A 71,695-nucleotide genomic window follows, 5' to 3' on the forward strand; every position below is an offset into this window, starting at 1 on the left:
TCTTTGGCATTTCTGACATCACAGTTCTGCTTATCCTCCAAGGTTGATGGATACTTCTAGGTGACCAAGGAGAAGGTCTCATTAGAAATGCCAAAAATACTTCCATGTTTTAAAAAATATTTTCCATTGTAAACTTTTCTTGGAACTGCAATCCCTTCATTCATTTTATAGGGCTGTTTCTATTGCCTATATTATTTCTTGGAAGGTTGAATTCATCTGTCTTAGCGACACCAAGGAAGATGATAAGCATCATGACTCTTGAGTTTCAAGCTTTGAGACAATCACTGCACAACACAATTGAATGAATGTGCAATTTGGGTATGATCTCATAGATGACAAGACCTGTGAAAAATCTTACAGTCCTTTGGCAGAACCTAACCTTTTGTAGCCCACTGAACTTCTAAGTTCCTCTAGTAAAAAAAAAAAAAAAACAACTCTCATGGTCTTTTATGTTGGGCTTCTATAATCTGTATGTACTAAGTGTCAGGAGACCACCTGAAGTCTGTTCCAACTGAGTTGACACTGATGTCTAATGCAGTGCTTAGCCTGTGGCCCAAAGCTTATGGCATTCAACTAGAACAACCATCTTCAATGGTGTGCCCTGGCACCGTCTAACAATGTCTGGATGCATTTGGACATACTTTGATTAATGGATAGAGATCAGAGATGCTGCTAAGCACTCTCCAATGCCCAGCACAGCCTGCCCACAACAAGGAATTATCCAATTCCAAATGTCAATATTGCTAAAGTTGAGAACCATGGATACAGAAAATTCTATCAGTTTTAGGCATTTTTCTCCAAATCACTGTTTCCACCTTGGTCGAGGCCATGTACTCCCTGGATTACTAAAACAGTCTCCTTAATGGTTTCCTTGCTCCTCTGTTTCCCACACTTAGTTCTTTTATTTTTTTCCCCGTGTTTAAAATTTTAATTTTTAATTTACATACAGAAAAATTCATCGTGTCTGGTTATGTTCCTTTCACTACAATCAAGATACAGAGTGGCAGCTCAGTTTTCAAGGTCTTTACTATGCTGTTTAGGTCCATCCTCACATGAGCCACTCTGGGGTTAACCCCAATCTTGGCAGTGATTTCCATCGTAGTTGGGCTCTCCAAGTCTTTGCTGTGCTTCTGTGGGTGTGTCCTGCACATGTGGAACTTGGGTATGTGCCCAGTGTCGATTCCAGTCTCTCCTCTTCAGGATTTCCTTACACCCTCTGACTCCCAGAGGCCCTTTTCTCTGTTCTTCTGGACTGAAAGATGGGGAGCTCCCAGAATATTTTCCCTCTATACTTACTGTGCTGGTCTGAGTGAATGAGCCTGTCCTTTAGGTAAAGTAACAAGAGAAAAGGGAGGAAAAAATAATTGGAAAGGACTTCCCTGGTGGCCCAGTGGTGGAGAATCTGCTTTCCAATGCAGGGGACTGGGGTTCGATCCCTGGTCTGGGAACTACAACCCCACACGTTGCAGGGCAACTAAGCCGGAGCCAGAACTAGAGAAAGCCCGCATGCCACAGTGAAAACCCCGCACAGCCAAAGTGCAAAAGAAAACCCAGGATACCTCCCTCAGTTTTTGTATGACAGGGACCCTTTCCAAATTCCTTTATGCTGCAAAATGGATTTTCTCTCAGGGTTTTAGGGGCTTTAGCCCTGCCCTGCCATGATAATGCCAACTTGATTATTTTTGTCCTCAGGGGAGGGCTAGGAGAGAAAAAAGGAGTTTCCATCCATACTCTCCTGTTCCCAGGGGCTCCTTTTCCCCATCCCCAGGCTAGAAGAAAGGGTTCCTTTGGGAGGTCTTGCAGTCCCTGCTTCACTGATTTAGACTGCTCTCAAGTCAGGCAGTAGAGGAGGAAAAAAGCTAGAAAACTCACCAGCATCATCCTAGTCATTTGTCAAGTTCTGACTTCCTGCAGTGTAAGGCCTAAAATTAAGGTATAATAATTAGATGCTGCCTTGATACCCGGTGGAATCGGGAATAACCTGACTGCAAGTTTCTATCCCCACTCTGTTCCCACAGCTAAGGTCCCCTGGCCAAATAACTCTCCTTATCGTGGGGACAGGCACAGTGCCTATCCTTGAGTACTGGGTTTCTGTTTCCTGCCAATTATGAAATTATTCCAGTAAGCCAGCCATACCCTCCTGCAGAAACCAGAGGGCACCTCACCTTCTTGATACTGCAAAGCTTGCCTCTAAGTACGTGGTATTTGGTGTTCCCCTCCCCCAGATTGTGAATGTATGTGACTAAAAAAACTGCTGTCCACTTCACCTGTCCAGTTTTGGATGTTGTGTGCTCGGCCATCCCCATAATCCTAGGGCGAGAATCCCTCTCTTACAAACAGGAGGAAGAAGAGACAATCAAAACACTTCCTTTCTTGGGATGTCCCTGGTGGTCCACCTGTGAAGACTCTGTGCTTTCACTGCAAGGGGCTTGAGTTTGATTCCTGGTTGGGGAACAAAGATGTGTGTGGCCAAGAAAAACCACAGAAAACACTTCCTTTCCCAATCCTCTAGCTATTTTGCTATTATTTACTCTTCAGAGTCCTCAGGTAGTGCTTTTCATATTCTGCCAGAGTTTTTAGTTGTAATCAGCGGGAGAGAGAGACTGCAGCTTGCTTACTTCACTGTGGTTGGCTCTGGGAGTCACGTAATCCCTACAGTCTAATAAAACTAAAGGATCCTTTTAGAAGGACACGTGTAACAGGTCATGCCACTGTCCTGTCAGTCTCCCTGATAGCACACCCTTGTGAGTGTTTACAAGGCTGTACAGAATAGAGCATGCAATAACAATAGGCGTTTTTGGCTCAGGGCTTTTGCAGTGCCGTTCCCTCTGCGTGGGATGTTTCTCTGGATACCATGGTTAATCTCTACAGCTTCAAATCTTTGTTCAGATATGACCTTCCTGGTTTTTCCAGGGGTCATGTATGGATGTGAGAGTTGGACTGTGAAGAAAGCTGAGCACCGAAAAATTGATGCTTTTGAGCTATGGTGTTGGAGAAGACTCTTGAGAGTCCCTTGGACTGCAAGGAGATCCAACCAGGCTATCCTAAAGGAGATCAGTCCTGGGTGTTCATTGGAAGGACTGATGCTGAAGCTGAAACTCCAATACTTTGACCACCTCATGTGAAGAGTTGACTCATTGGAAAAGACCCTGATGCTGGGAGGGATTGGGGGCAGGAGGAGAAGGGGACAACAGAGGATGAGTTGGCTGGATGGCATCTCTGACTCGATGGACATGGGTTTGAGTAAACACCAGGGGTTGGTGATGGATAGGGAGGCCTGGCATGCTGCGACTCATGGGGTCACAAAGAATTGAACACGACTGAGCTACTGAACTGAACTGAACTGAGTGAGGATTAGGACAGCTTCCCTATTTAAAAGAAAATATCCCTCATCACCTGCACTCCTCATCTCCCTTTTTCAATTCTTTTCCCCAACCCTGATCACCTTCTAACTTAACAATATTTACTAATTTACTATGCTATTGTCTGTTACCTCCTCCTCCCCATTAGAATGTTAGTTCTAGGCTTCTAAAGTGGCATTAGTGGTGAAGAACCTGCCTGTTAATGCAGGAGATGTAAGAGACGCGGGTTTGATCCATGGGTTGAGAAGATCCCCTGGAGAAGGAAATGACAACCTGCTCCAGTGTTCTTGCCTGGAGAATCCCATGGAGAGAGGAGCCTGGTTGTCTACACTCCACGGGGTCACACAGAGTTGAACGTAACTGAGCACCATCTAGGACAATAGGGATTTTAATCTGTTTTGGATCTTGGCACCAGGACACAACCAATACATTATGGGTCCTCAATAACTATTTGTTGCATGCATGAATAAGAATATGTAAAAATACAAACACTTTATTTAGCGTGGCTGCAGTACAGAGAATGAACTTAGAAAAATTCAGATCAGAAAAGATTATTATTATTTTTTTTATTTTTATTTTTTTTCAGAAAAGATTATTTTAATTCTGATCTTCCCTTGATTTTTAATTAGAATACTCCTTTCCTTTTGACCTTGATCATGTCTTAATGTCAAATGCATCCCAGAGATAAAAGACATTTTGGTGACCTTGGGTTTTTAATAGGGGCTACCCAGGCAGAAAAGTGCTGGAAAACATTTTGAACTTCCCCACACATACCACCACCAGAATTACCCAAGCCACAGCGGCATTCCCCAAACCTCATTTAAACTAGCTGTATTTTATTTTTCTGGTTGAAAAAATATTTTACAAACTGAGTTCAAGTAAAATTTCTGTACATAGTCTATGTTCATTTTACACCTCCCACAAAATATATCATGTTCTTTTCTTGTCAGTATACAATCTGTCCAACTTCTCTTTGAGTTTAATATGTGTTCTAAATCACGTCGTGTCTGACTCTGTGTGACCCTATAGACTGCAGCCTGCCAGGCTCCTCTGTCCATGAGATTCTCCAGGCAAGAATACTGGAGCGGGTTGCCATTTCCTTCTGCAGGGGATCTTTCTGACCCAGGAATCGAACCCGCATCTGTTATGTCTCCTGCATCGGCAGGCGGATTCTTCACCACTAGCACCACCTGGGGAGCCCTAAAAGTTCCCTAGTCATAGTAAAAAGTATAGGGAGAGGGGCAGATCACTAAGAGAATATAGTTGAACTGTGGAATTTCTTATAGATAATCTTTCTGTATATTGTTACCCTGCTTATTTAACTTCTATGCAGAGTACATCATGTGAAATGTCAGGCTGAATGAATCACAAGCTGGAATCATGATTGTTGGGAGAAATATCAACAACCTTAGATATGCAGATGACACCACCCTTGCGAAGAGGAACTAAAGAGCCTCCTGATGAGGGTGAAAGAGGAGAGTGAAAAAGCTGGCTTGAAAGTCAACATTCAAAAAACTAAGATTGTGGCATCTGGTCCCATCACTTCATGGCAAATGAAAGTGGTAGTCCCTCGGTCGTGTCTGACTCTGTGGGACCCCATGGACTGAAGCCCACCAGGCTCTTCTGTCCATGGACTTCTCCAGGCAAGAATCCTGTGGTGGGTTGCCATTCCCTTCTCCAGAGGACTTCCTTCCCAATCCAGGGATTGAACCTGGGTCTCCTGCATTACAGGCAGTCGTTACTGTCTGAGCCACCAGGGAAACCATGGCAAACAGAAGGGGAAAAAGTGGAAGCAGTGATAGATTTTATTTCTTAGGGCTCCAAAATCACTGCGGACAGTGACTACAGCTATGAAATTAAAAGATGCTTGCTCCTTGGAAGAAAAGCTGTGACAAACCTAGACAGCATATCCAAAACCAGAGACATCACTTTGCTGAGAAAGGTCTGTATATTCAAAGCTATGGTTTTTCCAGTAATCATGTAGGAATGTGAGATTTGGACCATAAAGTAAGGCTGAACACCGAAGAATAGACGCTTGTGAATTGTGGTGCTGGAGAAGACGCTCAAGAGCCCTTTGGACTACAAGGAAACCAAACCAGTCAATCTTAAAGGAAATCAACCCTGAATATTCATTGGAAGGACTGATGCTAAAGCTCCAGTATTTTGTCCACCTGATGAGAAGAGCTGACTCAATGGAAAATATCCTGATGCTGGGAAAGATTGAAGGCAAAAGAAGGGGGCGGCAGAAGATGAGATGGTTAGACAGTATCACTGACTCAGTGAAGATGAATTTGAGCAATCTCTGGGAGATAGTGAAGGACAGAGGAGCCTGGTGTGCTGCAGTCCATGGACTGCAAAGAGTTGGACATGATTTAGCGACTGAACAACAATAACAATCACAAATCCTTCTAGTTTTCTAATTTATGAGAAAACATAGGTATTGTATTAGTTTACATATTTTGAACTCTAATTTAATGTTATTTATTAACATGCTAACAAGTCATTAAACTTAACATTAAAAACAAATTTTAAAAATTATATTAATTCAGTCTAACACTAATGAAGAAGGATGGCAGTGGGGGTATGTTCTGGAATTTTCTTTCTCTTTGCTTCTCTCATTCGACAAATGTGAATTGAGCATCTATTATGGACAGGGCACCATGCTAGCAGTTGGGGAATAAGCTGTAAATACCATGAGATTTGCCTCAGGCAGCTTCTTTCATTGAAGATACCTGTATGAATTCTGAGTTCAATCCTTACTTCTTCCAAACTACTTTCCCACCACATTCAAAAATAAATTAGCTCCAATAAGTCAGTCAATCAAGATGGCAGAGAGAAATATCAATAACCTCAGATATGCAGAAGACACCACCCTTATGGCAGAAAGCGAAGAAGAACTAAAGAGCCTCTTGATGAAAGCGAAAGAGGAGGGTGAAAAAGTTGGCTTAAAACTCAACATTCAGAAAACTAAGATCATGGCATCCTGTCCCATCACTTCATGGCAAATAGATGGGGAAACAATGGAACAGTGACAGAATTTATTTTTTTGGGCTCCAAAATCACTGCAGACGGTGACTGAAGCTATGAAATTAAAAGATGCTTGCTCCTTGGAAGAAAAGTTATGATCAATCTAGACAGCATATTAAAAAGCAGAGACATTAATCTACCAACAAAAGTCCGTATACACAAAGCTATGGTTTTTCCAGTAGTCATGTTTGGATATGAGAGTTGGACTATAAAGAAAGCTGAGCACCAAAAAATTGATGCTTTTGAACTGTGGTGTTGGGGAAGACTCTTGAGAGTCCCTTGGACTGCAAGGAGATCCAGCCAGTCCATCCTAAAGGAAATCAGTCCTGAATATTCATTGGAAGGACTGATGCTGAAGCTGAATCTCCAATACTTTGGCCACCTGATGCAAAGGGCCACTCACTGGAAAAGACTCTGATGCCGGGAAAGATTGCAGGCAGGAGGAGAAGGGGACGACAGAGAATGAGATGGTTGGATGGCATCACCGGCTGTCTGGGCATAAGTTTGAGCAAGCTCCGGGAGTTGATGGACAGGAAAGCCTGGCGTGCTGCAGACCATGAGGTCGCAAAGAGTTGGACACGACTGAGCGACTGAACTGAACTGAGTAAGTCAGTACTTCCTACAGAAACTAACTCTTAGTGAGCGATTAGGCAACGACTACGAGAGCACTCATCCAGACATAAATCATCATTCAATCATACTTCAATAAATAAACTCCACTGAGGAAACAAATGTGTTAACCAAGTGCCGGAAAGTGGTTGGGGCGGGGGGAAAACAAGATTCCAAAGAGGGTGGGAGGGAAGGCAGGTGTACCTAGGTGTGTAATTTGTAAGGTAGGCTGGGATAACACTCATATTTATCACTGAGATCGTGGACTTAATCATGTCACCAGGAAACTGCACTCAGAACTTGAGGAATGTTAAAAGGAAGCAAAAACTGGCTTAAATCTTAAGAGTGCATTTTGGCACCGCCGTTCACTCCGGATCCGACAGGACATCCTCCTCTCTAAAGGGTTGGGAGGAGGCGGGCGCTCGCGTTCTGAATTAATTTTGAGCCGCGCCGCCCGCCGTCCCCCGTCACGTGACGGCCTGCCGTTGCTGCGTCGTTCAGTGGGGGCGGTTCTGCCAAGTGCCGGGCAGGAAGGGAGGCGGCTGCAGTGCCATTCTTAAAGGGGCCCGAGGGACGGCGAAAGGCTACTGCCGGCCGGAAGGAAAATGGTGAGTTGCCCCTGGGGAGGGCGGGGGCTGGCCGAAGGGCCGGGTCAGCCCCGCCGGACTTTCCTGTTTGCCAGAGCCGGCATCGGCGGGCATCGCCCGGGGTGGGTCGGCGGCCGCTTCCGGCCGGGCTGCTGGCGGGTACCCACAGTCGGAGCCTTGTCTTTTGCCCGCCGCCGCTGCCGCCTCGCCCAAGAGCAGCAGCATCCTGCCGGGCCCGCGGTTTATCCGCCCACCGGGCTCGGTGACTAGGGTGCGGCCAGGAGGGATGGGTCATGCTCACAGAGTCCTTGTGGATGGAGAGTCACAGCCTCTACGATGAAAAATCGGAGGGGCCAGGGGTCCGGCCCAACAGAGGGCTCCCCCAAACGCTGGCTTCTCTGTCAGGGCCCGGGCCCGGTGGGCGCCGAGCCCTTCCGCCTGGCCGCCTTTGTGGGGAGGGTTCGAATTCTGATTCCATTCTCTCAGCCTCGCCTTAGTCTCTGTCTCCTCTTTCTCCCGGCCTGGCTCTGTGGATTTCTGCTTATCCTTGCTTGGAAATCTTTTGACCCAGTTCTTTGGCGCTTGACCTTTCAGTGACTGTCAAAAGCTTGGTCTTGCGTGGTCTGGGGGCTTTGGTTTGACTCCACGCTCAAAAATAGTGGATAATTAAATCAATTGCCCAACGAGGATCTCCTGGATCTTTCCCATCGGGTTCTAAAATATGCTTTTCTTTCATTAGAAGCAAAACACAAAAATCCCACTGTCGTCCTCTCTGACCTCCCACTTATTGCTCAACCCACTTCCGTCGAATAGATATTGTCATGGTCACTAAAGCTAAGAGACTTTTCTCTTCAGTTCTCATCTTTTCTGATCTTTCAGCTGCATTCTGGGTGTTGACACGCTCTCTTTGAAGCATTCTCTTCCCTTGGATGTCTTGGATACAGAACTGGAGTACTTCTCCTGTTGTGGGTCTATCTGTATCCCATGCAGTCCTCCTTCCCTGTACATCACAAGTAGGAGTCCTGGGCTCCATCCTAATGCTTCATTTTCTATTCTGTACTTTTTGTCCTTCCTTTCTTACCTACACTCATAGCTTCAGTTACCACCTACCTGTATGTAGATGACTTTGGAATTTGTACTGCAGACCTTGCTCCTGAGATCCAGCCCAGATTTGTTTATCGTACTAGTTAGCATCTCCTAGGAAGCTTTTACTCACTTGAGTGTCTCAAAGCCCCCTCGATTTATCCAAAATAGAACGCATCTCTTGCGCTCAAACCTAGTGTTCCTTAACTCAGTGAAAGATAGCACCATTTAAGTGTTTCACACAAGCAAGAAGCATAGGAGTCACCTTTTTTACTAATCTATCTCGCCTAGTATTCAGTCTGTCACCAGGTCCTTTGTGGTGGTTCAGAGAGTGGGCTAGATAAGAGTCAGGCTGTCTGGCTAGAATCCTGGCTCCCCTAGTTGCATAACTCTGAGGAAGATATTTAACCTCTCCAAGTCCTAGTTTCTTGCACATTGGGGATATATAATACCCATCTAATGGGATTGTTTTGAGGATCTATGTAAAGGACATAGCACAGTGTTTTCTTACAGTGTTTAATACATGTTAACAAGTATTAGCAGAAATTCACCTACTTCTCTTTATTTTCATCAACATGTCTAAGCTGTGTTTCACTTCTCCCCTGGATTAGCCTTGCCAGATAACTAGTGTTGCTCTCTTCAACCTCTCTACCTATTTCCTGCATGCAATTCTGATTCTTTTCCCTGCTTAAAACACTTTGGTGGCTTCCCTTTGCTCGTATAGAAACCAAAATACTTAACATGACCCACTGCACCCTGTGTAGTCCAACACCTGCCAACCTCCTCTTGTATGTGTTAGAGCTCATTCTCTGTGCGTGAATCACGCTGGCCTTTGGTTATCTTACATGTGCTGTGCTCACTTGAATCAAAGGATCTTTGTATAGGCAATTTTGGTCCTTTAGATGCCTTTTTCAGGCAGGCTTCCTGGAACCATGCTGTTTCGACTAGTCATTAAGTTCTCATAGCATCGAGTTTCTCTCTTTCCTCTTTTCCTAGTTGTTATACAAACAAGTGTGTGTTTTTTTGCCTGATGATTTTGATGTAGACTTGTTCTCTAATAGACTTTATAAGCTCTTTTAGGTCAGGTCCATAGTTTTAATCTATTTATTTTATATCATTATGTCTCTAACAATTAGCACATCCTGACATTCATTAAATGTTCATTGTGTGGATTATCCAGTAAATGACTACTTGAGTTCAAGCTTCCCACTTTGTGTGTTAATATTTACCGTATAGTGTTGCTTTCAGGGTGTTATTTTTAAATGCATCTATTAACTGGAAACTGTTAGAGTTGGCTGAGTTGCAGTTCTTTTTCTTGTAGGAAGGAATTTTTGGCCTTGTGGTATTGGGAGGAGTGAAAATGGGAAAAAAGCTTTATAGATTCAACCACAGCATATTTTTCACTTGGTTTGCTATCCCTAAGGTGTCAGAATTGCACAAGCAGCTCTGGGTATCAGAACCTTAAGATAAGAGTCGTAACGAATTGTTCTTTGCCTACAAAAATCTAAAGTATTTATTAGTTTCTACTAATGGGCTCTGCGTTTGGTTTTGGCTGACAAGAGATTGAAAGTTCTAGTTTTCTGATTTGTGTGTCTTTCTTGAAAGACAGGAAAAAATAGACTAGGCTTGAATACTATAGGAACCTCGTATGACTTAGCATTTCTTTCTCTAAAGAGAAGTAAAAGGATGGACATAAGTGACTACTGCAAGAGCCTAATTTATTGGAAAATATGTATTGGTGGGGTGTGTTTTCTAACTATAAATAGCACATTCTGTGGTATATCACAGCTTATATATTACCAGTGTTATGAATTTAAAGGACAACTTAAAATTGATAGCCATTTAATGTTGTAACATATGCTCGCTCTTACCCAACACAGGGTGAAAAAGCAGACTTTTATTTAATTTTAACTTAAAATTTGAATCCTTAATTCTTTTGGACTGTAATGAGACACTTGTATATGGCATTGGTCTCAAAACTTTTAATTTTCTGAAGAATTGGGGGGGAAACCCCATATGTGAAGAAACCAAAGAATGTGGACCTTGTTTGGAACCTGACTCAATCAAACTCACTGTTAAAAAAACAGAAGAAAAAAAATGAGGAAAATTTGAACTTTGAACTCTATGTGAATAATTGAGACCAGAATTATTATTTTTAGGTGACATATTATTATTGTCTCTAAGAATTTCCCACAAAAAAAAAAAAAAAGAATTTCCCACAGTTTGTTGTGATCCACACAGTCAAAGGCTTTGGCATAGTCAATAAAGCAGAAATAGGTGTTTTTCTGGAACTCTCTTGCTTTTTCGATGATCCAGCGGATGTTGGCAATTTGATCTCTGGTTCCTCTGCCTTTTCTAAATACAGCTTGAACATCTGTAACTTCACGGTTCATGTCCTGTTGAAGCCTGGGTTGGAGAATTTTGAGCATTACTTTGCTACTGTGTAAGATGAATGCAATTGTGCGGTAGTTTGAGCATTCTTTGGGATTGCCTTTCTTAGGGATTAAAATGAAAACTGACCTTTTCCAGTCCTGTGGCCACTGCTGAGTTTTTCAAGTTTGCTGGCATATTGAGTGCAGCACTCTCACAGATGAAACTCCAATATTTTGGCCACCTGATGCGAAGAACTGACTCATTTGAAAAGACCCTGATGCAGGGAAAGGTTGAAGGTGGGAGGAGAAGGGGACGACAGAGGATGAGATGGTTGGATGGCATCACCGACTCAATGGACATGAGTTTAAGTAAACTCCGGGAGTTGGTGATGGACGTTGAAGCCTGGCGTGCTGCAGTCCATGGGATCGCAAAGAGTTGGACACGACAGAGTGACTGAACTGAACTGATTATTATTGTCTGTGTTTTCAATGGCACATACTATCATTTTATTACTGTGTATTAAAATATCTGTAGTTAAAATGATTATTGACCTTGGCTGTGTGATGGTCCATGGGAGCAGTATTGAGGCTTTTGGATGAGATAAGATTAGCTATGTGTTGATAATGTTGAAACTGAGTGTTAAGTGCATAAGATTTCACAGAATTTCTCTAATTTTCTATATATTTGAACTTTTATACATTAAAGAAACAGATTTCCATCTTCCTGCTTGCAATCAATAATTCACTTGTACCACCTGACCCTAATGCCAACTGAAGAGTGCTTTTGATAATTTCCTTGTCAGATTTTTGGAGAAGAGTCTCTTAATATTTTTTCATAATTTATAAAATGTTCTTTGAGTTTTTATATTTGTTTCATCTGCTTTTGCTTTCATATTTCTTAATAGCTCCTGTTTTTTTGATTCACATAGTCATTTAAGACATAAAATAGTAGTTGGTCTTTACGCTTATAGTTTATTTTCCATTCTTTTGCTTATTTTTAGTTTTTCATAGTTGTGCTGGACTCAAAAATGAACTAAAGCCTTATTAAATCTTAAGTGCAATAAGATGATTTTCCTGTTCTTCCTGAATAGTGAAAAATATTATACTTCCTAACAGCCATGATCCTTGACTTCCTATATTCTTCCCTTCCTCTCCAGTTCTGATGAAATTGCACATTAGTGTATATCTAGTTCTTTGAGATATTTAGTAGCCAAAGAGAAAGTTAAAGTATACTCTACATATAAGATGAACAAATGTGAATAATTTAATAATGCGAATGCAAGGCTTGGTAGATGTAAAAGTTCTTTAAGTGTTCATGTGTTTCATGTTAATACATAATTATGACATTTATAGATGTCCATATGCCTTCTTAAAGGTATTAGGTTTTGTAGCTTTAAGGTATACATACATATTGGAGTCATGGCATTTGATAACATGATTTTTTTTCTTTTCTAGAGTGAGTCTTTGGTGGTTTGTGATGTTGCTGAAGATTTAGTTGAAAAGCTGAGAAAGTTTCGTTTTCGCAAAGAAACGAACAATGCTGCTATTATAAGTAAGCTAAACACGATTGTCTCCATTCCATGGTCTTAGTTTGGTTTTATCCTTTTATCCTATAGCTGCATCCAATAACCTGAAATTACTTTAGAAAGTAATTTGTCTCCTTCTGTTTTAATTCCCAACCCTGTCCCCCACCTCCCAGCCCCTCACCCCCAAACCTGTGAGGTCACTTTAAAAAGTAAGTAAGAGTTAGTGTCAGAGAACAGAGGCAGTGTCTCACCTCCCCCTCACCTCCTGCACAGCTCTGGAGAAGATGATCGTCTTCTTGGGCACTTGGTCATTTGTAGTGTCCCATCCAATTCCATCCTTTAACTTACCTGGGGATGAAAACAGCCTGGCCATTCATCCTGAAGCAGAAACCTTTGCCCACACCTAAAGTGATAAAATTCAGCATTGTGTTCAAAGTGATCTGAGGTCTTACTTCATTTCTAGACTTGAATTCTAGTTTCACGGAGAATACTTTTAAGTGTCACTGACTTTTGATAATGGAAAGAGTGATTTGCATATTGGCTCTTCCAGTGTGAACTGTATGTGATGTTATGTAGATTTCTTTTGTATTCTTAGGTAATATTTAATATGTGGGTAGTGATTTAGCAAGATAAAGGAAGAATGAGGGGGTGAGAATGTAAAACTGTATATACTAACAGAGATACATCTGAAGATGTGAATTAGTGAGGCGGTGACAGCTTGTTGAATTATGATTCTTTTACAAACAAATACTACAACGCAGGCATACAGTTCTTAGGAGTGACAGAGTGTACCAGTGCCATTTTACCACAAAGAATAAAGCTATTTGAGATCATATCGTGTTTCACAGGATTTACTATGAAATTAGTGCAGAATCAAAAATGGGTAACTTTCAGGGTAATAGAAAAGAATAGAGGCATAGGTATCTAAATATATTTCAGTTTGGCTTCAGATTATGTTACATGTATTTGAATAGAGATATCACTGCTCTTTAGTAATTCCCTTTCTCGGAATACTCATCCTGCACCATGAAATCCTGACTCTTGAGAAGCTGGGAACCTGGTGATTGTTCTGTCCTGACCCTTGTCCTTTTTTCGCTTGTAGTTCTAACCAGGTTCAATAAACCAGTCTCCGTCACAGTGACCTTTTCAGACCTTTTCTAATCATCCAAGAGGTTGCGTCTGAGTTGCAAAAATTCTTCATATACACAGTAAATGTAAGGAGTTGACATAAAGTTCTAAATAAGCAAATTAGGTGCTGGGAATTATGGGTAAAAGCTTTTAAATGCTGACTGCTTGAAAAGCAAAGCTAACTAACAGACCATAAACTAAAACTGCAAATGAGTTGTATGCTTGTGTTTCTTCATGTTTTAATTTTGAATACCAATAAAAGAGCTTGGAATCTGTGGGTTGGGTAGATCAAGGTCATGTTAGAATCACAGTTTACTCATACTGTATTTTTATTTTAGTGAAAATTGATAAAGATAAACGCCTGGTGGTGCTGGATGAAGAGCTTGAGGTTTGTTTGAACAGCTAAATATAGATTTATAGTTAAGTAATTATTATCACCCAAAAGATGTAACATTAGTTACATGTACTTCTAAAGTTAGTTCTAAACCATTGTACATGTTCATTATTTATGAAAAGCACATGTTAATTATTCTGTAGTGGATTGTCTTGCTAATATAATCACCTTCAATAAAGCATTAATGAAATCCAGGTAATAAGCAGTAGAAGTTAGGGCTATATGTCTGGTAAAAACTAGCTTCTAAGTTGGTTGGCCAGTAATTACAAACTAAAACCCTATAGCCCAAGTATTTAGATTGTCAAGTTAAGTAACCAATTTAGAGTGAAAAGAAATTAACTTTTTCCCCCTGAATCAGATATGGTTGTTGCTCTGAGGGGTTGGCTTATCTCACTCAGTATTTCCTGACAGTTGGAACATGAGCATAGACTATGCTGCCTCTCAGCCCCATGTTTTGTTAATTAACAGAGCTAAGCTGAGTGGGTTGGGGTGGGCTTTCATTGGATTGAGGTTTTAATAACCTCAGCTTATGTACAATTTAGTAAGATAAAATGTTATGATGTGGTATCAAGTTATGAATTTACACCTATTGGTAGAATGGGTCCCCGTATATCTCTTAAGAATCTATGGATAAGAAAATGGTTAAAAGTTGTTTTCTTTTTGGTGCTAGGGCATTTCACCAGATGAACTTAAAGATGAACTACCTGAGCGACAACCTCGATATCCTTTTCTTAGTGCTTTAAAAAGATGTTTATTTTTACTGGTCACAGTTTTATTTATGAAGTTCATTTGTTCAGCTTTTAAGGTACATTTTTTACAAAATTTTCTTCTACACCATACATGCTAAGTTGCTTCTGTCATGTTTGACTCTTTGCAACCCCATAGACCATGCCCCACCAGGCTCCTTTGTCCATGGGATTCTCCAGGCAAGAATACTGGAGTGGGTTGCCATGCCCTCCTCCAGGGGATCTTCCCAACCCAGGGATTGAACCCATATCTCATGTCTCCTGCATTGGCAGGTGGATTTGTTACCACTGGTGCTACTTGGGAAGCCCTACACCATGGTCACGAACAAATTAAAATGTATGTACATACTGGAAGAGGGCGAAAAAGTTGATGGATATTGTTTATTTAAATTCCTTTTATTGTTACATATAATAAAAATTGAGAAAGAAAAAGTCCACATTAAGTCTATACTTTTAATAAATTTATTTGTGAGAGTGTATGATGGTATGATTTGTCTTTGGGGCCCATTTATAATTTTGTGGCACGATAATGAATAATGAAAGTGTGACCTAAATGAATAGGATAGAAATTTGCCACTACTAGCTTGGCTGGTGTGTGTTGTCCTTCGGAACTCTGTTGATAAGTACTTGTCTAAAATAGAGCAACAATTTCAGTTTCTTTAACTTGAGAAAAACCTTCATTGTGTATAGTTATAAGTATCAACATGATGATGGAAGAGTTTCATACCCTCTGTGCTTTATTTTCTCGAGTCCTGTCGGTAAGTGAATTTCTTTAAATAGTGCATATCTGGTTCTGATCAAATTAAACCATTTTTACCCTAGATGAATTTTATGCTTGTTTTAAGGATGGAAAATGTTGAATTAATTGTGTGTGTGCACACTCATGCACATGGGAATGCATCCCTAAAAAGAAGTTACTATAAAAACTTGCTTTTTTTAGGATAAATTCCTAGAAGTGTAGTTGTTAGGTCAAATCGTATATGTATGTTTAATGAATTTGAAATGATATTTTAAAATATCAAAAGTACATTTTCTTCTGTATTTTAATTTTATTTTTAAGTATGTAAACTTTGTGTATGATTATGATGTATAGTTGGTATTTATCCTTAAAATAGTAGTTGTCAGTGATATGTCCGTAATCTTGAGAAGAGTCTCAGAGTAACTTCCATTGGATATTAATATGGTTTCTTGGTGTTTAAAGTATCCATTATCACCAGAACTCCCTCTGCCACTACCATTCAAGCCCACGATAAACTTTCTGCTCTCTGAACTCCTTGATCTTTATTATTTGTATCATATATGTAGCACTTAAAATATACCGAAGGGTCTTTTAATATGTAAGCAGACTGTAAATTTTTTTCAGAGCCAATCTCTTCACCCCACTGACCCCTCAACATCCCAAAACTTACATATCTTAGGTATCTGTAAAACTGATCAGTCAAAATTAAGGTAGTGGTGAAAAATTTTGAAGTATTCACAAGGCTCTGAAAGTCAAGATCTGTATAGATCTAGCCTCATTTATTTTTGCTGACCTGAAGCCTTGTTCATAAGTAATACAGCTATTTCTCTTTGTGCAGATGGTATGCAGTATAACACCCTCAAGCCCTTACATGTTTAGACAGGAGCTTTTGTAAACTCGATAGCATAGATAATCCTAAATGTGTCTTTTTTAATCAAATAAATAATGAAAACTCATCACTGTTTAAAAATTTAAGTCTGATTTCTACTCTGATCTCTCTCTTCCAGGATGTAAGCCTGAACAACAGATGATGTATGCTGGGAGTAAGAATAAGCTAGTCCAGACAGCTGAACTTACCAAGGTAGTAGTTATATTTGACTAACTTGTTGAGACAGTATTTTTGTAAATGGAACAATACCTAAGTAATCTGAAGACTTCAGTATTTCTTTATGTAGGTGAAAGTTATTTAGAACAGAGCAGTAAACTAGAGTTTTTTTACTAGTTGGAAATAGAATGATATGAGTATTTAACCAAAAGTGTGACTTTTGAGGGCTTCCCAGGTGGCTCAGTGGTAGAGAATCCACCTATCAATGCAGGAATTGCAGGAGACATGGGTTTGATCCCTGGGTCAGGAGGATCCCCTGGAGGAGGAAATGACAACCCACTCCAGCATTCTTGCCTGGAAAATTCCATGGACAAGTGTCTGGCGGACTATATTTCAGAGGGTCGCAAAGAGTTGGACATGACTGAGCACGTGTTTTTTGAATGAAAATTACACATTGATTACAAGAACTCACATTCAAAATGTAGGCCACTTTAGAAAACTGTTCAATCTTTTGAGAATTTTTACCGTTCCAGTTCCTAACTGGATTGATTTTAGTTGTGTACCCTTGGGTCTCTCTTTTAGTGGGTACTATTTACAAAACTACTCTTTTAGAACATTTATAGATTTGTGCTTTTAAGAGAGTTTTGATATTTTGCCATCTTGACTGCTAAACTTTGGTAACTGAGTCCCTAGCATTTAAGAAAAAGTAAAGGTATATCTAATTTACACAGATTAAGCCATGTTGACTGAAAGGAAGGAGAATTTGGTATTTAATACTCAAATATGCAACCTATTTGATTTTTTTTCTTAAGGTATTTGAAATAAGAAATACCGAAGACCTAACTGAAGAATGGTTACGTGAGAAACTTGGATTTTTCCACTAATGTGAACTTCTGTGTTTCTAAAGTATTTATGTATTAACCTGACCATACTGGAACCAGACATAAATACTTATTTATGCCTAAAAATGCACTGTTACTTACAGTTTGTTATCTGCAGTAAAGAAAAATTCTCATTTGTTCAAAGTTTGAACAAAGAGGAAATCATCTTCATAGTAATGAAACTTTGTAAAGTGTTTCCTTATATTTGTAATTGTTAGGTAGACTACTTCTCTCCAGGGACTTTTTGCACTCTTGTGACTAATTTCTATAACTTACAGTTCAGAATTTGTTACTATTTACAGACACCATTGGAAAGTGGTTATTAGATTGTGATAGACAACAGTTGCCTCCTTTTGACAAATACTGGATATTAGCAGTTTATATATGAAAATAGCATATTATCACTTGTCAAATCTTTGAAATCAATTTGGGATAAAAGACTTAAGTGACCGAATTTTGAGCCATGAATTTACTGTAGTATAATCTGCACTACAAATAGTTTTTCCATCAATTCCATGCCTTCTTTAGTTTTCTATATCTTTTTAATCAAGTCCAGAAACTTTTCATCAGTTGCTCATTTTTAAGGTCTGGAAGTTAGATTTTATAATGAAGTTATGACTAATAGGCTTTCTCAATGGAAAATAGCATTTTAGTCTTAGAAATTGATGGATTGTAACTAATCAAGGGCTTCATTTTTAGTTATGTCATTTATAGATAATCTTAAATCTAGGTTAGTAACACTTTATTTATAAAGAACCTCTTAATGTTGTCCTGTGAATACTAGTTATTTTACATGTGTTAATACTGTGCCTTTGATTTCTTAGCTTTAAAGTTAGTTGAAGACTTCACACTGCCAGTATTCCAGATTTGGTGAAATTAATACTTTTGTAAAGGGTCCAAGTAAAACAATTTTCTAATATGTGTATCTGAAATTTGTAGTAAAACCAACTTGATATTTTAGAAATTCCAACTGTCTACTTGCATTGGTGAATATATGGCAGTTGAAAGTTATAGTTTGGGACATATTTGTGATTAGTTTTGTGCCATAGGAAAAAATTGCTTATCTTAAACCTTGGCCATAGTTAATAACATTAATGCATTGATAGAAATCTCATCTTATATCCTAAATGTCAGAAGCTATTCTAAACTGGACACCTGTCTTGTTAGATGATGGTATCCTTGGCATTTTTAAAGCAAGGATTCTGATATATAGTGTACTTTAAAAACATAGAAGTAACTAAAATTCTTTTGACATTAATTTGACAAAAAGTCTTGAGGATCTAAAGACCACCCAAATTTGGTGAATTAATTCTTATATTAAGAATATCTTAATCATTTCAAAGCTAGCAAAGGCATTTTTTTTTTTTTTAAATTTTGATGTATCTCCCATTCGTATGTGCTTTGCATTTTTTTGAGGTTTCTGTGCCAACTTTAATAAAGAGGTAAAGATAGTTTGAATTTTCATAATATGGAATCTTCTATTTGCAACACTGTTTGGCTTCACTAATCTAAAAACAGGAAGTAATAGGAAGTTAGTTGGAGATGAGGAAGTGCTGGAAAGGTATTTGCTTTGGTTACTGAATGGGAAGGGTTCTTAGTTCCAATTTCCAGAGAGAGAGAGAGCTTCACCCAGGAAGTTTAAGAATTCTTTAAACAGCTATTTTGATACTGGAGAAAAATGCTTATAATTCTGCATAAATGCAAATGTAATCCAAGTGAATGGAGACTTTTTCTAATGTTTTTGAATGAAGGAAATGAGATTTTGTTTCATCTGGTTCAGAGCAATAAGAGAATCTAGGGCTGCAAGAATGTGTTTTTGTAGTGAGGTTCCTCCTTTTGTCTTGCATGTTTTAAGTGTTTTTTTTTAAATTTAATTGGAAAGTCCTCTATAATGTCAGATAATATTGACCTCCATACATAGAACTCTTGGTTCCCCTGTTCTCTAACAGGGGAACTGTGATAAACTATGCTTTTTTGAGCTTGTCTGACTCCTTATTGATATCAATATGTATTTTTGCAAGACAATAGACGAGGTTAGGGGATCAGTAGAACATTTTTTTACCTCCTTGGTCCTATAGGGACAGTTATAGATCCTTTACCCTAGCGTATTCTCTGACTTTTATATAAATTTTCCTTTCATCTAACCAAATTTTTGCATTGTTCTTTTTTTTAAAGTATATTTCCTATATAATCTCTTTTTCTGCCTTCTCTCAGTTAGTAACTCCAGATTTCATAATTCCAGTTTTCACATTCCACTTCTGGTACAACCATTCCCATTCAGCCTTAAGTCTTAATCTTTCCTTTTTGGCAGCAGCTTTTTTCCTGGGAACCTCCTTCATGATCTTCTAAGTCAGAATTAGTTTTGAAATTGTTGGACTTGCATAAGTTCTGCATAGCATCTGATGTTGTCAGAGTAGAACCGACTAGTAATCACAGCATGTTTTTAGTATGGTTTTGTGGCAACATAAATGACATATGAAGAAAACTGTTCTCAGGTTACTCTATGCTGAAATTCCAAAATGTCAAGAGTTTTGAATAGTGTTCACTTTGTTCTGGTATTGAAGCAGTTATATTAGGGAAGAAGTTATTTGACTGTTTTTGTTTAATTGACTTCTAAAATAAATGTTCAAATTGTCTATTTCTAAAAAGTTTACTAAATACCTAGTGTGGTTAAACATACTCTTGTTTGAGAGGGTGTTGCTAAATTTTGTATTGTCATTACTAAATGATCTTTGTAACAAAATGTCTGTCAGCACTTTTCTCTCCCTTTTTGTCTCCTATTTTAAGGAGTCAAATGTAGCCATAAACTGTATCCTGGTCTGACACTTAAAATTTTTTCCAGTTAAAGGAGTGTATTGCCAAATTAAATTTGGCTGTCCTTGTTCCCCATCCATATAGATAGTAAGGAAGGTGTACTTAAAATATGTTTGGACTACTTTAAAACATGAGCAGTGTCATTAATCCATAATGTGGACTGGTGATGAAAAGATACTTTCATAAGAGTTTAAATGCTGATATTTGGTGGAAATAGAGAGTGACTTGTAATCTATCAATTCAAATATTCTTAATACGGTTGCTTTCCCTGTTTGTTCAATAGACTGATAATACTGGAATCTACAGAATTTGAGCCTTTACAACTTATGTGAAGAAGTGTCTCAAACATTTCTGGACAAATCTTATTTTGTATTTCTGGAAGAATGTAAAAATCTCTCAGGCCACTTAACACCAGTGGTCCCAAGTTGAATATTCTTGAAAAATTTGTTTCCTCTTAGGCCGCTCGACATTTCAAATCAGTGATCATCTTCCTATGATATTTTAAAACAACTACATTAAGGTTGTGATAGAAACTGTGTTATCTTTTTGGAGTATAGTTCATACATGTGTAATTACTTGAATATTGTTTGAGATCACTAACATGCCAGGGTAGTGCCCACTGATTTAGATGGTCCAATGTAATCTCATTCAGGAGGCTTGAAACATGAATGGTTTAGTCTTGTGAATTTTAACAGTTTTCCTGTCATCATTTAACAAAATCAACAGCTGGCACAACTTCTGAAACTGTGGTTTCAGTCTGTGCGAGTTCATATTGCATGTTTATTTTGGACAGTCTTCTGTTAAGCATGGTGCTTGTACTGGTTTAAATAAAATGTTAACATGAAAGGACTACTAGCTTTTCATTTTTTTACTCTCCTTTTTTCTCTTTTAGAGTTGCTGTTGCCTAACTGGCTCAATTGTGGCATCCGTGTGAACCACACAAATTCAGTTGTTTACTTTATCTGAAAAAACTGAGAGGCAGAATAAGCAGATCACTAGGCAAAAGTAGGATGCGGGGAGGGAAAATATAATGAGATTATAAGCATTTCTAAAACTTGGTCTCATACTAAAATGGTTAGTTTGTAGGGGCAGAGGGCATTGTTTCAAATGATGACCCCTTGCTTTCAAAGGGAAAACTAAGTTAGAGGGGCTGTATATTTTGTAAGAAATCAAATTAAATAGAAATTTTATTGAATATAGTGTATCACTATTTATTACACATCCATTAAAGAGCCATCCTGCCTATATTATAGACTAATGTCCGTAGTTTGTGTTTCATGGGTATCTAGTGAATGAATACAAATCAACAATACTTACATGGTGTTTAGACTTGACCATATACCTCTTGTGATGACTATGTATTATAGTGGAGTCACATTTGTTCACAGTTGTGAAAGGAGTTGTTTAGGCCTTCCTATACTCAAGAATCTCACAAGGACAATTGGCCAGAGTGAGGAAGTGTCTTCCTTGTTTCTCAAATTTGTCATTCAGCTGCTCAGCCAGCCAGCTCCTAAATTTTTTCACCTTCATTGTCTTTTTGTCCTTTTCAGTTTTCAGCAGCAAAAAGCATTTCTAGTCGCTTACCCTCACAATGAGAGCCCACTCTCATTTGCATGAGGGCACACCCTGAATGGATAGTCTCTCCTTGTGCAGTACATTTTTAACTAGATGGAAAAGCCAGTTAAAGATCTTATCATGGAGCTTCAGGGGGTTTTCACAGTTCTCTTATCCTGAAAGTTCTCTGCTGAGGTAACCTTTTTTCCCCAATTACAAGAAAGAAAAAGAATGTCTTGGTTGCATCCAAAAGTCACCTTGTAGTGCCCAGAAAAACAGGAAGAAGGCTGTGTGTGTGTGGCTTTTAGTCACTATTACCTGTCGGATTTACTATAGATTCTGTTACTATGGAATTAAGTCCTGCAGTATTTTGACCCATTCCTGCAGCGGGTAATGGACAGTTCAGTTCACTCGCTCAGTCATATCTGACTCTTTGAGACCCCATAGGCTGCAGCATGCTAGGCCTCCCTGTCCATCTCCAACCCCTGGAGTTTACTCAGACTCATGTCCATTGAATTGGTGATGCCATCCAACCATCTCATCCTCTGTCATCCCCTTCTCCCGCCCTCAATCTTTCCCAGCATCAGCGTCTTTTCAAATGAGTCAGTTCTTTGCGTCAGGTGGCCAAAGTATTGGAGTTTCAACTTCAGCATCAGTCCTTCCTATGAATATTCAGGACTGATTTCCTTTAGGTTGGACTGGTTGGATCTCCTTGCAGTCCAAGGGACTCTCAAGAGTCTTCTTCAACACCATAATTCAAAAGCATCAATTCTTCAGTGCGCATCTTTTTTTATAGTCCAGCTCTCACATCCATACATGACTACTGGAGAAACCATAGCTTTGACTAGACAGACATTTGTTGATAAAGTAATGTCTCTGCTTTTTAATATGCTGTCTAAGTTGTTCATAGCTTTTCTTACAAAGAGCAAGTGTCACTGCAGTCACCATCTGCAGTGATTTTGGAGCCCAAAACAATAAAGTCTGTCAATGTTTCCACTGTTTCCCCATCTGTTTGCCATAAAACGATGGGACCAGATGCCATGATCTTAGTTTTTTGAATGTTGAGTTTTAAGCCAACTTTTTCACTCTCCTCTTTCACTGTCTTCAAGAGGCTCTTTAGTTCTTCACTTTCTGCCGTAAGTGTGGTGTCATCTGCGTATCTGAGGTTATTGATATTTGTCCCAGCAATCTTGAGTCCAGCTTGTGCTTCATCCAGCCCAGCATTTCTCATAATGTACTCTGCATATAAGTTAAATAAGCAGGGTGACAATATACAGCCTTGACATACTCCTTTCCTGATTTGGAACCAGTCTGTTGTTCCATGTCTGGTTCTAATTGTTGCTTCTTGACTTGCATACAGATTTCTCAGGAGGCATGTCAGGTGGTCTGGTATTCCCATCTCCTTAAGAATTTTCCATGGTTTGTTGTGATCCACACAGTCAAAGACTGGCATAGTCAATAAAGCAGAAATAGATGTTTTTCTGGAACTCTTGCTGTTTCAATGATCCAATGGATGTTGACAATTTGATCTCTGGTTCCTCTGCCTTTCCTAAAACCAGTTTGAACATCTGGAAGTTCACGGTTCACGTACTGTTGAAGCCTGCCTTGCAAAATTTTGAGCACTACTTTGCTAGCGTGTGAGATGAGTGCAATTGTGCAGTAGTTTGAGCATTCTCTGGGATTGCCTTTCTTTGGGATTGGAATGAAAACTGACTTCCAGTCCTGTGGCCACTGCTGAGTTTTCCAAATTTGCTGGCATATTGAGTGCAGCACTTCCACAGCATCATCTTTTAGGATTTGAAATAGCTCAACTAGAATTCCATCACCTCCACTAGCTTTGTTCGTAGTGATGCTTCCTAAGGCTCACCTGACTTCGCATTCCAGGATGTCTGGCTCTAGGTGAATGATCACACCGCTGTGATTATCTGGGTCATGAAGATCTTTTTTGCACAGTTCTTCTGTATCTTCTCACCACCTGTTCTTAATATCTTCTGCTTCTGTTAGGTCCATACCATTTTTGTCCTTTATTGAGCCCATCTTTGCATGAAATGTTCCCTTGGTATCTCTAATTTTCTTGAAGAGATCTCTAGTCTTTCCCATTCTATTGTTTTCCTCTATTTCTTTGCATTGATCACTGAGGAAGGCTTTCTTATCTCTCCTGGCTATTCTTTGGAACTCTGCATTCAAATGGGAATATCTTTCCTTTTCCCCTTTGCCTTTCGTTTCTCTTCTTTTCGCAGCTATGAACAGCACATCCCAGTAATGGACAGCACATCCCAATAAGCCACAGACCTTTGTTGGGTAGAATGATCCCTGCAGAAGGGGCAAGTCTGTAGGCAGCCATGATTTGTCCCTCATGGTGGTGCTTTCCTGTCCTTAGCTCCCTTCCGATCCTCAGTCCACACAAGATTTGTCCCAAGAGCCACCAGCCTCAGTGGCTGTTGTTGCCTGTGTGTGTGTGTGTTTGTGTGTGTGTGTGCTCAGTTGTATCTAACTCTTTGTGACCCCATGGACTGTAGCCCCCCAGGCTCCCCTGTCCATGGGATTTCGTGGGCAAGAATACTAGAGTGGGTTGCCGAGATGTTGCCTACCTGTTACCAAACACTGAGCTGGGCCAATTGCTTTCCCACTGTTGGTCTTGTTACTTGTTAGAATATAAAGAGGTACTTTATATTGAATAGTTTGATTCCTGATAACAGGACCATGTTCTCATTCTCTTGAATGAGGTTGTTAGCAGTGGGAACTGAGCTTCAAAGAATGCTATTAGATGGAGAAGAAGCCAAATGCAACCTAAGAGCAGAGGGAAAGAAGATGCCAGCTGGGAAGAATAGAATGAAGCAGGTGTACAGCCAGCAGCTGAATTGTGTTAAAGATGGAGCCCTGAACTGAAGGGCTACCTCCTGACTTCTAGATTCCTGGAGCCCCCTTTGATCCAGGGCCACTCTTCAGAGCTCCCCACCTTTCTGAATCCTGGTTGGTTGGTCATCTTTTTCTGGGTTCCTCTGCGTGTCTCTCCTTACTAGAAAGCCTCCATTACTTTTAATACGGATATGTCTGTTCACTTGCATAAAGTACCTACCTCCAGCACGACCTTTGTTTTCATCTGCCCCTCTTCCTATAGTTATGCTATCTCTAGCCCAACTTGTGTACAAACATGCCCTGGCCTCATCACCCACCGACAGAAACACTTGCCCACCCTGCTGCATCCGAAGTGCCATGTAAACCATGACGTCTGCTGTTCATGGGACCAAACATATAGCATCCTCTTAAGCACACACAAAAAAACTTGAACAACTAATATCATTAGAGAAAAATTAGAAAGTATAAATACGCAGATGATACCATCCTTGTGGCAGAAAAAGAAGAAGTAAAGAGCCTTTTGCTGGAAGTGAAAGAGGAGAGTGAAAAAACTGGCTTAAAACTCAACATTCAGAAAACTTAAGACCATGGCATCCGATCCCATCACTTCATGGCAAATAGATGGGGAAACAATGGAAACAGTAACAGTAAAAAAAAAACAGTTACTTTATTTTGGGGGCTCCAAAATCACTGCAGATGGTGATTGCAGCCATGAAATTAAAAGATGCTTGCTCCTTGGAAGAAAAGCTATGACCAACCTAGACAGCATATTTAAAAAAAGGCAGAGACGTTACTTTGCCGACAAAGGCCTGTCTAGTCAAAGCTATGGTTTTTCCAGTAGTCATGTATGGATGTGAGAGTTGAACTATAAAGAAAGCTGAGCGCTGAAGAATTGATGCTTTTGAATTGCGGTGTTGGAGAAGACTCTTGGGAATCACTTGGACTGCAAGGAGATCCAACCAGTCAATCCTAAAGGAAATGGTCCTGAATATTCATTGGAAGGACTGATGCTGAAGCTGAAAGTCCAATACTTTGGCCACCTGATTAGAAGAACTGATTCATTGGAAAAGACCCTGATGGTCCTGAGGGCAGGAGGAGAAGGGGATGACAGAGGATGAGATGGTTGGAAGGCATCACCAACTTGATGGATATGAGTTTGAGCAAACTCCAGGAGTTGGTGATGGACAGGGAAGCCTGGTATGTGCAGTCCATGGGGTCTCAAAGAGTCAGACATGACTAAGCGACTGAACTGAACATCAGAAAGTATAAATAAGCAAAAGGTAGAAAAGGTCTACCACTTGGAGAAACCCAGTGACATTTTTGTATATCTCTTCCCTTGTCTCTGGAGGAATTCTCTGACTCCATAGCATTTCGGGTCACTCTTAAGAATTATGGAAATGGGACTTCCCTGGTAGTCCAGAGGCTAAAATTTCCCCTTCCCAATGTATTCAGGAGGCTCAGGTTCAATCCCTGGTCAGGGGAATAGATCCCACTTGCTGCAACTAAAAATCCCGCATGTGGCAACTAAGACACAGAGCAGCCAAATAAGTATTTTAAAAAAAGAATTATAGAATTATGCTCAGTTTTTCAGGTAATAAAAATTCCAATCTAATGTCAAAACTTCAGCATCTTACTTTCTTTAAACTCCCTGTCTTCCCTGTCCTTTTCCTCCACTCCACCTCCTTTAGGCTGGGAAACCTGCAGCCATGGGGCTTGGGGTGTGGCCTGTCCCTCATTACTGCCTTGCTTTTCTCCGCCATTGACTAGTCTCTCTGGGCCCTTGGGGATTAGAGGAAAGGGGCAACATAAGGGAGCAGAAAATGACTTCTTATTTCTGGTAGAGATGTAATCTGGAGTTGGTGCCCTCTGGGGTGGTCAGTGTCAAATACTAACTCTTTTCCCTCATGAAATGATTTTGTGGGTTCCTTACCAATTCCCCCAGTGGGGGCTTTGGCTACACGATACTTGACTCAGGTCATCCTCCTAGAGCTGGTGACTTTACAACTGTCCTTCCCAGCTCTTGGCTTCTAGGAGTCAACATGTTACCCTCCCTTTGTTTTTCCAGTCTGGCATCTTGAGCAGGGTCCCTGGTTTGGTTCCCTTCCTCAAGACCCATATCTGGCCTATAAAAAACATGTGTATTTGCTTTGCTGCCGTTGGTGAAGCGGGAAGGGGGTTAGAATTTGCTTCTTCTGACCTCAGGGTTAGCTCTCAGATCTAGCTCTGCATACCTCTCTGATCTCATTCTCTCCTGTTCTAGCCTGCTCCATCTGAGCCAAGCTGCTTTATTTTTGTCCTCCTATAATAGCAAGCTCAGCCTTTCTCACTTGCTGTAGCTTCTTCTTGGGAAGATTGCCTACTCCCTGTGTCTACTCCTCACCACATTCCCTGCAACATTCCTGTGGCTGAACCCTTTTTTTCTGAACAGAGTTTAAATGGTGCCCCTCACCGAGGCTTTCCTATCACCCTTCCTAAGGTGACAACACATTCACACTCACATTCCATCTGTTCCCATTCTCTGCCCAGCACTTAACCACCATCTGATATTTTTCTAATTTATGTAACTGGTCTGATGAAGGCATCTCAAATGGAATGGTATAGCAAATTTTTGGTTGTTTTTAAAAAACTGTTATCTCTGTTCCCTGTCAAGCCTCTCTTTCCCCCCCCTGGTTAGAAAGCTTCCTTAATGATATAATGTTTCCATAATATGTCAGTCCCTTAGTCATTAAAAGTGCCTGTTCTGATATTAAGATGCAGGTCTGTTCCTTTTAAAAATTCCATCTCAGATTTAATTTAAACCTCTGCACCAGCACAGGCTAAACTTGTGACTGGGGCTTGGCAGGGGGGGTGGGGGGGGGTGGGGGGGGGTGGGGGGTGGGGGGAAGCACCTGGCCTCAGTCCTTTTGCATTGCTGCTTTCAATTATCCCCCTTGTGTGCGGATGGCCGAGGGAGGAGACGGGCAAGATGTTAGCTTACATGCCTGCCCAGATCAAGCTGACTCTCTCCTCCTGGTTGGGTTTCTTTCTTTGAGCATCTCGTGATGCTGGTGGCTAGGTTGCTTCTGGATGTCATTGCTTCTTTATTTAACATCAACTAGTTGTGGGTCCAAGAGCGGGGTAAGTATTCAGATGATGATTCTTTCCTAGGGGTCATCCTTTGGATTTTAAGATGACTTTTGGGGATTTCTTCATGGTAACTTTTTCTACAACTTTTGCTTTTACTGGATTAATGATCATTTCCCCCATTTTTCTTGTTTGTTTGTTTTTTTTAATGTATCCATTGCTATCCCCTCCCCCAAATACCCCAACGGATTAATAAAATGCCTAGAGCAATGCTTCCAAATGCTTCAGCACGTAAGAAAATCTGTCAGTTCTCCTTTTTCTCCTTGGAGCCCTACTTCCCCACCTCCCATTCTCTCTCTAAATATGCACACACACTGGATGCTCTGGAGGCATGAGGCCAGTTGTTGTCCGGAAGTTTCCTGCTCTTGTTCATTAGTTTAAGCCCCTTGGTTAGAACCCACATATTCCTTATCTTATTAACTCTTTACGCTGAGGCTCATGGCACCTGGGAGGACAGCTTTCATGTTTCTGAAAGTGTTTTTCCTCCATACTCATAGTTGATTTGTGGTTTGGCTGGTGTGCCAGATGTTTTTTGTTTGTTTCTCCAGAACCACTTTCTTCCTTTCCCCACCCTGGTCTCTGCCCTCAGGAGGCTGATCTTTAGGAACTACATCAACTGGTTCCCTTGCCTTCTGGTTTATTCTTGAGTTCACGCAGTCTTTAAGGAGGATAGAGAGTGAAGGAAGGGTATTTATTCCCTCAGTCACTCCATTAGGGTTTCTTCTCCAGGGTATGGACCTCCATTGAAAATCATTTCTAGGACTTCCCTGGCTGTCCAGTGGTTATGACTCCATGCTTCCAAGGCAGGGTGCATAGGTTTGTCCCTGATCAGGGAACTAAGATTCCACACGCTGTGTGGCCAAAAAATAAAATAAGAAGTTAAGAGAGAAAGAAAATCATTCCTGTACTCCATGGTAGTTCTTGCCACATGATGTGCTTTTTTTCTGAATCCTGATAACCACCACCTCCTCTCCATCCTTGGGCCTGGTGGTGGGAACAGCAAAGCTTTTAGGACTGCAGCATCGCTTCCCACTCTTTAGTAATTAATAGTCCTTCTTCAAATCTTCCTCAAGTCATTTGAATTTAGAGTGCCATCTGTTTTCTGGGTATTAAATTGTAGGGTAGAAATCACTTTCCCTCAGAATTTTAAAGTCATTGCTCCTCCACCTTCTACCTTCAATGTGCTGTTAAGAGTCTGTTGCCTGTTGAAGTATAATATTTGACAAAAATATTAATTAACAAGGAAAGGATAATCTCTTCAATAAATAATGTTGGAAAAACAAGATATTCACATGTAAAGGAATGACATTGGACCCCTATCTAACACCACTTACAAAAATTAACTTGATGTGAGTTAAAGACTTAAATGTAAGACCTGAAACTATAAAACTCCTAGAAGAAAACACAGAGAAAAAGCTCCTTGACTTTGGTCTTGGCAACAGTTTTTGGATATGACACCAAAAAGTGCAAGCAACAAAATAAAAAATAAATAAGAGGGTCAACATCAGGCTAAAAGCTTCTGCACAGCAAAAGAAACAATTAGCAAAATGGAATGGCAGCCTACAGAATGGGAAAAAATATTTGCAAACCAACTATCTGACATGGGATTAGTAGCTAGTATGCATAAGGAAGGCTGAACACCAAAGAATTGATGCTTTTGAACTGTGGTGTTGGAGAAGACTCTTGAGAGTCCCTTGGACTGCAAGGAGATCAAACCAGTGAATCCTAAAAGAAATCAATCCCAAGTATTCACTGGAAGGGCTGATGCTGAAGCTGAAGCTCCAATAGTTTGGCCACATGATATAAAGAGCTGACTCATTAGAAAAGACCCTGATGCTGGGGAAGATTGAAGGCAGCAGAAGGGGACAACAGAAGATGAGATGGTTGAATGGCATCACCGACTCTATGGACATGAGTTTGGGCAAGCTCTGGGAGATGATGAAGGACAGGGAAGCCTGGCATGCTGCAGTCCATGGGGTTGCAAAGAGTTGGGCACAACTGAGCAACTGAACAACAACCAATGCATAAGGAACTTATACAACCCAGTAACAAAAATCCTCAAACAATTCTATTAAAAAATGGGCAAAGGACTTGAAAGACATTTCTCCAAAGATGACACACAAATGGCCAACATGTACAAGAAAAGATGCTCAATATTACTAGTCATCTGGGAAGTGTAAATAGAAATCACGATGAGATATCACCTTGTGCCAGTCGGAATATGTGTGTGCTCAGTCATGTCCAGCCTAGCCTGCCAGGCTCCTCTGTCCATGGGATTTTCCAGGTAAGAATACTGAAGCGGGTTGCTATTTCTCCAGGGGATTTTGCTGACCCAGGGATTGAATCAGGGTCTCCTGCATTGGCAGGCAGATTCTTTACCACTGTGCCACTTGGGAAGGTGCCTGTTAGAATAGCTATCATCAAAAAGACAGAGGTAAAAACCATTAGCAAGGATGTGGAGAAAAGGGAACACTTGTGTGTTGTCGGTGGAAATGTATACTGATATAGCTACTGTAGGAAACAGTGTGGATATTCTTCAAAAAATTAAAAATAGAATTACTGTATGATTTAGCAATTCCACTTCAGTTATCTAAAGGTAAAGAAATTACTTTTTCCTAAAAAGATATGTGCACGCCCATGTTGATTGCAGCATTATTTATAATAGCCAAGGCATGGAAACCACCGAAGTATCCACTGTTGGATGAACGGGTAAAAAAATATCACACCACCCAGCAGAGTATTATTCATCCATAAAAAAGAAGAAAATTTGATCTTTTGCAACAATAGTAAGGGACCTTGAGGGCATTATGCTAAGTGAAATCAGACAGAGGAAGACAAAGAGTGTATGACTTCACTTGTGTGTAGAATCTAAAACAGCTGAACTCAGAGAGAGTAGAATGGAAGTTGCCAGGGGCTGGGGGTGGGGTGGTGGTGGGAAATGGGCAGATTTTGATCAGAGGATATAAACTTCCAGCTATAAGATGATTAAGATTTAATGCACAGCATGGTGGCTGTAATTAATAGTACTGTGTTACGTACTTGAATGTATTGATGTACTGTTAAGAGACAATGGTAATTATGTGGAGGTGACGAAGGTGTTAACTAACCTTATTGTGTTAGTATTGCAATATATTTGCATCAAATATTCATGTTGTATATCTTAAACTTATGTATAAGTCAATAATATCACAATAAAGCTGGAAAAAAGCATTTTAATATACATTAGTTTCCTTTCAATCATTTCCCATGTATTTTAGAAAGATAATTGTGTATAGTATGTATCCAATTTTATGAGTAATATAATATATACATTTTCCATTAAAAAAGGTACTATTTATAAATATAATTAGATACATTTATAATATTTTTCTGAGTGCATATGTCATGGTTTAGTTAACAATTCTTTTATTGTTGGGATATTTTGGTGGTTTCCAATACCATTGCTAGGGATATTTTTTGTGCACCCATGTTTTGGGTGATTTTCAAGAGGGTTATTATCCTGAGCTGGGATCCCAGTGGCTATGGACAAGGGACCCTTGCCAATAGAGAATGTTTTCCTTTAAAGTACTACCTAATTTGATTTAATGAAATGGATATCTTTATTTTCAAACTGGCTTTTTCTTTGATTACTAGAGAAAGCTGACTATTTTCTCATGTTTGTTAATCAACTGCAGCTGTAAACTGTGTGATACTACCCTTTTTCCATTTATCAGTTTGGGGTTTATTACTGATTTTAGAGAGTTTTTAATGTACTGATTTATCCTTTGTCTTTTTTTTTTTTTTAAGCTGGGAGTGTTTCAGTTTCCTTATTTTGGTGTTTTTTGTATTTTGGCATTTTTATTTTATAATTGACTTTGTTGATTGGGTGCAGTTATTTGTGTGTGTGTATGAGATATAACTGACTGGTTTTGGTTTAAAAGATACACCAACGCCCAGAGATTTGACAGCCTATTTGTTCTCTCATTATTTTAAATGGTTAGCCTTGAATTTATCTAATCATATGGTATCAAGAGAGAATTTAAATTGTTAATGTACCTCAACAATGATTTTAACATCACTAAAAATATTTTTTTCCAATAAGTTGGGATGCCTCCTTTAAAAAGTATTCAACTATAATGTGGAACTGGATATTTTTCTGGAGTTCTAAGATATTGATATGTTTGTTGATTTTTGTGCCTCAATCATACTTCTGATTATTACCGCTTTGTCAAATGTTTTCAAATCTCATAAGGCTAATTTTTTTTTCATCTTCTTTTGTCTTCAAATATTAGTTTGATATTTTCATGTATTCTTTAAGGTTAATTTTAAAATAATGTTCAAAATCTCATTTCATTACAACTGTGGTAACATAAATTCATCTGAGAGAAAATGACATCTCTTTAAACTTCAATTAAGGAAAATCTTTTAGTTAGGTCTTCCACTTTTCTTACTGAAGTGGTATCGTTTTGGTTTTTTTTCTTTTTTGTTTTCCATATTGGTGGCACACATTCCTTGTTGAAGGTCCTGGGTATTTGTTTTAATCCATCTCTAGTCATAGGATTAATTGTGAGATCTCTCCCAACTGCTCACTGTCAGAAGGGCCTGACCAAGGGATGGCTGAACAAGTGAGTATCACTGGGCTGGAATATGGCCCAGGAACTGGAAGCACCTAGTTTGACCTGCAAGATGAATTTTCTGGTTTTCACATCAAATGCGGAAGTTTGTTGATCATCTGCCATGACTGTAATAAAACACCTCTCTGTCTATTGCACTGTTACCGCAGTTGAACTGCCTAGCCATTGACTTTGTTTGTCTTTTCTCAATCTCACCACTTTGGTGTTCTCAAAACCAACTAGACTTCCCCTTACTCTTGGATCATCTTGGCCCTTCCTGCCTCAGAGCCACTCTCATGATAAATTCAGATTCAGTTCCCATTACAACCTTTTCAGCCTGGGAGTGGTAGTGGCTCCTGGCTATTTCTGGCCTCAGTGTACGACACATCCCCTGTTTGTCTCCTTCAGCCCTGCCCACACCACTGCAAACAGTCCAGTGCATTGCGACATGGTGACTGTCTAGGTTGGCACCTGCCCTGGCCTGACCAGGTTGCAGCCCAACTTTCAAAGGTGAGAGTCGTTATAACCCTGGAGGTGAGAGGTGGAATCTCATTATTGTTTTACCAGCTTTGGGCTGGGTTCAGTCTCTGGGTTGGGAAGATCCCCTGGAGAAGGGAAAGGCTACCCACTCCAGGATTCTGGCCTGGAGAATTCCATGGATTATCCATGGGGTCGCAAAGAGTCAGACACAACTAAGTGACTTGCACTTTCACTTTCAGCTTGGGGCTCTCTTTGAGAAACAAATGGAGTTGGTCCAACAGAACTGGAGGAAAATGAATTCTTTTAAAGTTGTAAACTTGTTACTTTTAAAAAATTACAAAAGATTTCTATTAACAAAAGTGTATAAAGATCATGAGAGGGTGCAGTTTAAAGATTAACCACACGAGTGTAAAATCCAAAGGTTAACAGATAAAGCAGGTACCAATGCACTCATCGGGCTTCCCTGGTGGCTCAATGGTAAACAATCTGCCTGCCAATGCAGGAAACCCAGGGTTTGATCCCTGGGTCAGGGAGATCCCCTGGAGGAGGGAATGGCAACCTACTCCAGTATTCTTGCCTGGAAAATTCCATCAACACAGGAGCCTGGCGGGCTATGGTCCATGAGGATGCAAAAGAGTCAGACACAACTTAGCAACTAAACAACACAATGCACTCATTAGCCAGCCTAATTACCACATGTAGAAGCCCTGAGAATGGCGCTACACACTAGCTGAAAAGTACCTCTGTGCGCCACGCCTTGCTGTGTTATATCTGCAGATTTGCTCTCTTTATTTTTTCCTCTTTTTTTTTTCTCCTGAGCCAGTGGAGTTACTAGACTCCCCACATAAGGTGCTGGGATGTTTTAGGGTCCAATGAGGTCGGCTTAGGATGCCATGGACAATGTATACCCAAGCAGCCAAGCAGTGAACATGCTGAGCTTTTGACTGTTACTGAGTTGGAAAACCTTGCCATTCTTGTTTAGGAAGAGAAACAGACTCCAGTGGGGAAAGTGGCTACTTTACTTCTGCTTAGATATGGTTTTGGTCTACTCATACTTGTGTTATTTATGGTTTCAACTTACCCTGGGATTCCACTTACTTCTGGGTTCTGTCGACTGCTTTCTCTTTAGCATCTCTCCACTTGTGGCCTGGCTCTCTGTTGCCTAATGCCCTTGTATATCTCACAGTCACACTCCCAGAGACACAGGGTGTGTGTGTAATACACTTGGAGATGTGGTGTTGGTTGGGTGGAGCAGTTCCAGGTTCCTCTACTTGCCAGTCTAACTATAATAAACCTCCCTAAACCCACACAACCTGGGCACGACCTTGTTCCTTGCAACTCCAATGGGCCTGAAAAACCATTCACAGATCCAATTGGTAGAACATCTAGTAAAGGAAATTTGAGAGCAATGTGTCGCATAGGGAGAAGGAAATACAGAGGGTGTTCTTATTACAACCTCTCCTCACCCCTTGTGAAAGCTCTAATCACACTGAAGAAACTGCTGCGTGTTCCTGGTGGAGAGGGTGACGTGACGATTTTGGGGGTCGAGAAGAGAAAGAAGAGAGAATAGCTAGACAGTCTCCTAAACTGGAAAGCGATCAGAGGTCTGTGGTTTTGCACAGTTGTGGGTACCTAGCACCTAGGCACTGCTCTGCCCAACTAGGGCAACATCCCCAAGCAGGCCCTGTCTCTCAGGAGTTTGAATGTGAGATATATAGGGACGCTCAGCAACAGAGGTGAAAGGGTTCGTCGCTCAGTTGTGTCTGACTCTTTGCGACCCCATGGACTGCAGCCTGCCAGGCTCTTCTGTCCATGGAATTCTCCAAGAATACTGGAGTGGGTTGCCATTCCCTTCCCTATGGGATCTTTCTGACTCAGGGATCGAACCCAGGTCTCCCTCATTGCAGGCAGATTCTTTACCATCTGAGTCACCAAGTCCGCAAATGGAGAGGCACTAGAGAGAACGTAGTCAATAGAACGTTGGAGTGGAGACCTGCGCCCTGCTCTGTGGACCTTGGGGAGGTGGTGATGTAATAGAAAGGGGGACCCCAGGATGCCGGAGGGACCAGAGTTTCTAACATTGGCAAAGATTCTGATACCTGCCAGTTTTGCTGCTGTGACCACATACATTTCCAGGACACTGGGGTGACAATGGGAAGGAAGATCCCCAGTAACACCTGGTACAGAAACTTCCACTAATTTAGTGGAAGCAGAATTGGAGTTGGAATTAAGTGATTTAAAAGCAATAAAGAACACAGCACCTTCTCTATGACTTGGCAATTTCACTCTTAAGTATCTACCTAAGAGAAATGAAAATATATGTCTGCAAAGAAAGACTTGTACAAGAATGTATATAGCATATTTATCCATAGTAACCCCAGCCTGGAAATAATCTAGATGTCTTTGTGATATATTTGTATAATGGAATAAACACAGAGCAACAAAAAGGAATGAACTAGTAGCACAGCAATAACATTGATGAATCTCAGAAACATGTTGAAAGAATCCAGACATAAGAATACATACTGTATAATTTTATTTTTTTTTCATACTGTATAATTTTAATGGTAAGGTACTCTAAAAAAGACAAATCTAATCTGTAATGACAGATCATCAGTAGCCTTGTGCTAGGCATTGGGAGGAAGCACAGTGGAAAACTTTGGGGATGTTGCAAATGTTGAGCACACAGATTATGGGTGGTTACCTGAGTGTATCAGTTCAGTTCAGTTCAGTCGCTCAGTCGTGTCCGACTCTTTGTGACCCCATGAACCGCAGCATGCCAGGCCTCCCTGTCTATCACCAACTCCCAGAGTCCACCCAAACCCATGTCCATTGAATCGGTGATGCCATCCAACCATCTTATCCTCTGTCGTCCACTTCTCCTCCTGCCCTCAATCTTTCCCACCATCAGGGTCTTTTCAAATGAGTCAGTTCTTTGCATCAGGTGGCCAAAATACTGGAGTTTCAGCTTCAACATCAGTCCTTTCAATGAACACCCAGGACTGATCTCATTTAGGATGGACTGGTTGGATCTCCTTGCAGTCCAAGGGACTCTCAAGAGTCTTCTCCAACACCACAGTTCAAAAGCATCAATTCTTCGGCGCCCAGATTTCTTCACAGGCCAACTCTCACATCCATACATGACCACTGGAAGAACCATAGCCTTGACTAGACAGACCTTTGTTGGTAAAGTAATGTCTGCTTTTTAATATGCCATCTAGGTTGGTCATAACTTTCCTTCCAAGGAGTAAGCGTCTTTTAATTTCATGGCTGCAATCATCATCTGCAGTGATTTTGGAGCCCCCAAAAATAAAGTCAGCCACTGTTTCCCCATCTATTTGCCATGAAGTGATGGGACAGGATGCCATGATCTTAGTTTTCTGAATGTTGGGGTTTAAGCCAACTTTTTCACTCTCCTCTTTCACTTTCATCAAGAGGCTCTTTAGTTCTTCTTCACTTTCTGCCATAAGTTTGGTGTCATCTGCATATCTGAGGTCATTGATATTTCTCCTGGCAATCTTGATTCCAGCTTGTGCTTCCTCCAGCCTAGCGTTTCTCATGATGTACTCTGCATATAAGTTAAGTAATTTTGCCTAAATTCATTGATTGTGCACTTGAAATGGGGATATTTCATTTTATGCAAAGCAAACTTTAATAAAGTTGATTTTAAAAATGAATGAACTCCTGTAGAAGAATCTCAAAGAAAACCCCCCAATATTATGCTGAGTCCAAGCAGCCAGATGCAAAGAATATATATAATACGACTCCATTTAATGAAATTCAAGGGCAGATGAAGGTAATCTACAGGCATAGAAAGTAGGAAAGGGGTTGGGATGGGCCATGTGGGAACTCTGTGGGGTGATGGTCAAGTTCTCTATCTTGTTTGGGAGTGGTCATTACAAGCACGTGTACATGTATTAAAACTCCTTATACTCTTAAAACATGTGTTTTTCACTGTTTTAATATTTTACCTTCATGTGGTTTTATTAAAAAAGGCACACATAATAAAGAATAACAATAGACATATTTTGCATACATGAGATTGAGTCATTTTTGCACGTTGATTCTTCTCATAGTGGTTGTATAATAGGCACTCCTAGGGCAAAGGGCAAAGTGGATGAGAAACCACATTTTGCTGGATAGTCTAATGCAGTCCGTTTGTGTGTGGTGGTTTAGTCGCTCAGCTGTGTCCAACTCTTCGACCCCATGGACTGTAGCCCACCAGGCTCCTCTGTCCATGGGATTTACCAGGCAAGAATACTGGAGTGGGTTGCCATTTCCTCCTCCAGGATATATTGCCAACCCAGGGATTGAACCCACATCCCCTACATTGCAGGCGGATTCTTTACCGCTGAGCCACCAGCAGTCTATTTGTCTGTAGCCTTAATCCAATGATTTAGAAATGTATGTGGTAAACAGAAAAGAACAGAACAGTCATCAGCTCTGCCTCATACATAGCAGTTGGGAGTCAGACATCATTCTGGAGGGGCAGCAGCTGCATTTCCCCAAAACTGGAGCTGGGGGAAGGGATCTTCCTTGAAGCAAATGAAGAATCCATGAACAAACCCTGAGCTCTGCCAACAAGAAGGAAGTGGGAGTGGCTTGAGGGACAACCAATACTTTCTGCTCCACCTCCTGTTCTCCCCAGCTCTGGAGCTATTCTTTCCAAGGCTTATGTCTCAGTCACATGTCCTGGTCCAGGTGCTACCCACAATTACCAGGTGAAGTTGCTTTCCCCCAAATACACAAACCTTTTCTGGAAGACTTGGAACTACGGGCCCACAATTTCCTATGCTCATTACTCAACGTAAGGGCCCAGGTCCTCCCACAGCATCGTGGGTTCCTTATGGTGTACGTCGCCTGGATGGCTTGTTCCCCACCTGTGGGAGACCTTGAGTTGGTTGAGGACCAACTTACCATAGTGCTGGGGCTTTCTCTTTACGTTACTGCCATGTCTTGGCAGAGTCTACCCGCCTGCTTTTTACGGAGCAGGTGTGTGGTCTGCGAGCCTACTGGGCTGAGGCAAGAGGAATGTCTCCTTGGAAGGACTGAATGTGGTGCTGAGCGGAGCGGCATCACTCCCACTCTGGTGGATGTGTGGAGACGGCCTGCTGTCGGATGGCAGAGTTCTCTACAGACACCAGCGGAAAGGAAAACTGAGCTCCGCCGCCAAGTGCTCTTCAGAGTTTGGCAAGGTAGTGCTGGTTCCCATGGACACTTGCAGCTTCCAGGAGCTCACGTTCCCCTGACTGCTCAGCAGCCCCTCTTCCCTCTTCCTCAGCACTGGCTTGCTTTATTTAGTCTAAGGGGCTGGCAAGTTCTCTCAGGTTGTATCTGAACTTTTGAGATCCATTTTGATCCCTGGGCTGGGCAGATCCCCTGGAAAAGGGAAAGGCTACCCACTCCAGTATTCTGGCCTGGAGAATTCCATGGACTGTGTAATCCATGGGGTCGCAAAGAGTTGGACACGACTGAGCGACTTTCACTTTCACTTTCTTAGACTGCATGCTTTGTGTTTGTGGGCTTTATTTTCTAGCTCTCTGGTGGCTGACCTGCACCTACCTGTCTGGGCTGAGGGCCTAGGCAGTAGTGGGTGGAGTGGACACAAACTCATAGAAAGATGACTTGAACAAAGGTGAGTTAGGGAAAGAGAGAGGAGGAGGGGAGAGAGAGTGAGCAAGCAGAAGATTAATCTGCAGTATCATCCAGTCCCATGCATGTATGTAAGGAGAAGCGAGAACTTAATTCACCACGTACTACAAAATTATTCCCATGGGCTAAAAAGGGTTAATGCAACGTCTAAAAAAATACTGAGATTTGTTTGCACTTACTGCTGATAATGGTCCTCCAAAATGTCAAATAAATCCAATCTTTTCCTCACACACTGCCTTGTCTATGGTTGGATGATCGAATTAACCATTTGCCCTCATTAAAATGGGTGTATTGGGTTGGTCAAAAAGTTTATTCAGGTTTTGCCACAATTGCTTATGGAAAACCAAACAAACTTTTTGGCCAACTCAATATTTTCTAAGCAATTACAGTTGTGTACTATTGTCTGAAGCAATGCTCTCCAATAGGACTTGATGTGATGATGGAAATAGTCTGTATCTACGTTGTCCAATAGGGTATCCAGAAGCCACAGCAGGCTATTGATCACTTGAAATATGGCTAGTGGAGCTGAGGAACTGAGTTTTTAGTTTTATTCAATTTTAATCAATTTAAACAGCCACATATGACTAATGGCTCCTGTATTAGCCAACACAGGCCTAAAGTTTACTTGTGTGCTCTGCTAAAATGTGAAGGGATCCTCACACTGCCCCAGCCTCTGAGTGAATCAGTCAGCATTTTATCTGACTTCTACCTTCTTGGGTGATTCGTCCCTTCTAGAACTGAGGGTGGGTCCTTGAAAGGCTGTCCCACTTTGTGTGATAAGGTGCTCGACATAGTTACCAGGCAAGGGAAAGGTACATTTCACTTCATGACCTGAAATAGACTGTCAGCTATTTCTTTAGCAAAGGTGGATTTATTCTGGATGAGTAAAGAATTACAATTCAGGATCTGTATCCATGTGCAAGTCGTCCAATTGGCAAGGGGAGAACACTTTTATAAAGGGGGAAATGGAATTTGGGAGCACTGTGGCAAGCATAGATCCCATGACTTTTTGTTGGCTGAGTCCTTGCCAGGAAAGAAGAGGAAGATATCTTCTTCCTGTAGGGCTTTGCTGTCATCACAGGGCAGGAGAACTCCCCCTTCTGGTCTCCAGACCCTGTTTAATTCAGGTTTCCATTTTTTAATTTTTCACCAAGGGGGCAGGGGAGCTTGTTGCCAAAGGGTAGATCCTCAAGGTAAATGGTGATGAAACATCATTTTCCAAAATGTAGATTGAACTCATTTATAAGAAGATGGCTGGCTCTCATGGTTTGGCGTGGACAATTTTCCTCACCAACTCTTGTTTCCCCTGACAACAGGAAACTGTCTGATCTCATTAGATCATGAGTTCTCTTGGCACAAGTATTGCCTAGTGCTGCATTCTGCCATGCTTCCGTGGCCTGTAGTACCATGTACATCTTTTTTGACACCTTCCTCTCGCTCACCACTGTATCCAGTCAAGTCCTACTGAGCATTTCTCCTAAATATTATTAAATCTATCCACTCCTTTTTCTCCCAGTTTTCACAACTTTAGTCAGAGTCACAGCAACTTTTGCCTGGATCATTCTTATGGGCTCCTTGCTTCCAACCTCTTGCTTCTCTAATTAGGGTCATTGTGTCAGTTGGGCAATTTGTATACTGCCAGAAGTGACTGGCCAAGGAGGTTAGTGGGACTGAAGAATAACCTGCATTCTTGTGCCCAGGTATGAAGCTCTGTTTATCTGGAGAGAATACCTTTATAATTTGCACCAAGGTGCCACATAATCCTGACGGCTATCCAAGACAGCAACCACTAGCCATATGTGGTTCTTTAAATTTTAATTAATTAAAATAAGTAAAATGTAAAGTTCACTTCTTCAGTTATACTAGCTACATTGCAGCTGCTCAAGAGCCACTATATTGAACAGCGCTGATAAAGAAAACTTCCACCATTGCAGAAAGTTCTGTGGACAGCACTGGACAGACTGCTTCTAAACCATTCTCTATACATTTTGCTGGTGTGAGCGATCTTTTAATGCAAAGCTAGATATGTCCCTCTCTTGTTTAAAAGCTTTCAGTGATTTCCACTTCATCAGCAGCAATCATTTAGCAGGGGGGTGAGCCAATTTTGTGGATCTCAACCAATATTAAAAACAAAACAGCAAAAAAGAATAACAGGACAGGTACTTGTGGATATGTAGTCTTGTTTTGTGAAATTTTTGTTATATATGAATTTCTTTGTCTCTATATCCAGATGTCCATCTGTCTATAATTCAACGTGTGTGATGTTCTGTTGTGTTGCAGTGAAAAAGTCAAATTGTGTATGGTGAGCTGATTGAAAAACATGGGCTTACGGGATATGAAGTCTGAGCTCCTTAACTGGCATATCCTTGTACGATATGATCTAAACCCTAGGGGACCCCTTTCAAACTCTCAACACTGTCTTAACCACTAATTTAGAACTGCTAAGGTGGTTTCACCTAAGACATTGAGCTTTTTTTCTTACTTTCATCTCTGCCTTTGCTTTCGTTGAACCGTCTCCTTGGAAGGCTGATTCTATAGCCTGGACAAATATGCCTGGACAACTTCTACCCAACATGTTAGCTTTAGCTTAAGAAACGCCTACTCCAGGAATGCTTTCCTGGACGCTCCAGGGCGGGCTGGTTGCTGTGGTCTGACCTTTCACAACGTGCCACAGTAATGATTTATTTACATATTCATTTCCGGCATTATACTAACTTCTTTCCGTGCAAGTATTATTTTACTCTTCTTTGTATCTCAAAGGAGAAACACAGTATTTGGAAGATACTGGGTACTCATTCAATGAACATTTTTGTTCAAAGAATAAATAAGCGAAGTAAACAAAATAAATCAATCCGCTATGCCAACAATATAAGTGCATGGCGAACTCCGGCCACCGGAGGGCGCCTTGCACCGGGACCGGTGCGCAGGCGCATTGGGAAGGCAGGGGCCGCGGCGGCGGAGGCGGTGGCAAGCGGCTGTGTGGGCTGTGGCCGCGGGAAGTGAATGGTTTTACCCAGAGGGCCCTGCGCGGCCTTTCTCCGCTGGCACTGGCGCTGCTGCCTTCTCTCCGGCCATGGCGTTCACGTTCGCGGCCTTCTGCTATATGCTGGCGCTGCTGCTCACCGCCGCACTCATCTTCTTCGCCATTTGGCACGTGAGTAACCGGGGCCGGGGCAAGGAGGGCGAGGTGGCGGCGCAGCCTCTTCTTGCCCCGGGCCCGTGGTCTGGGCGGCCACGGTCTTCGGAGGTCGGCACGCCGGGGATGGGGCCAGGCCGGGGCGGTGCAGGCCGCGCGGCCAGGGTTCTACGCGCCCCTCCGTCCCCGGGTCGGGAGCTGCAGGTCCAGGAGGAGTCAAGGCGTCGGGCGGTTGGCTGGCTGCGCCCGCGGTGTCCCGGCGCAGGCCGCGCGCGCCGCTGCTCTTCCCGCGCCGGGTGGGGCGGCCGCGATGCTGACGGGCCCTGCGGGATAGCGCTTAGCTAAGCCGCTCCGCATCCCCGAGGGCTCGCATCACCAGCAGGATGTCAAGGGCGCAGAGAGGCGTGCTACGTGCTTAGCCGTAATGAAGTTTGTCTAATTATTGTTAATATCTAATACTGATTGCTTTTGTTTTCGGGTATTCACAGGAGTGTGGCCCAAATGAGATAATTGTAATCTACTTTAGATAAATTTCCAACTCTGCTTTTCAGCACTTCAAGTAAAATCACTTTTTCCTCCCCGGATTCTTGTTGCCCGGTGAACTTTGATGCAGGCTGAATTGATTACTTTGTTGACCTTAAATCCGAACTTTTCCCCTAAATCATACTTTGACCTACAGAGTTTCTCCAGAGACAAGTCTTCTTAGCCACCTCTGTATTCGGAGTAGCTTGACGTAGTAGAGATAGTTTCAATTTGATTTTGAAAATGTTCAGAAAACTTAACGCTTCTCTAGGACAATTTTCCCCCCTTCTTTTACTCATATCATGTTGCAGTACAGAAGCACATCCTTACTGGTTCCTGTAAGGAACAAGTTAAGTTTTCTGTGAAATAGTTCTGCAAGAGATCTTTACGGATTCTTGTTTCTCTGAAATAGTTCTGCAAGTTATATATATATTTTAATTTATTTTTGGCTGCCCTTTGTTGTGGTCGTGGGCTTCTCATTGCAGTGTCTTCTCTTGTTTTGGAGCCTGGGCTCTCGGGCTTACAGGTTCCAGTAGTTGCCGCATGCAGGCTTAGTTGCCCTGCCGCATGTGGGGTCTCTGGACCAGGGATCCAACTGGTGTCTCCTGCATTGCAAGGCAGGTTATTAACAACTGGACCACCAGGGAAGCCCTCTTCAAGAGATTTTTTAAGGATTCCTGTTTCTCTAACATAAGATTAGAAGCAGCCTTTTGGAAATCAGCATTCATTTAAAATTTATCTTATGTTTGCTCTGCCCTCCATACCTTCTGGAATATTGGTCTTAATTTGGATGATGGGGCCGGTTCACTCTTATGTAAATCTTAAGTCAGGTTTCATCATGTCCATAGAAAGGATTTGTTATGGAACAGAGGAGCAGAGTGATTTAAGTGGCAGCAGTGTTGTGTGCCAAAAAAAAAAAAAAAATCTAAATCCATTCCCTTTTGCTAAAGAGTGTGATTATGTTTATAAATATTTGAAACCCAACTGCTTGTATAGTGGGGAATGCTTATGCAGGCTGTTAAGTAACTGTTCCCTGGAAATGCTTTTCAGTAGGAACCCATAACTTGAAGAGCATTTTGGACTCTTCTTTGACTCTTCCTTAATAAATAAAGATATTTCAGAATGCAAACTAGCTCTGCCTTAGTAAGCCTCTGATGAAACTGAAATGTGTGGTTCCCTGTCATCTGTAGATGAGGATTTAATCACTTCCTGCTTCATGGGCACTTGTTTTCTGATGAGCTGATGAGGATTCTTAGAGCTGTGGATGCTTACATTTTGAACTAGATTGTGTTTGACTTAAAGAAAACCTGGAACTGCACTTTTAAAAAATGGGCAATTTAAATGAATATGTGTTTGGGTGAAATAGGTATTTGGGGAGGGGGGGTGGATTTCCCAGGTGGTGCTAATGGTAAAGAACCCACCAGAGGAGACATAAGAGACACAGGCTTGATCCCTGGGTTGGGAAGATCCCCTGGAGGAGGGCACAGCAACCCACTGCAGTATTCTTGCCTGGAGAATCCCAAGGACAGAGGAGGCCGGTGAGCTTTGGTCCATAGGGTCGCAGAGAGTCTGATATGACTGAAGTGATTTAGCATGCAGCTCGCACAGATAGTTCTAAGCCTTGTTATAGAATTAAAAATTTGTTTGTACTCAGATTAGTGGAGAGCTTACGTCCTTAGGGATTTCTTAGTAGTTCAGAGGATTATGCATCCTTTGGGAACAAATTGAAAATTCTAAATAAAGACATAGTTTTAATTTTTCTGTTATCTATGTAACCTTCAGTTTGTTTTCTTAGGTAGTTTAAGTATCTGTGAGAAGACTCATCTGGAAATTTCAAGTATAAATTTAAAAAATCTCCTTTATGTTAACTGTTCTATGGAGGATTTTTTTTTAATGCTGATGGTTACATTTGTCAGTGTAGTCCCAATTCATGTGCTTGATGCTTTTTGGAGAACAGAGCTGGGGAGCACAGGCTTGTTTGAAAGCTAAAAATACAGAAGTCATTCCCCAAAGATGTGCATCAAATTATTTATTTTTGTTTTTGAGCTTCTGTGGAAAATTTTGTGAATATCCTTGTCCAGACCCACAGTCACAAAAGATTTGAAAACCACTAGTTTAAGAGTCTCTTCAGAAGAGTTTTGACAACTCTAGCTTATAGCACTCAAACAGAAACCCATTCAGCAGCAAACTCATTAAAAGATCCTTTGAAATCACCTGAAGATGATGTCCAGTGGGAAAAAAGTTTAAGCACAAGTGTCGTACTTTGCTTTAAATTGGATCTTGTTAAAGGGAAGTAATTGTAAATGTGATCATGGTCCTTGTCTTAAAGCTTATGGTGGTGGTGGTTTAGTCAGTAAGTCGGGTCCGAGTCTTTTCAGCTCCATGGACTGTAACCCACCAAGCTCCTCTGTCCATGGAATTTTCCAGGCAAGAATTCTGGAATGGGTTGCCATTTCTCTTGAGAGTATATCACAGCTGATATCAGATAATTGACTAATAATATCTATCAGTTCAGTTCAGTTGCTCAGTCGTGTCTGACACTTTGCGACCCATGAGCTGCAGCACGCCAGGCCTCCCTGTCCATCACCAACTCCCTGAGTCCACCCAAACCCATGTCCATTGAGTCAGTGATGCCATCCAACCATCTCATCCTCTGTCGTCCCCTTCTCCTCCTGCCCTCCATCTTTCCCAGCATCAGGGTCTTTTCAAATGAGTCAGCTCTTCGCATCAGGTGGCCAAAGTATTGGAGTTTCGGCTTCAACATCAATAATATCTATAAAACATCATAAATTTGTATCTTTAATTGTACACTTGTGTTTTTAACATGTATGTGTGTTATGGATCATTGAAAGTGAGTCACTCAGTCGTGTCGGACTCTTTGTGATGCCATGGACTGTATAGTCTATGGAATTCTCTAGGCCAGAATACTGGAGGGGGTAGCCTTTCCCTTCTCCTGGGCATCTTCCCAACCCAGGGATCAAACCCAGGTCTCAGGCATGCAGGAGATTCTTTACCAGCTGAGCCACAAGGGAAGCCCAAGAATACTGGAGTGGGTTGCCTATCCCTTCTCCAGCCCATCTTCCCGACCCAGGAATTGAACCAGGGTCTCCTGCATTACAGGCGGATTCTTTGGGCTATCAGGGAATCCCAAGGGAAAATGCCTTTTGGTGAGTTCTGTATTTTAAGCATAGGGTTATTTTTTCCCCTTTCCCCCGCTTTTATTCAGTAAATATTGATTGAACACTTAAGTATGTGCCAGGCGCTATTTTAGGCCCTGGAACAGAGTAGTGAACCCAGCAAAAATCTTTGCTTTCGTGGAGCTTACATTTTAATGTTTAATTAATTTCCTTCCATTTCTGTTTGCATTAGAATTTTTATTAGGCCAGGTTGGTGAATTTTATAAAAATTCCAGAAATAAAATTCATCTTTTTATGAAGCTAAGGATTTTAACAGAATTCAAGGATTAAGGTTTAAGGATTTAAACCAGCATATTAAAAGGTAGAAATATATGACTTAAGTGATTTTTGGTAATATTGAGCAGCACTGTCTCACATATAAAGATACTGGTTCGAGCGCACCAGAGGAAGGGTGGATTGAATTCTTTGTCCCTTGGGTGATTAGTGGCAGCAGGTAAAATAGCTCCCCCATAAACTCGGGGCCTTCGGCTTCTTCTTGTGACATGGAACACCACAGAGGGTTGTGTCGCCCCAATTTGATTTTTCGTGCATTTTGGTTTTGAAATTCTGTGTTCATTGACCCTAAATGTTAATGCCACATTTCTTTTCAGAGTTTGGACAGAAACATTTTTAGCCCCCGTTGATGTATTTTTTTAAATTAAACTTTTAATTTTGCATTGGAGTATAGCAGGTTAACAATGTTACGGTCGTTTCAGGTGGACAGCAGAGGGACTCAGTCATACATATACACGTATCCATTCTCCCTCAAACTCTCCTCCCATCCAGGCTGATGCATAACATTGAGCAGTGTTCCCTGAGCTATACAGTAGGTCTTTGTTGGTTATCCATTTTAAATATAGCCGTGTGTACCTGTCCATCCCAGACTCCCTATCTTTTCCCCTCCATCCTTTCCCCCTGGCAACCTTAAGATCATTCTCTTGAGTCTGTGAGTCTATTTCTTGGACAGAATAATTTGTGATTCTTTCCATGTTTTTTTTTTTTTTAATGGTATGATTAAAAAAATGTATTTGTTCATTTATTTATTTATATTAAAGTTGATTTTAGTTGATTTACTCTTGCCATGTATTTTAAGTGAGTGAGCTCTTTCCCCCCTTACCCCGTATGTAACGGTTTCACTTATCACACCCTGAGAAGCTGGCCTTAACCTGGGCTTTACCCTTCTTTAGTCTTTCGTTTGGTGACCAGATGAAAGGACCTGCACGTGGTAGGAATATACTGAGGACATGAAACAAGGTCAGACTGATCACTTTTGTAGTGGCCTTAAACAGGCCTACTCTTTCCTGTGTGGTGCCTTAAGGTGAACTAGAATCAGATGCCCCTTGAGGCAGAAGGACTGGAAAAGTCCCCCCTCCTGAACAACCCCTGGTGCAAAGCCCATGCCAGGGTGTTTGGCAGCAGGAGCCTGCGATGGCATTGTGTCCCACCTGGACTTTGGTCCTGTGCAGACGCTGTGATTCTGGGGCCATTTCTTGAAATTTCCAAATCAAAGCAGGCCCTTGAAATATATGTGTTTGGACACAAATGGGAACAAATTGAAGCATGCGAGTCCATTTCTGGTGTCCTACTGAACACTGTGACGGAGGTGGACATGCACAGATGAGTAAAAACACTTCACCCTGAGGGGCACAGAGTCTGGAGGAGGGCATAAACCTGAACTTAAATCCTCTCGTCTAGTATGAGAAATGCCAGCCCGGTAGCCTTATAAAGCCCTGTGCTCTGTGGAGATTATAGACAGGCATGCAGTTATTTCTGCCCGAGGAAGTCAGGGAAATCTACTGGGAGGGGTTGACACAGGAAGAGTGTTTTTTAGGATGATAAAGAGGGGTTTCCGTAAATAATTATGGCTGAAGGAAAGACCATTTCAAAGCAGAGAAAATAACTTGAGTGGAGGCATTGAAAAAATTGAAAATTGAAGATATTTATCATTTTAGTGATAATGATGTACATGTTTTCAGTTCTTTAAATGTGATTCTAGTTATTTGTTAATGAGCACATACTGTGTTTACTGTAAACTGGTACATGTAAAGTTAGTACACTTCCTCATTAACTTTATTCAATTATTGCTTGGTGGGGCAGGTTTGTTGCCACTTTTTGTTAAAGTGAGAGATCCTAACTATTTTATTTTTATTTTAGATTATAGCATTTGATGAGCTGAAGACTGATTACAAGAATCCTATAGACCAGTGTAATACCCTGAATCCTGTAAGTTATAATATAGGATATTTCTCTAGATTTTTAAACTGTTTTTGCTTTTAACTTGATATAATTTGAAAATGGCCAGTATTCTCAGTAGCATGATAAATTTGTACTTTTTTTAAGTAGGCAGAATTTTAAAAAATATTCTTTTTCCTGTCCTGCTTGACTATTCTGACTATTATTAATCTGCTGGTGATCTTGTCAGCTGTCATACTAACATTCTTCCAATCTGCTTTTTACATTGTCGGCCAAAGACAGTTGAAAAGGTCAAAAAGATTAAAAGAGTCAAAATTGCATTAAAGGTGTGTACTGCTTTTTAGTTTAATGTTTTAATGCTGCATTCATTTCATGGGGAGGGCTAGGCATTTGTATTTGTAAACTGTTCTGTTCAGTGTGCTTGTTCATATGCCTGTTGAGGTTTCTGATTTCATGAAATTTCATATTTTATGCAAATGTTTGCTTGCTGGCCCAGTCAAGTAGGGAAAGCTGTTAAATGCTCATGCATTTTAAAAAATGTTATAGCTATAGGCACTTCAATATTAGATTATTAGGTGCAGTGTTTGAAAGTTGGTTAACCTGAAATGACTTTTTAATAGGTGAGATGATGATTCTTTTGTGACTTACTCTGAGATAGTCTGTAAGTGGAGCCTTTAGTACCATATCTACTTTTGTCTTTGGTTCTGGAATTTACTTACTCTTTCACCTGCTGTTTATTCAGAACCTTTTACGTGGGTAGCCCTGTTCTTAGGTTCTGAGATCTTGGAGTAATGCTTACCCTCCAACTCATGCTATCAGAATTTTGTGGTTAACAATTTATATACAAATGTCTACAGAGTTATTTCTAGTATTTCCAGTCTAAATTTCTAAAACAGAACTGTCTTACACTAAGTTCTGAGCTCTTCTGGATTTAGTTATAATGTGGCCCCATTGTGCTTGGGGCCATATGTTTATTTTTACTTCATTTAGTTTGCTCATTCAGGGAGATTCTCCTTTAGACTGTAGGTTTGATTTTTGTTGAACTGGCCAGAAACCGAAAGGTTGTTTGTAAGAAAGCAGTGTGTATGTCTTCAAGAAATAGACTATTAATTCATCTTTAAAAATTACTTAATGAAGATGAGAACATATATAGATTTGAGCTGTATAAAACTGAAACACTGGCATGCCAGAGGGATTTTATTTGGAAAGGGTCTGTGAAGTTAATTTGCTTCTTTATCATTGTTTCCTAGATAAATAGGCATGATGGAATACATTCCTAGTTTGTCTTTAAAGAACTGATACAATAAGACTTGATGTAGGTACAGTTAAAAGTATTAACCATTTCTCTACTTTTATGAAACAAAATATAAGATAAATCTGCTTTCTCATTGGAAAGTAGTAGTGTTCATTGTAAAACGTCTTAACTTAACCTTTAATTGTTACCAAGAAATTGAACTGAAATTTCTCCTTCGATGGTTGTTTATTAGTAGTTTCCTATTTTCATTGGCTTTTCATTACTTCAAATAACCAAATGATGATGAAGATAATAATAGCTGAAATCAGATGAGGGCTGTCCTGGGTGCCAGGCTCTGTGCTAAACATCTTTACCTGGGTTTTTTCATTCAGTTTTCATGACAGTCCTGAGGTGGGTATATCATACTCTAAAGGAGAATAAACTGGGGCTTAATGAGGTTCTAGCACTTTGCTCAGGGTCACACTGCTAACATAGAGTCAGAATTGGAACTCAGACAGCCTGATTTTTAGCCTCAGATTCTTGTGTTTTCCTAATTTACTGTAAATCTAAGATGGACTCATTTCATTTTAACATATAGTTTGTGATTTCTAGCTTTTTTTAATGGAAAGAAATTTCCACTTTGTGCTTGGGACCTCCAAATGTTGCAGGTGGGTCAGAGTGAAGTTTCTACATCAGCCTAAGTTGTGTTTTGGATAGGGTGCCGATAATTGGCTCAATAGCAGTGCATCTGACAGTTTTCCCTATTGAAAATTTGTTTTGACAATTCTGCCAAAGTATGGGGGAAGACAAATACAATTATTTTTTAGAATGTGAATCTTATCTAGAGAATATTATGATTTGCATGTTTAAGTACTATCATTTCAGCCATATTTGCATGAGGTGTTTTTTATGAATACTAGTTTTTGTGTAAATGTTGGTTCCTAAATGGAATAATTTTGTGCCACTTATGGGGAAATTTCATTATTGAGGAATGAAGAGTGCTAGTCTTTATGAGAGATGTATAATACAAGTTTCTGGATTGCTTTGAGGAGAAGGGAGGGAGTATAGCATTTGTTTCATACTAGAACTGGTAGAATTGCAGATGACCTTTATTATCAGTCTTATTAAAGAAGACTGTTTAAAAGCAGTAGGCAGCATGCTTTTAAAGTCATTTTCTCCCGATACATTAGTCTGGAAGTGTAGAATGAAAACTTGAATGATGATTTGTATTGTTAGATCAGTTGGTTTTTAGAGAACTGAAATAGGCTTATTATATTGTAAAGAAAAATCTTGTAATTTAAACTAGTATTATAAACAGCAGCTCTAGTGGAACTCCTAATAAAATGTATATTTTTCTTGGTTTGTCCTGGTTGTAGTCTTTGTGTTTCAAAGACTTCCCTGTAGACGTTTTCTTGTTTTCTTACAGATGTTTAACTTTGATCTTAACTCAATGCTGATTTAACAGTTCATGTTATTTATATGTTTATATATATGTGCAGAGTTTAATCTTATTATTATATTGCTTAAGTTTGTGGAAAATACGATTAATTGGTTTTGCTGGAATTTTATTTAAAATAGTATTAATTAAAAACTTTGCTTTACAGCTTTGAATGGGAAGGATAATTTGGGAGTACTAGGAAATGTATAAGTACTTGAAATGTATAAGGCTTGAATAAGTAATATAATTATATTATTTCTACAGCTGTAGTTTTCCCTCAGGAAAGATCTGATGGTAGAGTACAGGCATATTTGAGAAACTGGCTTTGCAGCTGTGACTTATTGTGGGAAACTGGCTGAAACTTGCAATGAAAGGTTTTGGTATTCATGTTTAACAGAGTCATTAGACTGAAATCTTTAGGATGAGAAAGATAATTTAAAGCATGAATTCTTGGTCGTTTAGAAGAAGCATTTTCCTTGGACTAATTTTTCTTCACTTAATACTGCTTGCTATCAAAAGGTGTATTTTGTTTTTGAGTTCCGAGCCGCTACTGGTCTGCTGTGTTTGTAGCCCTTCCCTGGAGAAAGCAGGCCGAAAGAAGCAGAAAAGCTGTGTAGGGATGGGAGCTCAGGAACGGGAGAATTCCAGTTTTATGGTTTAGATCCCAGTCTTTTCCCTCCTACATTGCAGAAAGCACATTGTTTGCATCTGTGCATTTTAGTGTTCTTCCACTCCGACTGTGCTGAGATTATTGGCTGTTGGCTTTCCATTGAAAAATTACTTTTGTGGTAATGTGTGTTTTGCTAAATATTGTATTTGTAGCACCCTGGTTTCTGTTAAAGGCTCAAAAACACTAATGTGTCAACTTCTAAAGGGAGCTTTGTTGTTGTGAATTTTTTTATATCATGTTGCATGTGATCAGATACTTCATTTTTATATTTTTATCATTTTTAAATAGTGGAAAGAAAAAATATTCTAAGTTATTCTAAGTGATTAGCAAATAGCTGTGTCTGAACAATCTGGGTGGTAACTTTGTATAATTAAACCTGTTGTTGTAAGAATTTGGGTTTTAAATTTTGAGTCACATATTATTGTTTTAGTGCAAGCTATAACCTCTGGTCAGTTTGCATATAATCCTGCTTTTGGTCAGAAGTTAAATATGAAAATAAAACTCAGTAGCATTTTTCATTTCTGATTCTAAGAAAACAAGTGATTTTTCACTGTGGAAACTTAGTTGCCACCTGCCCTGCAGATTAGCAGTTGACTAAATGCCAAGGTGCTTGATCACCGGTGATGGGTGTGTTCTCCCCGCAGCTCGTCCTCCCGGAGTACCTCATCCACGCCTTCTTCTGCGTCATGTTTCTTTGTGCGGCAGAGTGGCTCACGCTGGGTCTCAATATGCCCCTCTTGGCATATCACATTTGGAGGTAATACTGAGATACACTTCTAATACTTCTCCTAATTAAATTTTAATTATACTATGGTTGATACGATTATCTTAACATACTAGTCACCTAAATGAAAGTGGTGGTGGTTTAGTCGCTCAGTCGTGTCCGACTCTTGCGACCCCATGGACTGTAGCCCACCAGGCTCCTCTGTCCATGGGATTCTCCAGGCAAGAATACTGGAGTGGGTTGCCATTTCCTTCTTCAGGGGATCTTTCTGACCCAGGGATCAAACCTGGGTCTCCTGCACTGCAGGCAGTTTCTTTACCGACTGAGCTACCAGGGAAGCCCCTTAAATGAAAGTAGTTGGCATTTATTTTTTAAACCACATGGATGAACAAATAACTGCTTTAATACCTCTTACAGAGCTTATGTTACTATTTGTTAAAAGCTTTTTAAATATTAAGCTATAGCTTACATACAGTAATGTGTGCACAATCTGAAGTGTTCAACTCAGTGGATTTTTATGTCTGTGTACACTTGTGAAACCACCACCCAGATCAAGATATACGTTAGCTCCAGCCCCCAGAAGAGTCCCTCGTGACCCATCCCAGCTACGCTCTAACTTCCTCAGGAGAACCAGTGATCTTTTGTCACTTAGATTAGTTTTGTCCATTTCTGAACTTCATGTAAATCAGATTGTACAGTGTGTGTCTTTCTTTCTCGTTTACTTTATGACTCTAAATCTGGTTATTTATAAAAGATTCATATTTCATAACTTCTACATATTTTGTTTCAGATAGGCAAAGTGTCATTGCCCTTGACTTTAGGAAGTACATGTGTAAGAAATACTTAGAAGTAAAATGGTTTCACATCTGTAATGGGCTCTGATATGGCTCAGGAAAAAGTGTTCATGTATTTAGAGAAAGGAAAGAGAAGGACAAAACCGTGTGGTTAATGTGAACATTTGGAACATCTTGGTGAAGGCTTCTTTATGTTAAAGTAGAAAGTTGAAAGGAAAAAAAATTGTCTTTCCTTTTTACAGTTATTTGTAATTCTCTGGGATTTCTGAAAGTGTAGAGGAGACCAGATAGGCCTTGTTTTAACTGCTCTGTTTTCCCCTTTAGGGGCTCTAGTTTTAAAATTAAGATGATAAAAGGAAAGAACTCCACCTAGAACTAAAAATATGCTTCTCTATGTGGGCCACCTCTCATTGTAACCAATATTATTTTGAGAAGAATGCTGCTGTCCATCTTGAAGGTTAGCTTCCATTCTGAGTGGCTAATCAATTGTGCTTATTACAGGTATATGAGTAGACCAGTGATGAGTGGACCAGGACTCTATGATCCTACAACCATCATGAATGCAGATATTCTAGCATATTGTCAGAAAGAAGGATGGTGCAAGTTAGCTTTTTATCTTCTAGCATTTTTTTACTACCTATATGGGTAAGTTTAAAAAATGAAAATACCATTTTACTTTGCTGCCTGAAACATTTGCAGGCGTTAGGTCTGAACACCTTAAAACCCACTTGAAGAGTAACTCATGTCCTGAATGGTGGTACTGGTAATGGCGCAGTGCACACTGACAAATTCACGCACTTTGACTAAACTGGTGCTTGTCAAGGCAGCCAGCTGGTGTGCAGTCAGAGGCAGAAAACTGGGGTGGGGATGCTGCTTCCAGAGTCTCAGACAGCCAGTGAAGGATAGTCCTCATTTTCCATGGCAGAGCAAGAGCATGTGGTTGTGTGCATTTGCAAAAGTTTTTGCTTGCCTCAGTGTCTGTCTCAAGATTATGTTTAATTTTTTTAAAAATCATTCTCGTTTAACTATATGTTCTACCCTTTATTTTCTGGTTTGCATGCTCTGTATGGCATGAAGGAAAGAAAAGTTCTGTCATACAGGATGGTGCAGTATGATTTTCATCCTTTTATACTGAGATGGACTCATATCATTCCTCTCGATCAGGGTTTCTTGACCTTGGCACTGTTGATATTCTGGGCAAGACAGAATTTGCTGTGAGAAGCTGTCCTGTGCATTGTAGAATGTTCGGCAGCATTCCTGGCCTCTACCGTAGATGCCTGTAGCACCCCCTGCCCCAGTGGTAATAACCAGTAATGTCTCTAGGTGCTCCCAGATGCTCCCTGTGGGGCAAAATCACCCTGGTTGAGAGCCACCATTCTAGGTGTCCTGTAGGTGGAGGAAAACAGCTGCTTATTAAAACTAGAATAAAACTAGGGCTAGAATACAGTTATAATTTTTCTTTATATAAATACATCTTTCTCATATTTTATTGATATGTATTCAACTTGGAGAGAAATTTCCACCCGATTTTCAAAATATGAGGCAAATTGTATTAGATGAAATTATCTCTTCCCTCTCCTTTTTGTTACTTGAAGAATTGCTTAGTATTAAAATGGTAGGCATGTAGTCATATTTCTTGTTCATATTACTTTCCATTATGGAAGAGGGTGAAGTGCTAGACTAAAATTTATGGAAAATGAATTTTTATGCCTTTAGAGGTTATATTTGTGAAAAATGATTGTCTGCAGATGTCCATACATGAAACAGAGTGAAGAGGTTCTGAAAAGTGAAATTCCATGTGTCCTTTTAATTTCTGTTAATTTTCATATTTTAGTTTCTATAATAAGTGTCTGAAACAGCGCTGGCATTTAGTAGACACTTAAAACATACTTGTTAAAAAAAAACAAAAAAACAAAACATACTTGTTGAAAGAAGGCAAATGAATGAATAAATGATAGAGTTGTGGGAAAATGTTCACCGGGAGATGGTGGCACTATGTTGTTCGTTTTACTTGTTTTTATAAATTCTATTTTCTTTGGCTGCGCTCGGTTTTAGTTGCTCTGTGAGGGCTTTCTCTGGTTCTGGCAAGCAGGGCCTACTCTTTGTTGAGGCATGCAGGCTTCAGTAGTTGTGGCTCATGGGCTCTAGAGCATGGGTTCAGTAGTTGGTGGCATATGGGCTTAGTTGCTCTGTGGCAACTAAGATTCCGGACTAGGGATCACAGCCTTGTCCTCTGCACTGGCAGGCGGACTCCCATCCACTGCGCCACCAGGCAAGCCCCACTCACTTATTTTAAATTGTCTGTCAAGCCTTGCTCGCCCCCTTGCTCTGTGTTCCCATTTAGACACACGTGCTCTTGAACCGTGCTCTCTCACTTTGCCCCGCATGCAGGATCAAATGGTTATTGCTTTTTAGTTTGCTTTTTGGTCTCCTTTTCTTTTTTAAACTTGCTGCTGTTGCCTAGAGCCTTTCTCTAATGGGAAAGTTCCTTGATCATTCCTGTCTGTAAAATGGGGATAATAGTGGTATGTACCCTACCTCCTAGGACCTGGCAGAAGGCCTGGCATGAAGTGAGCCCTTGGAGGTGCTCACTCCTATTCTTAGATACAGCTCTGGAGCAGTGTGCTGTTTTGGATTGCTTTTCTAAGCTCTGATCCCCCATTAAACTTTCAGCTGTGCTGTTCTACTTGCTAAAATTGGAAAGGAAATAGGGGACAACTCAACCCATGTACTGAACCAGTCGTACCTTAGGCAAAAGTCCATAAACGCAGATTAAAATCGTATCGTGAACTTGTCATTGGTCTTAACATTTTCTGTGATGTTGTGATACCACAAACTAGTTTACTATATAAAGCAGACTCAACTTTTTGGTACTGTTAGTTTTTATAGTTAGAAATGTTTGAATTAACAGTAGCCTTTTTCTTCTTTTCAGCATGATCTATGTTTTGGTGAGCTCTTAGGACAACGCTTAGAAGAATTGGTCCAGTTAAGTGCATGCAAAAAGCCACCAACGAAGGGATTCTATCCAGCAAGATCCTGTTTCCAAGAGTAGCCTATGGAATCTGATCAGTTACTTTAAAAATGACTCCTTATTTTTTAAATGTTTCCACATTTTTTGCTTGTGGAAAGACTGTTTTCATATGTTATACTTGGATAAAGAATTTAAATGGAATTATGTATAAATTAATATAAAATGATACCTCTGGTGTTGACAGGTTTGAACTTGCACTCCTTAAGGAACAGCCATAATCCCTTGAATGATTGCATTAATTATTGACTGTCCTTAGTCCATTGGAAGCTTTCGTTTATAGGAACTTATAGGGCTCATTTTGGTTTTATTGAAATGCCATTTAATTATAAATTAGCTGTAGATATCAGGTGCTTCTGATGAACTGAAAATATGTATCTGACCTGTGGGAAACTTCATGGGTTTCCTTATCTATCATGTAGGTGATTATATATGGATGCATTAAAAAAATAAGAGTGGGATTTTTTCCCCTTGGACTTGAAATACTACCCCTGTATATTGCATGAATGAGAGATTTCCCCATATTTCCACCAGAATAATATACTTGCTCTGATTCTTAAGCATAAGTGAACATGATACAAAAATATACGCTGACTTACTTGTGAAGAATGCATTTAAAGCTATTTTAAATGTGTTTTAATTTGTGAGACTTTACTTATTAAGAAATTGGTTACTAAATGTTCTAATCTGGTGGTAAAGGTATTCTTAAGAATTTGCAAGTACTTTAGATTTTCAAAACCGAATGAGAGAGAACATTGTATAACCATCCTGCTGTTCCTTTAGTGCAATACAATAAAACTCTGAAATTAAGACTTATTTTCAGTGCATTGTTTTAAAGATTATAAATAGCTATTTCTTAAACTTGCTTATTCCAAATAAAAGACATATCACTGTCAGTTTTTTAAGAAGATAGTAGAGTATTACTTTTTTGTTTTTTAATACCATGCTTGGATCTAAAAAGGACAATTTTTAAATGGTTAAGTACATTACCATCTGTTGTCACTTGACAAGATTCATAAACACTGATGGCATAGCATCATCATTTTTCTTACTAATTAAAATTATTGTGAAACTTAAAAGGTTTAAAGTATTTTTTTCCTTTTTGAAACAGCAGGGTTTTAAGGTGAAATGAGTTATACATTTGTGTTTGGGTTTTTTTGCTGCTGCTTGAAAGGCAGGTGATTTATGGCTTGCATATTTTCATAAGTATTCTTGTGGTTTATTTGAGAGGAGTAAGTTAAGGCAATTGAAAATAGTGTAAGTGGTTCAAAGTTTCTTAAAGGATCAAGGGAGAAAATCATGTAGAAATTCCACGTAATGACCAAGGGGATTTATGGATGTGTTTGTGCAAGTCTTATTCTAAGTAGCGCTTGAATTAGATGCTGTTTTACGCTCTGCTAGTGAAGAAATGCTTCCCCACCTTCGGGAGAAGGTTACTATTTTGAGATTGGGTAATAGGGGTAAATACATTGAAGAAAAGGATATAGAACCAGAGAGTGAGGAGAGTCAAACCATTTCATAACGAGAGACGCTTAAAGACCTTGCATTTTGTAGTCTGGCGCACACCTCAGGGGATCTGACTGTTCATTAGTTCATGCAGTAAATTGTTTATTGAGCCCTAGTTAGGCACTGTAGACTTGTGATCTGAGTATAAGCAACCATTCAGCTTCTAATCCACCCAGTTGTACCAGCATGCACTCATTTTTCTTTCTTGTTCACAAGAACTTTTTATCATGAGAGACTTAGCCAAGTCTTCTGTACTTCAGATAAGTTTTCTGGGGTAGTTACTTTTGTATTCCCATCAAAGTATTTTCATGAGCCCTTCCTATCTCTTAGCAAACACCACATTCCTTTATGCATTTTAACAAACATCCTTTTAATAATTATTTCACAGTATTCTCCAGGATTAATGCCAGGTTTATTGGTTGCAATTTGTGGAAGCCACCTTCACATGTTTCAGAAGTTAGATATGTAGTCCTTAGCTGATACCTCAAGGATGATTGACAGTCTGTGGTAGGTTGTTAGGTCCTAGGCATGTAGATAATTAGAATATTGGGTAACTGGATGCTCTCATAATATCTGCTCTTTACCTTCACCAGTGTTTTAAGAAATTAAGTCACTTACCAAGAAAAAGCAGAAACTATTTGCAGTTGACAGTATGCCAGTGGTTCTTTTCTTTGCTCTAAATTTAATTTGTTCCCCTGTTAATCTGGTTTGGGTGGTCCTGGTCATATTTCTGTTATTCCTGCATGTCCAGCTGAAACATAGTCTGGGTTCATAATCCTTTCCAGCTTTAGTCAAGACTGTACCCTGTGCAGCCACAGTTGTTTATTTAGGAATTCTTTTTTCCTTTGTTAACAATTACTTTTGCTGTTGTGTTTTAAGAGCTTTCTAACTCTCTGAAATCATGCCTGTAACTTACTGTGGTTTTTATCTATATCAGCAGCTTGCTATTATTGATACTACAGATTGCCCTGCATTAAAAATATTATGTAACAAATGTAGTCTATTTAGCAGTTATTCTATTGAGTAATAATGCTGTATCATGGCAATATGTCCTGTTAGTGCTAAGGAGGTATAGGGGTAGATTCTCTAATGCCTGAATCTGAATTTTATTATTTGATAATTTTCACAATATTTAACTGGTACTCCCCACTCCCCATCCCAGAGTAGAGGAGAGTTGGGTAACAGGCTGCACATAAACTACTAATTTGTTTGAAGTTTGAATTACTTTTCATGGGAAGAGGGTAGTGAGAGGAAATGACCAGATAATCCACTTTTGATGTGTATCAGATAGTACTAAAGCATTTGAGAAGCCTCATACCATGAATGGTCAGACCGATAGTCAAGTTCAGATACCCAGGTAATAGTCTCACACAGAGCAACAGAATGCATAACAGTTTGCAGTATGTGTCTTTTCAAGCCTCTTCAGTATTTTTGGCTCGAGGACCACTTATGCTTATAGTGTTCATAGAGCTCTCTGCAGATAACATATTTTGAAAATATGTAAGATAATTGCATAGAAAGGAAATAGAGATGTAGATACAGTTTGAAACTAGCAAATTATTTTCCTTGCTACAACACTTCTCTTTTCCTCCAATATATATTTACAGACAGAGGTTATGGAATAGTATTGCCATAGTACAAAGAATGACCTTTGTGGATTTTTTCTTACACTCTGCAGGAGGGCCAGCTTTCATTTTGGGTGTGGCTATGTCACATAGCAGTGTGATAATATCAAGTCCATTAAAATGATCTCTATATAAAAGTACATATCTAATTTACTTACTTAAAGTTCAGTTGGTAAAGAATCTGCCTGCAATGCAGGAGACCTGGGTTTGATCCCGGGGTCAGGAAGATCCCCTGGAGAAGGAAATGGCAACCCACTCCAGTACTCTTAAGGACAGAGGAGCCTGGTGGGCTACAGTCCATGGGATCACACACAGTCTGACACAACTGTGCAACTGACTTTCACTTTCACCACTCACAAATGTGCATTTGTTGATAATCACTTGTATAATTGTAAATCAGAAGTTTTGACAGCCAAAATATTTGAAACAACACTTCTCAAAGGGGACAGATAGAAATACTGATACCTTGTCTAGCATTGTTCATGAAACTATGAAACTTCATAGTCATTGTTTTAGGAAACTATTAATAATGTTAATCTCATAATTTAAGCTCTTTTGCTCAAACCAGGCATTGATCTGTGTTAGCTAATTAGTCTCTGGCACTAGTATTACAGCTCAGCAGATAGTTCTGAACTAATACTGCAGGATGATGCCAAGAGAGAAAATGGGGTTCTCTTTTGGGATATGTTGAACAGCTTTCTTGGAACAATTTTGCTTTGATTAAAATTAATGGTTTTAAAGCTAAATGTCTTAAAAAGAGTAAACAACTCTGCTGCTTGTTCTGCTTGGTTTTGGAAAAACAGTATTAACCATTAAGGTGATCTGTGGGATCGGAGTGAAGGTTTTACCCTACATTAGTTTTATTAATGTATATTGTGGAAGATGTAGAGAACATCTTGACATAGAAAAGAATGAATAAGTTAACTTATCGTACAGTGCTTTTCCTAAACATTTACATTTGTTTGTTTACAATGTTCTTGTATTATGGAGAAGAAAAATTTCTTAAATAATAAATTGATGACTAGGTAGATCATAAAACTACTAAGGGAAACACAGAATGTAGTTAGCTGTCTGTGTTCATGGTTTGTTAAAATCTAAGTTAACCTTAATGGTGCTGTACACCATCCAAAGACAATGTCCTTATGTTGTCCTGCCTTCTTTGAGCTTGCTTGCTTTATTTTGCTTTTGTATATTTAATAAAAACTGTCTCAAATGTTTCCTTGTGTAGTTTGTGGATAATGGTTGAGTTTTGTGTGTTGATTCTATTTTAGCAACTAACTGGCTTGTGTATGACCAGGATTCCAGCAGGTCTCTCTGCCTCCCTTCCCTCATTGTTTTGAGGGCTGTCCTGTAGATTAACCAGAGAAAATTCTTTTCCAAGAATGTTGGAATTACATGTTGTTAAACTTTATTGGATAATTATATTTGAGTAGTGACATCCCATGTTTGTTATGGAATAATTGATGTTTTCCCTTATACTTAGTAAAATAGTCAAGCATTTCATTGTGGAAGGCTTAACTAGCACTTGGCAGTGGAAATTGAGATGCATGTACTTTGAAAATTCAGTTCATTAAAGGATTTGATTAGTCCATGTTAATATTTTTTCTGCTCTTCTTAGATATTCATGAGTAAGCTATGTATTGGGAGAAAGCTGATAATAAGATTTGGTAATGTCAGTTTCAGTGACTGTTTAAAGCTTAATGGAGTGATTTTAAAGTGTACTTGGTTATAACAACAAAATCATGAGAAAAGTCAATCTATTACTGCGGCCTGTACTTAAAAAAATTAACTTCCTTGTTATAACTTTTGGCATTTATTATCTTCGGTCAGAAATCCTTAAGGATATGTGATTCTCCTGTCTTCCTTAAGAGTCTTAGAGTGAAAACATTAAGTTCTAAAGTATTAGAACACTGATTTTTATATTATGGTACATTCTGAGTCTCTGGTCTGAAGTTCCCAAACAGTGCTAGTAAATGTTTTAAAGTATTCTTTAATGAAATTAAAGTAGCTCATCAGGGCAAGAAGGGTGAGAGACAATAAGACTTTTGGTAATTACACGACTATTTACAAATTAAGGGTTGATGTGGTGAAATCTGCTTTGCTTGTGTGGAAGTTCCTCCTCCGTTGGTCACCTTCGTGACTACCAGTAGCCAAGTGAGCCGTGGGATTCTGCAGCACTGAAACTGCTGACGTCTCTTAAAGCAGGTAACTTTGACTCACAGTATGATCCTTGTCTGCAAATGCTTGCTTTTGGTAGCTCAGCGTGAAATTTAAAGACAAAGACACAGGTAACAGTGAAGTGAAGGAGTGAGAAAACTGGAGACTTAAACTTTAGGTAAGTGCTTTATAAAATAAATGTGAAAGAGGTATTAAATTCATTCCATTGTAGTTCCTAGAGTTTAAAAAAAATGCTGTAAAAAATAGCTGTCTGAACCAATGAATTCCTCATCTTGGAAAATTCCAGCAAATGCTGAATACACATGTTGGGGATGATCTGGCATTGGGAGGGAGGTGACAAATTCACAATTCATTGTATCTATGAAGTAGAGAAAACAATGGGAGAAATTTTCAGAGGAATAGAGGGTAAGAGTTATTTAAATAATTTTAGCCTGGGTGCTTGTAGCAATTTTCATACGTGTTACTATATCATATGCCACCCAGCAGTTACCAATAATACTATGAGGTAAGAATGTGGTAAAAAGATAAAAACATATTTTCCCATATGCTCTTTTTCAGCATTACCTCTAGGTAAAATACAGCAGAACAGCTGGTGTATTTTTAAAAGGAAAAGAGTATTAGCAGTTTTTCTATCTCCTATAAGATATGAAAGAGACACAATGAAATTTGTCAGTAAAAGCTTTAGGAATATCTGCACATGTACATTTACATTCATTACATTCAGTTTGATAACACTAGTAGTTTCAATACAAATACTATTAGAGAACTCAAATTTCAGACATGGTCATATATATATGCTATTTGAAATTCTTTTATCTAGATACAGATCTTGATAGTGAATCTCTTGATGAAAGGTGTGCAGCTAGCTTGTCCCGGAACTCATGAAGATAATTATATTGCTGAAAAAAGTAAAGATACACTGAAATACATTGTAGAAAGCTAATTGCCAGAGTAGTAATGATACTAGTTGGAATCAGGAATCAAAATAATACTTGGTAAAAATGATTCTACATCCTTTTGGGTAAGGAGGTATTTACATCTTGGGTTAGTTTTATCTTTCAGTGAAGCTACATACAAGGCTTCCCTAGTGGCTCAGTGGTTAAGAATCCACCTACAATGCAGGAGACCTGAGGTCGATCTCTAGGTCAGGAAGATCCCCTGGAGGAGGGCATGGCAGCCCACTCCAGTATTCTTGCCTGGGATATCCCACGGCCAGAGCAGCCTGTACAGTCCATGGGGTCGCAAAGAGTCGGGCACGACTTAGTGACTAAACAACAAAAGCTATATATAGTGTGAAAAACTTGCTTTAAAAATCTCTAAAAGTTAGCAGGTATTATGAAATACAGATGAACATTTTATGTCTGTAAAATCATTTCTCCCTTTACTGGCAGGAGCAAATAAGATTAAAAATAACACATGAAGTGAAAGTGAAAGTCAATCAGTCGTGTCTGACTCTGCTACCCTGTGGAATTCTTTAGGCCAGAATACTGGAGTGGGTAGCTGTTCCCTTCTCCAGGGGAGTGTCCCAACCCAGGCATGGAAAGCAGGCCTGGTATTCTATTTCTAATGCATTTTCTCCTGGGGAGTAAGTCCACAGGGAACGGCACTGTCTGCAGCAACTAACAGTATATTCAAGAAAAATCTATTTCTTGGTTTACAGAAGCCTTCGTTGTCTGCTTTTTGTGATGATAAAATCATTTTGGAACAATTTCCATAATAGAAAATACTGAAATAAAATCACTAATCTCAACAGATAAGCAAAATAGATTCTTTAATTAATTCATTTGGAGTTTTAACAGCTGCCTAGAGGATATTCTTACCCTGCCCAAAATCTCATTTTGTATTACTATTGAGAAGTTGGGCTTGCATACTGCTAACTTAACTTATATCAGCATAGAGATGGAAAAAACATGTTTGCCCCAGAATGCTGAGGTGATAAATGGACAGCTCATATTAATGTGGGCTTAAGGTTAAAGATGCAAAACACGCATACACACACACATATACATGTTTGTCCATGTAATTTGTTCTTGTCAAAGAGACACTTGGGAACATCTTAAATTTGAAGCATCATTTGATTTTAACAGGTAACAAGAGGGAGCTTCTGTTTTCAGAACCTGCTCCTCTGACTTAGTCCTAAAGCTGAGACCAGGGAACTGGGAAGGGAAGGCATGTTAGCATTGTTGTTCTGTCGCTAAGTCGTGTCCAGCTCTGCAACCCCGTGAACTGCTGCATGCCGTGCTTCTCTGTCCATAACTATCTCCCTGAGTTTCCTCAAACTGATGTCCATGAATCAGTGATGCCATCCAACCATCTAATCCTCTGTAACCCCCTTCTCTTGCCCTCAGTTTTTCCCAGCATCAGAGTCTTTTCCAGTGAGCCAGCTTTTCATATCAGGTGGCTCAAGTATTGGAGCTTCGGCTTCAGCATCACCCCTTCCAGTGAATATTCAGGGTTGATTTAGGATTGACTGGTCCAAGGGACTCTCAAGAGTCTTCTCCAGCACCACAGTTTGAAAGTGTTAATTCTTTGGCACTCAGTCTTCTTTATGGTCCAACTCTCACATCCATTCCTGACTATTGGAAAAACCATAGCTTTGACTATACAGACCTTTGTTGCAAAGTGATGTCTCTGCTTTTTAAAACTCTGTCACTGCTGAGTTTTCCAAGTTTTAAAAAGCTGTGTCTAGGTTTGACATAGCTATTCTTCCAAAGAGGAAGCATCTTTTAATTTCGTGACTGCAGTCACCATCTGCATTGATTTTGGAGCCCAAGAAAATGAAATCTGACACTGTCTCCACATTTTCCCCATCTATTTGCCAGGAAGTGATAGGCTCTCTTACACCGTCATCAAGAGGCTCTTTAGTTTCTCTTCACTTTCTGCCATTAAAGTGGTATAACCTGCGTATCTGAGGTTGCTGATATTTCTCCCGGCAATCTTGGTTCCAGTTTGTGATTCATCTAGCCCAGCATTTTGCATGATGTACTCTGCATATAAGTTAAATAAGCAGGGTGACAACATACAGCCTTGATGTACTCCTTTCCCAATTTGGAACCAATCTGTTTTTCCATGTCCAGTTCTAACTTGCTTCTTTCCAGCATACAGGTTTCTCAGGAGGAAGGTACGGTGGCCTGATACTCCCATCTCTTTAAGAATTTTCCACAGCTACTTGTGATCCACAGTCAAAGGCTTTAGCATAGTCAGTGAAGCAGAAGTAGATGTTTTTTTGGAATTCCCTTGCTTTTTCTATGATCCAGTGTATGTTGGAGATTTGATCTCTGGTTCCTCTGCCTTTTCTAAATCCAGCTTGTACATCTGGAGGTTCTCGGTTCACATACTGCTGAAACCTAGCTTGAAGGGTTTTGAGCAAAATCTTGCTGGCATGTGAGATGAGTGCAATTGTATGGTAATTTGAACATTGTTTGGCATTGATTTTCTTTGGGATTGAAATGAAAACTGACCTTTTCCAGTCCTGTGGCCACTGCTGAGTTTTCCAAATTTACTGGCATAATGAGTGCAGCAGTTTAACAGCATCATCTTTTAAAGCTCAGCTGGGATTCCATTACCTCCACTAGTTTTGTTTGTAGTAATGCTTCCAAAGATCCACTTGACTTCATACTCCAGGATGTCTGGTTCTAGGTGAGCACACCATCGTGGTTATCTGGGTCATTAATATCTTTTTTGTATAGTTCTTCTGTGTATTCTTGCCACTTCTTCTTAATATCTTTTGTTTCTGTTAGGTCCATACCATTTCTGTCCTTTATTGTGCCCATCTTTGAATGAAATGTTCCCTTGGTAACTCCAATTTTTCTTAAGAGAGATCTCTAGTCTTCCCATCTTACTGTTTTCTGCCATTTCTTTTCATTGGTCACTTAAGAAGGCTTTCTTATCTCTCCTTGCTATTTTCTGGAACTCTGTAGCTGGGGGTATTTTTCTGTTGGCAGTACAGATCTACAAATCAGTAATATCCTTGGGGCACTGCTACCCAGTGTTTTTGGTTTTAAAGAGAAAGTAAATGGAAAGATGTCACTTTGGTTAGTCACAGCAAAGGATAACTAGAATGACTTTACATTTTTTTTTTTTCTATTAGAGTCATTCATCTGTGTTTGTTAAATGTTTAATGATACCATAAGAGGATCTTCATGAGCTACTTTTCAGTCAAAAGTCTACCCAGGAAACTACCAATTTTAGAGTAAAAATTGCCTCATTTTTCCAGGTGACAGAATTCATTCCCAGAACTGAATGGGCAAAAACTGAAAAGGAATGGATCCTAGAAGAATAAACTGGAAAGTTCATAATTTTTCATTATTTTGTTTGGAAAAGCGGAACTTACTTAAATGTAAATTTAAAAAGTCAAAATATAAACAGGTGAGACATGGATAACAGGATGCTTTGGATTTTCACGGCCCCTTTGAGGACGTGTTGCTCTGTGACAGTCCGTGCCTAACCGCAGCCTCATGAGAACAGTCGCCCTTCTTACCTTTATGGTCTGTATTGCTCCAGATCCTCTCAGGTCCCTCAGGCTGTCGATGGCTTGCTGCGGTGACACTGTGTCAGACAGGTATAGGAGGAGACAAGCAGCTACTAATAGAACATGAGAGAAAAAGCATATGTTATGTATATTATAAATTGATGATGGGTACAACAATTCATATTTAGTTTAGACTTCTGTTGTGCAGAAGACTGAGTTTGCTATAATTGTTTGAAATGAATTAAAAGACTAAGACTTTTTAGTGTGTGTTTTTGACAGTTAAATTATGACTTTAAATGACTGCAGTTGAATTAAAATTTAACACTGGTTTCATTCTTTTTTATTAAAACTGCTTTATTGAGTGATTAAAATTCATATCCCACAATTCATTCATCGAAAGTGTACAATTTAGTGGATTTTAGTGCAGCCATCGCCACTTTTAGAATATTTTCATTATCTCAGGAAGAAACCCTGTACTCTTTTGTTATCATCCCCCATCACTCATCATCCTGTCACCCCCCCCCCCAAGCAACATTTAATCTACTTTCTATCTCTATGGATTTGCCTAGACATTTCAAATAAATGGAATCATATGTTGTCTTTTGTGACTGACTTCTTTCAGTTAGCATTATGTGTTCAAGATATTTACATATGGTGGCATGTACTTCATTCCTTTTTATAGCTGAATAATATTCTACTGTATGGCTATACATTTTGTTTATCCATTTGTCAGTTGATGTGGACATTTAGGCTTTTCCATTTTTTGGCTGTTATAAATAATATGGCTATAAATGTTCATAAGTTTTGTATGAACATGTTTTCATTTCTTTTGGATATATACCTAGGAGTGAAATTGCTGGGTCGTATGGTAACTCAATGGGTAAGTAGGAGGAAGTACTGCCTGGCTATTTTCCAAAGCAGCTGCACCATTTTCCATTCCAGGCATAGAGTGTTAGGTTTCCAGTTTCTCCACACCCTTGCCAACTCTTGCTTTCCATTTTTTGGGTAATAGCCATCCTAATGGGTGTTAGGTGGTATCTCATTGTGGTTTTGATTTGCATTTCTCCGATGACTAAGATGTTGAGCATTTTTCCGTGTGCTTATTAGTGATTTGTGTATTTTGTTTGGCTAAGTGTCTGCTCATATCCTTTGCCCAGTTTTTAACTGGGTTGTCTGTCTTTCTATTGAGTTGTAAGAGTTCTTCATGTAGTCTAGGTAAGTCCCTTATCAGATACATGGTTTGCAATTATTTTTTCCCTTTCTGTGGGTTGTCTTTTCATCCTGATAGTACCTTTACACAAAAGTGTGTAATTTTGATACTGTCCAACACTAAAAGGAATAATTGTTACTCCCACTGTGTTATTTCATTAGCTATTTTTCCAACATATTTTTGAAAAGTTTAAAGTTAACATATGTAACTAAGGTTTTTATGCTTATGTTACCCATGGATATTTAGAAGTTACTGTATCATAATACCCGCATAGGGAAGACATTAGAAAATAAAACACAAGAAGGCAGGTGCTAAGACATAAAACTTGTTTTACCGAATCCTCTAAAACAATGCTGAAAACACCTCCCACTCCACCCTCACCCAAGATTTCTAAGGAACACTAAATGTAGGGCCTTAAATAATCCTTTGGGTCTTAGTAGACATATATTATGTTTTGTCTGATTTTCATACAAAGTGAGCATATGGCCCGGAAAAATGAGTTTTCCTACTTTGAGGTAAAAAACAAAAACTGAATAATGGAAATACATTTCTTACCAAGACAAGATCTCCCAAGTCCTCCATAACAGCTGAAAGGGAAATACAGTTTTGAAGTTTGTACATTTTTATTCCATCCCAACAATTATAACCAGAGACTTGTTCTTTCTGCCTTCTATTTCTAGTCTAATGCCTAGCACAGTGCCTTGCACCCACGGAGATTAATAAGTATCTTTGAATGAATCATTCAAGAGCAAAGTATGCTTATTTATTTGCTGGGAGGTATTCTGTATACCTCAAAAGGCCAAGGAAAGCAAAACCTTTTTATTGACCTCTTTCAACATCCGGTAGTTCAGCTGGTAAAGAATCTGCCTGCAATGTGGAAGACCTTGGTTCGATCCCTGGGTTGGGAAGATCACCTGGAGAAGGGAACGGCTATCCAGTCCAGTGTTCTGGCCTGGAGAATTCCATGGGCTACAGTCCCTGGGGTCGCAGAGTGTGAGCCACCTTCACTTTCAACATCTGAGGAGTGTAACATGTTACTAAGTTGATAGAAATCAGACTAGTTTTACCAACTGCCTCTTTATTTTTCTCTAAACAAAACCTTAGTAGTTGTGAGACAGGTTCACATAAATAACTCTTCAGTCATGTAATAAGAGCACAGAGGTAGTGTACCCTGCAGGTTTAGAGCTTGGGCTCTGGAGCCGCACCGCCTGGGGTTGAGAACCATGACACTTATTAGATGTGTCAGCCTAAGTTATTTAACCTCTCTGGGCTTCAGGCTTTTCACCTATAAGATGGGGACAGCAACAGTATCTATGTCATAGTGAGGATTGAATGGGGTAACATTTGTAAAACTTACAACAGAGCTTGGCACAGAGTAAGAAATAAGTGAACATTAGCTGCTATTACGTAGCATTGTGAAGAAAGGAGCAGTTCTATATAACTGGATTTTCTAGGAAAAGGAGGATCAATTCTTAAAGCAATGAAAACATTCACTTTAATCGGTTTCAAAGATCCTAAAAAAGTGTATTAGACACTTCCTGACTTTTCTAAGAGAGTGAGTGTACTGATTCCATTTAGGTGCTGACAACTCATCAAGTGCATCAGTTACAGTGGTGTATATGCGTAGACAGAGCTGTAGATATGTGTCTTGTGATAGGATGTGAGACAGGATCAAACAGGCACTGACCCCTGGGTGACTGGACAGTGTCCTGGCTATAGGCCTGTTTCAGAGATGAGGCTCTACTGTATAAAGACAGACAGAGAATATTTCAGTGGCTTTCTGTAAGATTAAAACGTACCACTTATATCTCTTGCTGCCTTTATCTTTCTTCCTCTGTTTGGTTGATTCCTACTTATCCTTCAAAATCTAGCTCAAATTTCACCTCCTGAAGTGCCTCTGTTCCCCGACAGAAACCACTGCCATCCTGTGTACCGCCACATACATCTGCTTGAGGAGTATTACACTTGTGTGATAGAGTCGTTAGCTGTGGTTTCTTTGAGGGTGGGAACTGCATCTCAGTGTGTGTGCTTTGTATTCATAATATTTCATATACAATGCTTCATACACTGGGTTGAACTGTGTCCCTGAAAAGATATGTACCTAATCCCTGGTACGATGAATGTGACCTTATTTGAAAATTTTGTTAGTTGCTCAGTTGTGTCTGACTCTTTGTGACCCCATGGTCTGTAGCCTGGCAGGCTCCTCTGTCTATGGAATTCTCCAGGCAAGAATACTGGAGTGGGTTGCTGTTCCCTTCTTCAGGGGATCTTCCTGACCCAATGACTGAACCTGGGTGTCCTGTATTGCAGGCGGATTCTTTACTGAGTCACCAAGGAAGCCCAGTCCAGTATGAGTGATGTCCTTCTAAGAGGAAACTCCATATGAAAACAGACACCCAGGGAGAATCATGTGATGACAGAGGCAGGGAGTGGAGTGATGCAGTTACAAGCCAAAGTATGCCAAGGATTGCCGGCCACCACCAGAAGATAGGAACAGGAGAGGAAGGAATCTACCCAGGGTCTCAGAGGGAGCATAGCCCTGCTGGCACCTTGAATTTGGACTTCAAGCCTCTAGACCTGGGTGGGAATAAATTTCTGTTTTTTAAGCTACCCAGTGTGTGGTACTCTGTTATAACAGCCCCAGGAAATGGTATACTACAATAGGCACTGATTTTAAAAAGGAACAAAAAAGTCCCAGGAAAGCCAGTCAGGCAGCACAGATAGAATAGGAAAAAAAAATTTACCAGATGCTGTTTCTGAGAAATAAACTCTAGAGCTGTCTAGCAATGTCGGCACTCAAGGATGGGAGAATGAATAGAAAATCTTTGTCTGAACAAACATTAGTCACTGTAGGGACACCTTTGAAAAGTCTAGGATAATGAAAATTTCCAGTCATCAGATGCTTTATTTTATGGGAGCCCGAAGCATTCGACATAAGCAAGACTGCCCATTCACCTTTCCATCCTGTTTGTGTTCAAACATCACAGCGTTTGGTTTGCTGGAACCTGCTAGAGTAGAATTTGTTAAGCTTCTCTAAACTGAGCTAGTTTGAGTTCTAGTAATCTTTCGGCAGAAGCTTTCAAAGATTTGGGAAAAAAAAAAATCTCAGAATTTGTTTGAAAAATGGGTCCCCAAATTGTAAATTATTTTTTCACTAGCTCCATGTATCTAATGCTATTTTACTTAGATGTATCAGCAAATTTATCATAGATAACTGTATTTATTCTAAAATTTTGTTGCTACAATTAGAACTAGATGAGAGATGATGCTTTTCTACAGAGTAAGTTTGGAAACTGTAGGATATAAAATGACTTCTAGTTCTTTCTACCCTGCTTCACAGTTCTCTACGTCAGGGTTTAGTTTGGTCATAAACAGATGTGTGTTCCCAAAGACCTCTGTACTAGGCTGGTTTGTTTTTAAAAACATAATCTATTGGTGTGAAGCCCCAGAACTCTTGATCTAAGGTGAGAGAAGCTGGCTGGGCTTGCTCTTTTAATAGGCGCCCTGAGACTATGTTATTTGGTATAGTTTGTATACTTTCTAGTCCATGGTAGTGATCTTAGAGCTTTTGAGGTATCACACTACTTAACGTTCTATGTTGTTCCAGAAAGGATTACACAGACTAAGATACCGCCCCTCCTGCCCCCAAAAAAGCAGTTGCAAAGAAGGACTAGTTTTCTCTCTGTAGCTGGTTCCCCTCTGCTTTGTGGGGCTCACCTCTGCATAACTACGTTACTTTATGACACCACTTCAAGTCTTTGCAGTGCTACTGTCTACTGCTGTTTGTCACTCTCTTCCTTTCTCCAAGCTTTTTTCTTCTCTCCCCTTTTTTCTCCCTTATCATTTTGTTTTATTTTAAACTTTGATACCAGTAGCTTATGTACAACCACTGACAAAAAATGTGAGTCTCTTTTCTCTTTCTTTCAGGTAGCAAATTCATATCATCAAATAAAATTTTCAAGTCCTGTTTTTAGGATTGCTCATGGGTTAGGAATGATTCCTTTGCTGCTAATGTTTTAAAAAATGGACTTTCTTGCTGTTGGAAGAAAGTAACTGAAAGGTCGACTGATAGTTAAGGTGGTGTTATATAACAAGAATGACACCCTGACCTTTTTGGGAAGGATAGTATCCCCAAATTATGAGTAAAGGTCTAAGACAAAAGGAAAAGGAAAAAAAAAAAAAAGCCTGTTACCCTATTCTAAAAATTTCCCAATCTACTCATTCATTGTCCTTACTCTTCAAAAATCATCATGGCAAATATCTGAGTGCTTGCTCTGTGCCAGGCATTGTGCAGGACTTTTCATGTGTTACCTCCTTTAAATCTTTGCAATGAAATATAAGGTAGGTAATAAGTGCATACAGATTCAATAATTTGAGAAATCATTTTTGACTGGGACATTTCTCATGTATTATATGGAGAAAAGGAGAACATACTGTATTAAGGTTTTTCGGTTATTTTTAAGGCAAATTTCAAGCTCCTCCATAATTTCACAGCAGCTGGTGATGTCAGGAGTCCCTCCATCTGGAATTGGATGGTGATGAGTGATAATTCCATACTGATGGTAGAGATCCAAAAGGTTTGGAACTCTATATTTTGACAGTTCCCCTCTGGTGCAGAAAACAAATATGTCTTGTATACCATAGCTCTTTAGTTCTTCTGCCAATAGACCGAGATACACAAGGACACACATGGACAAAACATTACAAATTTAAATACAGTCAGGAGGGAAAATATGGAGTTAAGTCCCTAAAGCTGAACAAATTAAATAAATAACAAATGATAACCTGTTAACTTTGAAGTGCTTATTGATAACCTAAAACAATGCTGATCTGTCTTCAAACTAGGGTAAAAAGTAAGCACAAATGGGAATTAGAAACATCTGAACCAAAACATGATTAAAATGAGATCTGACTTTATAAGTCAAAATACCTTTTACTGGATTTTAAAATGTCAGTTATATTGCTGCTTTGAAAAATAATTTTTATAATAAATACTGCTTTAAATATTAAAACGTCTAATATTTCAAAATAAGAAGGAATGATAGCACATTGTCCGTTTTCTTCTCACCAAATCAACCTTGTTTGCTATGTTTAAGACTATTTTGTTTCACCCTAAGCATTCTATATAAAATCTCCAGCATAGCCATGGTGCCTGAGCTCCTGTATTTTTTTTTTTTGAGCTCCTGTATTGTCTCTTATATTTGCATTGTACCACAC

General features: G+C 39.8%; 3 protein-coding genes across 11 annotated transcripts in view; 2 read left to right on the top strand and 1 right to left on the bottom strand.

Annotated features, from left to right (window-relative positions):
* The first annotated feature begins 7,493 nt into the window (after nt 1–7,493).
* Nucleotides 7,494–21,162, top strand: GMFB (glia maturation factor beta). 2 transcript variants are annotated; one of them, XM_043920256.1, is made up of 7 exons: nt 7,494–7,606; nt 12,496–12,592; nt 14,033–14,082; nt 14,759–14,808; nt 15,507–15,592; nt 16,581–16,654; nt 17,431–21,162. In XM_043920256.1, exons 1-7 carry the CDS (start codon nt 7,604–7,606, stop codon nt 17,500–17,502), a joined length of 432 nt encoding a protein of 143 aa, XP_043776191.1. In that variant the 5' UTR covers nt 7,494–7,603; the 3' UTR covers nt 17,503–21,162. The 2 variants fall into 2 exon arrangements, with proteins under 2 accessions (XP_043776191.1, XP_043776192.1); XM_043920257.1 differs by having other exon boundaries at nt 15,510–15,592.
* Nucleotides 21,163–41,545: 20,383 nt separating this feature from the next.
* On the top strand, nt 41,546–59,836 carry CNIH1 (cornichon family AMPA receptor auxiliary protein 1). Its single transcript, XM_043919366.1, has 5 exons — nt 41,546–41,727; nt 47,562–47,630; nt 51,587–51,699; nt 52,962–53,105; nt 55,393–59,836. Exons 1-5 carry the CDS (start codon nt 41,647–41,649, stop codon nt 55,418–55,420), a joined length of 435 nt encoding a protein of 144 aa, XP_043775301.1. The 5' UTR covers nt 41,546–41,646; the 3' UTR covers nt 55,421–59,836.
* A 1,626-nt stretch (nt 59,837–61,462) lies between these two features.
* Nucleotides 61,463–71,695, bottom strand: part of CDKN3 (cyclin dependent kinase inhibitor 3) — a 16,040-nt gene continuing 5,807 nt past the window's right edge. For 2 of the 8 annotated variants that reach the window (XM_043919358.1, XM_043919360.1), the window contains exons 5-8: nt 70,913–71,135; nt 67,034–67,065; nt 65,278–65,381; nt 61,463–61,696 (exon numbers count right to left, since the gene is read on the bottom strand). In XM_043919358.1, coding sequence (XP_043775293.1) covers nt 61,610–61,696; nt 65,278–65,381; nt 67,034–67,065; nt 70,913–71,135 — 446 coding nt within the window. In that variant the 3' untranslated portion in view covers nt 61,463–61,609. Of the gene's footprint in view, nt 61,697–64,534; nt 64,779–65,277; nt 65,382–67,033; nt 67,066–70,912; nt 71,136–71,695 lie in introns of those variants that run through there. The other 6 variants (XM_043919365.1, XM_043919359.1, XM_043919362.1 and 3 more) reach the window with 6 other exon arrangements.

Source organism: Cervus elaphus, chromosome 12 (genome assembly GCF_910594005.1).
Source record: "Cervus elaphus chromosome 12, mCerEla1.1, whole genome shotgun sequence".
Classification (NCBI taxonomy): domain Eukaryota; kingdom Metazoa; phylum Chordata; class Mammalia; order Artiodactyla; family Cervidae; genus Cervus; species Cervus elaphus.

Bases quoted from the DNA above. Each gene is read 5' to 3' on its own strand.
- GMFB (XM_043920256.1), top strand. The intron at 12,593-14,032 runs GTAAGCTAAACA...TTTTTATTTTAG, and splicing joins GAACAATGCTGCTATTATAA to TGAAAATTGATAAAGATAAA. The intron at 14,083-14,758 runs GTTTGTTTGAAC...TTTTGGTGCTAG, and splicing joins TGCTGGATGAAGAGCTTGAG to GGCATTTCACCAGATGAACT.
- CNIH1 (XM_043919366.1), top strand. From the start codon at position 41,647: ATGGCGTTCACGTTCGCGGCCTTCTGCTATATGCTGGCGCTGCTGCTC. The intron at 51,700-52,961 runs GTAATACTGAGA...TGCTTATTACAG, and splicing joins TTGGCATATCACATTTGGAG to GTATATGAGTAGACCAGTGA. The intron at 53,106-55,392 runs GTAAGTTTAAAA...TCTTCTTTTCAG, and splicing joins TTTTTTTACTACCTATATGG to CATGATCTATGTTTTGGTGA.